A 72,089-nucleotide genomic window follows, 5' to 3' on the forward strand; every position below is an offset into this window, starting at 1 on the left:
GGCCCTTTGAGTTAGTGACTTTCTGATGAGCTAAGCGCACGACTTCACTTCCTTTAAAATCCTCCGGATATTCAGGCTTCAAATCTAGTATCTTCTCTTGCCTCCAGTAATACCTCTTAGGAGAGGTTACGCCAGAAGGCTGCCCAACTCTCGAGCCGTTCTTCTTTCTCTCTTATATCTCTTCCTCTTATTCTCTTCTCTAGTCTTTAAATTTGAAACCCCCCACACACACTCCCCCTTCCCTCCATCCTCCCCCCCCCCCCCCCCCCCCCCCCCCCCTCCCCGAATTCACCCTTATTCTTCATTTTCTTCTCTGTCTCTTTAACCTTCATATTACCCTAATCTACCATATAATTACGAATATGAGGAGATCCAAAAAGGTATACCCTAAAGGCCATTTTTATTGTGTGGATCCCTGTGTTATGCAGTGAAGTGAGGGAGTCGAATTCAAACGACATTGCAAAGGCAGCTGAAGGGATTTTAAAATGACCTAAGAGGGCAAATCGCCTTGATGCGTCCCCTGAACCCAAACAACGAGATAGGTGGTTGAGCCCTCCTTTGCCGATTAAAATCTCCCTCTTTGTTGGTTCCTATTCGCACTACATGAACACGCACACACACATGTGTGGGCCCCCGCGATTGTTCAAGAGAGGATTCCTCCAACCAGGTCACCCCTATCGGGCCAACCCGAGATGACGAGAAATCAGGCCCAACCAGATATATCCCTGTATGATCCAAGAAGAGATAGAAAGAAAAGAGTTGTTCAATGAGAGATAAAATATAGGAAGAATATTTTTCTAATTATTTCTCAAAAAAAAAGGGAATATCTTTCTAATTTGTAAGATAAACATGAAAGAGAAATTAAATGAAAATATTATAGGGGTGTTGCTATTCTTCAATCCCACACACTCTTTACGCTGCTGGTCTTAGCTCTCACGGCATTTGCAGTGCCGTATAAGATCTCTTATGAATAACGGTACTTAAAGTACCATAATGTTCTCAAGTCATTAACTTCCAATAACCTAAAAATCGATACTTAAACCCCCACGAACATAACAAATCCTTATAAGATATATAAGATGTCTTATGAATAATGGTACTTAAACCGCCACAGACATAGCAAGTCCATTCAATAAACCTAAAACCGCCTATAGGTGAATGCTAAAGTGTTTCGCATCTGTCACAGACTTGCTACATCTGTGGCAGTTTATTGAATGGGCTTGCAATGGACGGCGCCATCCATTGCGGTTCTGCATTAATTTTTGGACCGCTACAAACTTAGTATGTCTATAACGATACCCGCCACGGACCTAGCATGTTCGTGATGGTACTCCGCTACGGATATGCTAGGTCCGTGGCGGTCGAAAAATGTATGCCGTACGATTTTTTCGGACGACAATTGGCCTATGAGAGAAATCACTGTAGCATTTGCCCATAGGCATTGTGTAGATGCTTCATATATATATATATATATATATATATATATATATATATATATATATATATATGGTGCGGTTTGTATAGAGCCTAGGCTCTAAACGATCAAATTAGAACCTACCTCAAAAATTTCATCAGAAGAGGTTGCTTTGATTGTTTAGAGCCTTGATTCTATATAAACTTTTTCCTATTATAGGGAAAAGTTTATATAAAGCCGAAGCTCTAAACAATCAAATTTGAGCCTACCTCAAAAATTTCATTAGAAGAGGTTGCTTTCATGGCCAAATATCCTCAAATTGATCATCTCGATATCAAGATGTACGGAAAAGTTTATATAGAGCCGAGGATCTAAACAATCAAATTTGAGCCTACCTCAAATATTTCACTAGAATTAGTTGCTTTGATGCCCAAATATCTTCAAATTAATCATATCGATATCAAGATAGACATGAGAAAAAACTGGATTTCGAGTTTTGGAAATAGTGTATTTTGTAACGCAATTTTTGGACCGTAAATTTTTAAGATTTTCAAGTTTTCATATATCTGTCGATCTACACTATTTTTAAACTTTATAAATAAAGATGAAAATATATTTTAAGGTTATCACAAAGATTTCCAGTATTAAAACCACATTTTTCGACATTTCTCGACACTATTTGAAGGTAGGCTCTAATTTGATTGTTTGGAGCCTAGGCTCTATACAAACCACATGTTTAGAGCCTAGGCTCTCTCTCTCTCTCTCTCTCTCTCTCTCTCTCTCTCTCTCTCTACACACACACACACACACACACACATATATATATATATATATATATATATATATATATATATATATATATATATATATATATATATATATATATATATATATATATATATATATATATATATATATATATATATATATATATATATATATATATATATATATATATATATATAAGATGCTAGGGTCAGCCCACTAGATGCTGGAATAGTATAAGCCCAACGCCCCCAAATTGAATCTCAGCCAATCTGACGGTCGGCTGTATTTCGATACTATAATTTTAATATTTTTTTATCTAAATCCAAACAATATGAAATTTGGAATATCAACTCTTCTCATCGAGGTATACCTAATAAAAATATTAAAACATAATTTGTACAAAATAAATTGAACAAAATACTGGAACTTTTTAGGGGTTTTTTTATCAATTTTTTTTATGCAATATTTTTTGTTATTAGATTCCACTATTTTTTAGGAGTAAACGCTCCAAATTTTAAGTGATTTGGATTTGTAGGAAAAAATTAAAATTCAATTACAAAATACAAGTATGATCATTGAATCGGCCCAAATTCAATTTGGACCATTGGGCTTACACTGTTCCATCAACACATGGGCTGATATGAGATTTTTCCTATATATATATATATATATATATATATATATATATATATATATATATATATATATATATATATATATATATATATATATATATATATATATTAATATTATAATAAAATCACACATTTAGAAAACTATGTTTGTGGTATTTGTATGACCCAAAATTTTCACACACTCTTTGTTCATCCCAATAATCAATCTACAAAATAAAATAATAATTTTCACACTACATATGGTCAAAATGACGCCATTTCAACAATATATCTAGACCATCCATTTGATGAATTTCAAGATCTAGGCCTTTGTGAATTCAAAATCATTTTATTTTTTTTTAACGTTGTTAATCTAATGATAATAAAATTATCTAAAAAATTTGAAAAGAAAAAAGATCCTTCTAAGGCCTAGATCAAAGCATCTCACCAAAATGGATGTTCTATGTTAATTGGGCTAATAAAACACTTTCTAGGTTGTGTATCAAAATTGTTCTTTTTTGTGATTGTTTATTAGAATGAAAAGAGTGTTTCATTCCACACCTATGAGATCCTTCCATACCTATGTGTGTGGGACCCCAAAGGATCACCATTAAATTTTACACATATTTCTAAAAAAGTTATTACATGGGTATAGGACTTGATTTTTCTAGAGATTTGTGCCAAATTTATCGGTTATCCTTTGGGGCGCTACACACATGAGTGTGGGAGGGTCTCACAAGGTCATTTTCCTATATATATATAGGAAAAAGTTGGGATTAGCCCACTGGCTCATGTGAACATATGAGCCCAACAACCCAGATTGAATCTGGGCCGATTTGACGATCACGAATATCCGGTAGTATTTGAATTTTAATTTTTTTTCTACAAATCCAAATCAAATTGAAATTTTAGGAGTGTGTTCATCAAAATAGTTGAATCTTCGAAAAATATCAAAAACATATTTTACATTAAATAAATTGACCAAATACCCTTGAAACGTTTTGGGGGTATTTTGATCATTTTGTTTTCACGAGTAAAGTTTTTTTTATTTTTATTAGGTGTGCCTTGATGAGAAGAACACATGCCTAAAATTTCAAATGATTTGGATTTGTGAAAAAAATTAAAATTCAAACACAAAATGAAGTCGTGATCGTCGGCCCAGATTCAATCTGGGCCGTTGCGCTCATATATTCATAAGCTAGTGAGCTAATCCCAGTTTTTCCCATATATATATATATAAGATACTACAAAACACCTATACGTGAAAATGAACAGTGATTTCGCCTACCCTCATCATCATCCAAACTTCATCGCACAGTCACAGTTGTCTAGCAGTATTTCAATTTTTAGTTCTTTTTTACTAATCGGAATGATCTGAAACTTGGAGTGTGTACACATCTTAGTGAGTCGCACCTAATAAAAATATGAAAAACATAATGCGCAAAATACGTCATATATATATATATATATATGGAAAAAGATATAGTCAGCAGTCTCATGTAGATAAGCTAAATGCGCCAACGGCCTAAATTCGTTGACCCATATTGAATCTAGGCCAATCTGACGATCACGGATGTCTGATAGTGTTTCAATTTTAATATTTTTTCTACAAATCTAAATCACTTGAAATTTTAGACGTGTGTTCTTCAAAAATAGATGAACCTATTAAAATATTTAAAAAATATTTGACATGAAAACATTTGATCAAAATACCCCTAAAACTTTATGGGGGTATTTTGATCAATTGTTTTCATGTAAAATATATTTTTAATAATTTTCGTAGATTCATCTATTTTTGAAGAATACACGCCTAATATTTTAAGTAATTTAGATTAGTAGAAAAAAAATTAAAATTCAAACACTATTGGATACTACCGGACAGCCGTGATCCTCAGATCGACCCAGATTCAATCTAGGCCTTTGACGCATTTAGCTTATTTACATGTGGCTGCTGACCATATCTTTTTCCTATATATATATATATATATTTATATATATATATATATATATATATATAGGAAAATGATTCTGTGAGCCAGTGGGCACACAAGTAAAAATGACCCAACGGCCTAGTCTGAATCTGGGCCGATCAATCGGTCACGGATGTCGATAGTGTTTGAATTTTAATTTTTTTTTTTACAAATCCAAATCACTTGAAATTTTAAGCGTGTGTTTATAAAAACTAGATGAATCTGCGAAAAAAATCAAAAAAAATATTTTGCATGAAAAACATTAACCAAAATACCCCAGTAAATTTTTGGGGGTATTTTGGTCAATTTTATTTTTCAATATTATTTTTTTTATATTTTTTATTAGGTACGTCTTGATGATAAGAATACAATCCTAAAATTTTAAGTGATTTGGATTTATAGAAAAAATAATTAAAATTCAAACACTAGTGGGCTTTCGTGATCGTCAGATCGGCCCAGATGCATTGGGCTCATTTTTACTTGTGAGCTCATGGGCTCACAAGATCATTTTCCGTATATATATATATATATATATATATATATATATATATATATAGTAAAACACTACACAACGCCTATAGGCAAAAATGAACAGTAACTTCGCCTACCCTCATCACTGTCTAAAGTTCATCACGCGGTCACGATTATTTGGTAGTGTTTTATTTTTAATATTTTTTCTACAAATTGAAATAACTTAAAATTTGGAGAGTGTATTCATAAAAAATAGGGGAATCTTTGAAAAATATAAAAAATATATTTTACATGAAAAATATTGACCAAAATACTCCTGAAACGTTTCAAGGGTATTTTAGTCAATTTCTTTTCACGGATAATTGTTTTTATATTTTTATTAGATGTGCCTTAGTAAGATGTACATACCTTTCAAATTTCATGCCATTCTGATTTATAGCAAAAACAAATGAAAAATCAAACACTACCGGACAATCGTGAGCGCACGATGAAACTTGGACGGTGATGAGGGTAGGCGAAATTACTATTCATTTTTGCCTTTAGGCGTTAGGAAGGCTTTTCCATATATATATATATATATATATATATATGGAAAACACTATGAACAGTGATTTCACTTATGCTCATCACCGTCTAAAGTTCATCACACGGTCACAGTTGTCTGGTTGTGTTTCAATTTTTATTTTTTTCTACGAATCGGAATGATCTAAAATTTGGAGCGTGTATTCATAAAAATAGGAGAATCTAATAAAAATATAAAAAAAATAATTCGTAAAATATAAATTAATCAAAATACCCCTGAAACTTACATGGTAATTTAGTTAATTTATATTTTGTGAAATATTTTTTTCATATTTTTATTAGGTGCGACTCACTAATATGTACATGGTCCAAATTTCAGATCGTTCTGATTTATAAGAAACAAATGAAAATGGAAACACTACCGGACAATTATGACCGTGTGATGAACTTTGGACAGTGATGAGCATAGGCGAAATCACAGTTCATTTTCGCCTATAGGTGTTGGGAAGACTTTTCCCATATATATATATATATATATATATATATATATATATATATATATATATATATATATATATATATATATATATATATATATATATGAAGATACTACAAAACGCCTAAAGGTGAAAATGAATAGTGATTTCGCCTATCCTCATCACCTTCCAAACTTCATCGCACGATCATAGTTGTTCGGTAGTGTTTCATTTTTCATTTTTTGTTTACTATTCGAAATGATCTAAAATTTGGAGCATGTGTACATCTTAGTGAGACGCACCTAGTAAAAATATGAAATAAATAAATTGAGTGCGCCTCACTAAGATGCATAGATGCTTTAAATTTCAAGTAATTTGAATTTGTAGATAAAAAAGTGAATATTGAAATACTACCAAATAACTATGACCGTGCGATGAAGTTTGGAGGGTGATGAGGGTAGGCGAAATCACTGTTCATTTTTGCCTATAGACGTTGGGAAGAGTTTTTCACATATATATATATTTGCCTATAGGCCTCTGGAAGAGCTTTCCATATATATATATATATATATATATATATATATATATATATATATATATATATATATATATATATATATATATATATATATATATATATACACGGTCACAGTTGTCTGGTAGTGTTTCATTTTTCATTTTTTTTCCTACAAATCTAAATTACTTGAAATTTAGAGCATGTTTATATCTTAGTGAGGCGCACCTAATAAAAAATATGAAAAACATAATTCATAAAATATAAATTGATCAAAATACCTTTGAAAATTTTTGGGCGTATTTTGGTGAATTTATTTTTTACGAATTATTTTTTCTATATTTTTATTAGGTGCACCTCACTAAAATGTACATACGCTCTAAATTTCAGATCATTCCGATTAGTAAAAAAATAAAATTGAAATAGTATCAGACAACTATGATCGTGCGATGAAGTTTGGATGGTGATGAGGGTAGGTACAATCACTGTTCATTTTCGTCTAAGGGTGTTTTGTAGTATATATATATACATGTTAGAGATGCAATGCCCCAAAAAGCCCCTTAACCACGAGCATAACCTCCGTGAAGATGTAAATTAATTTGATCTTAGAACTCGGTATATATAATTAAAAAATGTGCTAGGATTTTTCCGTTGGAACGAATTTCCTAGGCCACATTTAATTATCGCTCACACATAATCCAAACACTCCCAAAAGTCACGGAATTGAAGCATAAGCTCATAATAAAACTCTTCCTCACTTCTTCTTTAGAAGTGACATACTCAGAATCCATGGAAAATTACGCCTCACAATCTACCCTTTTTTTAGAAGTTCTTGACTCTCAACCAATGATAGTATTTGGGTCTCTTAATTTAATCGACACAAAATTTCCTATGTCAAGACTGGAGGGATATGAATATTTAGTTATTGAGGATAGAGCAGGATGAAATATTGATCACTAGCTTTACGTATTTAGAGAGGAAAAGATAATGGAGGGAGAAGATGATGGCTCAGGTATTTGATGAAGAGGATGACGTTAGATGATGATGGTTGTTAGAAGATGTTTCCAAGGGAATATAGTTTCACGTGAGAAGAAAGATGCTCGGTATTAAGGATGATGGGTATTAAGGTGATGGTGGCACGGGCTTGATAAAATAATATAGAACATGAGGGGGTTGACATGGAGACTATGAGCTAGGCGTGAGAAGTTTTGGTTGTGAATGATATGGAAAGTTTGTACAGGGAAAGGTCGAAGCTTTTGCGGCCTGCAGATATGCTACAGAGAGATAGCAATGCAGGCCTTGTGCCAATTGAAGGTGGTGAAATAGATTGCGAGGGGAGGGGATGTAATGTTAAGGAGGGTGGTGGATCTGCAACCCTTTCGTTATTGTAACGATTATGGGGAACACTCATGGTGGCTGTTTGTTGTAGTTGATTAGAGTTGCATACTTTTTCTGTAAAGAAATGTTTGTGGGGGTTGATAGTTCAAAAAAAAAATGATATGCAAAGTTTGTATTATGGGGAAAGTAGGTATGATGGGCTAAGCGTGAGAGGTTTGTGTGAGATGATTATCTTACTACCCTGATTAAAGATGGAAGACGCAAAGAGGCCATGGTGGAAAAAAAAAACGGCTGTTTTATGTGGTGAGTGGCGTGAAGATGAAAGCCAGATGAAAATACGGACTATCTTTTGACGACCAAGTAGATTAGGAGTTAGTGTTTTAAAAGTATTAATAGGTGCTATGAGCGGTGAAAATGGAAACCATTGAATTTTATTTCTATTAGGCTTCATATAAACTTTTTCGAATAGGTTTGGGCTATCATAAAATTAAAATGAAAATAAGGAGTCCGTACAAAAATGTTTCTTATTTATACATGGCAAAATTTATATAAGGTTTTAACATTATATTATAGAAATTAGGAAACCTCGAAAACTTAGAGGCCGTTTGGGTACCTGGAAATCGATTACATAAACAATAGATTATAAAAAAATATGACATTTCCACTGTCCACTGTTTAGGTACACTTTAAGGGGACATTTGGATACGTGTAAATCTATTACGTGACAATAGATTATAAAGAAATATGACATTTACACAACACAATCATAATAAAAAATTTCACACAGCATAATCATCATAAAAGATTAGTAAAAGCTCAATTGAAATAAGATACATTTTTAGTCTCTTCTAATGCTTCAAAATTTTCTACTGCATTTATCAAACTTTCTAGTTTACTAATAAAACTTCTTCCCATTTTTTAACTTGTACCATAAAGATTTTGATTTTGGTATCATAAATTTATTGCTTATTTGAAATTATATATAAAGATTTTGATTTTGGTATCATAAATTTATTGCTCATTTGAAATTATATATAGAGAGACATTTAAAAGACTTCTATAAAAAATAAATAAAAATAAGGCTTATCACAATAAAATCATGTTATTCCAATCGCATTATTCCACTGACTTATCATGTTGAAACCAAAGTCTAATCATGTTAGAAGACATGTGATTCTATGTAAGTGCCAAAGGCATGCAAAATAACTAGGAAATTGTATCATCATGACTTTAGAAGGGTACAAGTTATTATTAAAAAAAAATTTTGGAATGGTGATGATGTTATTGCTAGAAAATATTTTTAGAATGCTGTGATGATGACTTTAATTCTGTATTTTAGTAGAATTTTGTAACAAAAAAAGAAAAAAATGATAGTTTATAGGCAACTGCTAGTAAAATATTGGTAATACATTTCCCATATTTCTTTTGGATATAGCCAAACAATAGCAATGTATTTAAATACTACCCAAATAATAACGATCTATTTGCATATAATGTATTACGTAGTAATATATTTTACAGATAATATCTTTCTAGGTATCCAAAAGGTTGTTCTGATGCCAAAAAACTGTTCAATTGATTATCTCGACCCCTAGACATATGCATGTGAAGAAAAAGGTTTTCAAAATATTTCGAGATGATCCATTAGAGGGTTTTTCAACATTAAAACATCATTTTCCGTAGTTTTTTTACGTTCACGTGTGATTCTACATTTTAAGGTTGCAACCTTATATAAACTTTTCCCTTTCAATTTTAATAGTCAATAATAATTGCGACGTTGTGTTTTGTTGTTTTTTTTTTTTTATTATCTTTATTAAAGGCAGGGGTTCTTGTCAACCAGATATTAGGTTTTAGCTGGGAGGCTTATCAGCACACACGTAGCAAAAATAAATTTGATTCTTTATAAGGACAATAGATTCACGCAGTTAAACTAGAGTACTCGAGAAACGGATATGGCGAAGTCGGTGAAGAAGGACCTAAATCGCGCTCTCAGCAGTCACACTCTCGCCATTAATGAAATCCTCAAGGTGACTTTTTCTACTCTTCTCACTGACTTTCTCGGAAGAAGAAATGCGTATTAACGTTGTTATATGTTCTGTTTGAACCAGATTTTGGATGAGCCCGCTTTTTCTCTGCAGCGTGTCAAGTGGGAAGAAGTCATCAAATTAGGGGACCAAATTTCAAAGCAGGCAACTGTCGGTGAGAACGAGAAAATTGGCTTTCTTTTCTTCTGCTTGTTTTTGTTTGTTTCTCCTTCTCGGATTTGTTGGTTTTTGCTTTCTTATTTGTTCTCTTGATTCTGGTTGATCCTTGGTGTCTGTCATTGTGGAAGATTGTTTCTTATCAGTTAACTATTTTCATGGAGTTTTGTGCGATGCGAGTGCAGTACAAGAGCCTATTGTCATGGGATTATTTTTCATGGAGTTGGATAGTACCTTGAATAAACTCATTAAGAAAAAGCTAGAACTCTGGCTGTTCCCTTGTGTTTGGGAGATTGTTTGAGAGAGATAACTCATTAAGGAAAACCTGGAACTCTGGTCTCTCCACTGCGTTTGGGAGGTTCCTTGTGTGTCTGTCTGTCTGAGAGAGAGAGAGAGAGAGAGAGAACTTTGCTTGTAACCTAGAAATTGTACAATTCTTTTCTCTTTTTTTTTTTTTTTTGTAGGGACGGGGGGAGGGGGCCAGGGGGGGCGCAATGCGTATCTATTGTCTTCTAAGAACACCTTCAGTGTCGTATCCATCAAGATTTTCTGTTGTTGTTGAATGCCATTCGCCTGATGTTTTCTTTATTGAATGTCCCAATCGGTTCTTCTTAAAGCTTTGATTATATTTTTCTCTACTTCCACATTAAAAAAATAGCCTACTTCTTTAGAAAGTCCAGACCTGATTCGAAAGCTTCAAATTGTTCTTCTTAGGTATCTTAATCTTCAAAAACATTATTTATTTTACTTTCAAATATCCTTCTATGCCTTCAAATATAATATACGTTAAGATCCTTCATATTCTTGGGTGGAAGTACCAACCTGGATACCGTGTTCTTGCAAAAATAATGCTCTAACTTGTAAATTTCGTTGGATCAAAATTATCTCCATTGAAGTTATTTTGATTCTGTCAATGTCTTATATAGAACATTATAATGGAAATCTTAATGGCCCTTCTTATTATCTATTCCACGGCAGCTCTAGCCAAGGACCATCCACCAAAGTAAATAAACATATACTTTCGAGGATTGGATGTTTGTTTTCGACCTTGTTCATTTCTTGTTATGTAGCAATTTCAAGACCACATTGGAAGCCTTTGGCATATTGCAGGGCCCCTTTGGCAGCATTTATTGTAGGGAAAGCTTGATATTTTTAAGTCAGAGTTATACATTGGATATCACTTGTCTTGCTCACAGAGAAAGAGGCAATTGGCTGCAAGTTTATTTTTAAGATTATGACCAACTCAAACGAGTCTGTGGATTTCTATAAATGAGGGTCAATTGCAAATTGCTTTGTTTCATAGACTTATATTTATTATCGGGAGAAATCTTTCACCCATCAACAAGATGACTACTGTTGAGACGCACTTTTTTTGTTTTGTTTTTTTTTGTGGGTAACTGCAGTTCATAAGTGGCCTTTCTTTAAGTTGGATGCGAAGAGTGTTTTTCTTCATTCTTGTCTGCAAGAGAATTTTCATGTATCTCCACTAGCCCTTATATGGCATCAATAGTGATTAAAAAAGCAGACCGCCCAGCGCCTAGGCAGTCCAGAAGGCCTGAGCGCATCGCCCAGGCCCAAGCGGCCAATCTGGGCGGCAGTCCTTGGGGCGCCGCCTAGGCGGGCACCCAGCTCAGGGCCCGCGCTCATGCCCCGCCTAGGAGGTACGGAACCTGCCTATGCATGCGCCCCTCCCAGAGGCAAATTTTTTTTTTTGTATTGAAGTTTTTTTAAAAAATATAAAGTGTTGGATGTTTTTAAGTTCATTTGAAACCTAGAACTTATTGGAGCCCATTTTAGAGAGAGAAAGCTTTCAAAAAACTAGTTTTTGGTGATTTCTTTAAGATCGAAGGGTTTCTCAAAGTTTAGAAAAATTGATCAAAACATCACCCATTGATATTAGATTTAATTTTTGATGTTTTATAAATCTATTGGGGGGTTTTTAGAAGATTTTGAGTCCTTAGAAGCATCTTTGAGGTGGAAGTTTGAAGATTGAGCAATGAAACTCAAAGTAAGTGCCCTAAATACCTAATTTTTATTTTTTATACTATATATCCTTTTTTTATTCAAATGGACATCCTTTTTGGATTCGACTGGGCTGTCTAGTTTTTGGGCGCCAGCCTTGGCGTTGGGCGGCTTGGACCCCCCAGACGCCGAGGACCCGCCTAGCGCTTTTTGAAACACTGGGCATCAATGAAGCTCCACGAGCATGATTTTAAAGATTTAGACTTTGGAGTGTGGTACCTAGCTAAATTTTCCCAAGAGTTCTCTTAACTTTATCCCATAGTTGTTGGAAACGTCTGAGATTCTAAATTGTTTTAGGAACTGGAATCGTGGCTGGTTAGAAGATTTCTGTTTTCAGAATCAACGTATCTATTGTCTTCTATGAACACCTTCAGTGTCTTATCCATCAACATTTTATGTGATTGTTGAATGCCATTCGCCATATGTTTTCTTTATTGAATGTCCCAATCGGTTCTTCTTAAAGCTTTGATTATGTTATTCTCTACTTCCACATTAAAAAATATTATATCCTACTTCCTTAGAAAGTCCAAACCTAATTCGAAAGCTTCAAATTCTTCTTCTTACGGTATCGTAATCTTCAAAAGCACTATTTATTTTACTTTCAAATATCCTTCTACACCTTCAAAGATAATATATGTGAAGATCCTTCATATTGTAAAGAATTGTATACATGTGTCTGCTTAGCTTTTTTTTTTTTTTTTTGGGGTAAAAGAAAAGGAAAAAGGTCATTTTGTTCCTTTTGGCTTTATAGTTTAGGATTCAAATCTTGGATGTCAAATTAAAATAGTCCAATCAAGGCAATGCTCCAATCCTGCTGCTTCACATTTTACTCTCAATTAAGTTACCCTTTCCTTTTGATGCATAGAAAGGTATGGAAAGTAGGATAATGGATGTGAGATAACATTGATATGAGAATTTGGGTAAATAGTGCATAGGGAGCTGTTCTCTGAATTTGGGGGGGGGGGGGGTGTAGGTTCTTGGGTGGAAGTACCAACCTAGTCTTGCAAAAATAATGCCCTAACTTGTAAATTTCGATGGATCAAAATTATATCCATTGAAGTTCTTTCGATTCTATCAATGTCTTATTTAGAACATTATATGGAAATCTTGATGGCCCTTCTTATTATCTATTCCCCAGCAGCTCTAGCCAATAACCATCCACCAAAGTAAATAAACATATACATTAAAGGATTGGATGTTTGTTTTCGACCTTGTTCATTTCTTGTTATGTAGCAATTTCAAGACCACATTGGAAGCCTTTGGCATATTGGAAGGCCCCTTTGGCAGCATTTATTGTAGGGAAAGCTTGATATTTTTAAGCCAGAGTTATACATTGGATATCACTTGTCTTGCTCACAAAGAAAGAGGCAATTGGCTACAAGTTGATTTTTAAGATTATGACCAACTCAAATGAGTCTATGGATTTGTACGAATGAATGTCAGTTGCAAATTGCTTTGTTTGATAGACTCATATTTATTATCGAGAGAAATCTTTCACCTGTCAACAATATGACTACTATCGAGACACGTTTTTTGTTTTTTTTTGTGGGTAACTGCAGTTCATAAGTGGCCTTTCTTTAAGTTGGATGCGAAGAGTGTTTTTCTTCATTCTTGTCTGCAAGAGAGTTTTCATGTACGTCCACTAGCTCTTATATGGCATCAATGAAGCTCCACGAGCACGATTTTAAAGATTTGGACTTTAGTGTGGTACCTATCTATACTTTCCCAAGAGTTTTTTTAACTTTATCCCATAGTTGTTGGAAACATCTAAAACTTTGAGTTGTTTTAGGAACTGGAATTGTGGCTGGTTAGAAGATTTCTGTTTTTAGAATCAACGTCTGTACTAGGGGAATTATGGGAAACAAGATTCCTACTTTATAGGAATTGAGATTTGGCCCAAATGAAATCGAGATCCCTACATATATGGAGTCGAGATTCCGACATCTTTGGAATCAAGTTTCTGATCTATTTGGGGTCGAACCCATATGGAATCGAGATTCCTTCATATATGGGATCGATATTGTAACTTCTTTGAAAACAAGTTTTTGACATATTTGGAATCGAGATTCATATCAGTTTGGAATCGGGCTTCTACTCACCTGGTAATCAAGATTTGTAACTCTTTAGGGTCGAGTTTCAACCCCCTTAGAATCAAGATTCCTACATCAATGGCATCTCACGTCTCAGCAACTTAGAACTTTATCAAGTAATCGAGATCAGAGGTCTCTAAGGCCTGGAGAAGGATTCCATAGATTCGAAGTCGATGTATTGACTATTGAGCCTCATACAGAGTATCAGAGATAAGGTCAATTAGTAGACACTTGTAGTCTACTTAGGGAAATTGTCTACAGCAGATACAACTATTATCTTGTGTATTTTAAAATGTGCTTTTGATTGCCTTATTATAATTCAAAATGGGATTTTGTCTTTGCCATAGTGTTGTCTATATCGGAGGTGAAGATGTGGGGTATTCAAATTTTTTATATCGTATGGCCCAAGTTCTCTTAATTTTATTTATTTTCAAAGACTATTTAAAAGGATACTCCCTCCTTGTAAAGGCGGCGAATGAGAATTGAATAAAATTTGGTCTTGTGAAGGGATCATTTTTGGGTGGATTCCCTTGCAGACCTCGAGAGAGGGTATATTCTCTCAGCCTTTTCTTTTTTATTGTTATTATTCCAATTTTGTTTTCTCCATGCATCAACTGGTTTCCTAATAACTCATATCGAAATCCATAAATATTTGAAGAAAATGAACTCATAAACCATAAACATCAATTTTGTGGGATCATGGCATAATCTAAAATTTAATTATAAAAAAGTTAAAGCAATATGGAGTTTATTTAGAGGGGTTTTACCCCTTTGTTTTATTGTCATGTCCTTCCAGAATGATTCATTAAAAACTTGTAACATCAACTTGCTAGTTATCTTATCTTGCTCAGTGGTGATGGATGGGGTTCCTCAATGCATTCATTGAATCCATCCATGATCACACTTATGGATCAAAATCATGATAACTACAAATATTTCATTGAAAACTTGTATAAGATCAACTTGTTGGTTATCTTATCTTACAAATTAGCCCATATTTGCTCTCATCATTTCCAAATGTCCTTGCAACAACATTCTCTAATGAGATTCCTAGTTTTTGAGAATCATGTTTCGACCGAAATAGATCCAAGTTTCATCCACATATGGAATCGAGATTCTGTCTTCCTTGGAATCGAGATTCCCATCCCCTTGGAATCGACACTCCAGGAGTCAAGATCCATTAATATGCAGAATCGAGTTTCCGACATCTATGGAATCGAGTTCTGATATATGTGGAACATAGATATGTTGCTGTTTCAAATCATGATTCTAACATATTTGAAATCAAGTTTCTGAAGTATATGGATTAGAGTTCCATGCCAGTTTGAGATCAAGATTTGCAACAATATGGACTATGGAATGTGTTGGGCAACCCCTATCAGGAATCGAGATTTCATTTTTGTGGAGAAGGAAGCCACAAGCGCATCTTGAGCCTCATCAACTTTAGAACCTGTATTGGATGTCTTTTATTCGAAGGTTCCGAAATTTTAAAGTGATTGTGTTGACGATTGAACTTATGGTCATTATATACAAAAGACAAGTATTTCTACATTGTTATTTTGACTTTATTATTATGAAGACAACATAGAATTATGTCTACGCCATGGTTTTAATTTTAATTGTATGTGTTGTATTTACCAATTATATTTCAAATTTGAAGTTAAGGCCATCCAGGGTGGCACAAGTAAAATAATGAAACCCTGCAACCACTAGAAGCATTCGAAGGAGATTTCTACTCCAATTGACGTGGAATCAAGATTTAACTTTCGCTGGAATCTAGATTCGATATATTTGAGAACGTCTACCCACAATTAATGGGTTCAAGTTTCTAAAGATGTGTTGGATCGAGTTTCTAAATTTAAGGAATCGAATTCCTCTGATTTCGATAAATGGTTTCTAAAGATGTGTTGAATCGAGATTCCAAAATTAAGGAATTGAGTTTCCTTGGTTTCAAAAAATGGTTTATAAAGATATGCCGAATCGATATTCCGAAATTAAGGAATCGAGTTTCCTTGGTTCCGAAACTGTTTCCGTGGAGATTCCTTAACGGAAATGCAGAATCGGGTTTTGGAATTGGAAACGCGAGGTCGGTGGAGAGATTCTGATAACTATGGTCCCTCTCACAGCTGGTAAGCTGCCAATCGCTTTAAGAGTGAGGTCAAAGCAATCCACACATGGGCTCAAAAAAAGTTTATTCTCTTTTGTTGCAACTTAGTTTCACTCGTCATATTGGTTGCAGCCTTGTTAGCGACCACTTGAACCAATTTTTTCCATTTCATTCATGTGTTGCTACCTTATCTCATCAATGTACTGGTCTACCATATATCCTCCATCATGGGTTTAATCAAATTCATGTATGGACTCTGAGAATATTGTCCCCAAAGAGCCGTTTACATAAAATGCATGATTTTTCTCTTATCTGTCCTCATATCGGTCATTATGTTTACCCCATACGTCACCCAACCCTATCTGTGTGTCTCGAGATACTCCCTAGTGAGTGGCACCTCCTTTCTTTGTAAGGGCTTCTTAAGCTCATAAACTGTAGGGGCCTTTAACTGTGGTCCTAACTTCCCAATGGCTTCCATTATTGTGTGAAAGCTCTTTAGGCCAGCCACATTAAAAGAAATGTTGGCTTCGTACCTCCATTAGGCTTTAGATTGACATTTATAGTCCCTATTTACCTTCTTGAATTGATTTTCAATTGTTGTTTGCTTTATTGGTTCTTCATCTTTAACCACAACATCGAGGTCTCAGTTTATGTAAAATCCCATTGGCCCCTTACTACAATCCCCTTAGTCCCAAATAGTCTCACCTACTACCCTTAGATGACCCAACTTCAGTCTGCCCATCATCATCATCTCTGCTAACTAGGCCGCCTTATCATCTTTTCCTTAGATGAACCTACTTCAGTCGCCCCTTCATCATCATCTCTACTAACTAGGCCGCCTTAACATCTTTTTTCTTCCTTTCGAACTCCCAAAGAAGCCTTCGCCTATGGCAAAAACCAAAAAAAAAAAAAAAGATAAAAAGAAAAAAAACCATCTAGTTGCTTCTCAATTCTAAAAGAGCCTCCTATTGTATGTTTTTGGCCCTGGATAGAGCGGAATGGTGGAACAGGATTCGTGAAGCCAACTCCAAATAGTTGGGATAAGGCTCGGATAATAATGATAATGATTTGGCTAAAGCCTATTTTCCATCCCAAATCCCCATGTGGATTTAATCTGCTAGAAGACATAATCAAAAACTCAGAAAACCCAGGTGCAGATGTCCCCAAAATATTGAAGGGGAAAATGACCTTAAAGGCTCTTACCCATGGACATTTTCTGCCCTTGTGTCAGGGCGGTCATTATGGCAAGCGCCGTCCCAAGGCTGTGCCACCTTGCCCTAGGCATGTACAATATTTGTGTATGTGCGTGCATGCATGTGTGTGTGTGTGTGTGTGTGTGTGTGTGAGAGAGAGAGAGAGAGAGAGAGAGAGAGAGAGAGAGAGAGAGAGGACCCTTGATCATTAAAGTATAAGCTTAGGAGAGTGCATAGATTTATTTGGTTGCTGGTGGAGAAAGACGTGGGAAATCAGGTGGGGGGCAGCGTAACTAAGGGAGCCATTCCATTCAGGGTGATACATAATGAGCGGGCATGGCAGTAGGTCAGACAATGCCTATCCCTGGGGGATGGACTAGAAAGAACAAGGTCAGTTTTAGAGGCATTTACTTTATAAAAAAATTAGTCATGGGAAACTTTTCTCTATGTTGGGGCGTATATGTAAGCCTAGGCCCTAAGCAGTTGTCTGATCTAAACGGACAACTGATAGAACTGGTTCAATGATGTAACAAAAAGTGTAGAAACAGGCTGCCGGCTCTCTGCCAGTTGCCTATCTGAAAAAAAATTTGAGCTTCTTTCTCTTTCTGAAAATGTAGGAGAAAAATGCTGGAGGTCTCTCTCTCTCTCATATATACATGCACACACACACAAATTCAAATGAACCCCATTCTTCTCTTGAGTCAGGGAATAGGAAGGTTCTCTCTCTCTCTCTCTCTCTCTCACATACATTGAGGGAACCAAAGTTCTTATCCGAGCTGCCCCCCCCCCCCTCTCTTTATGTCTTTATCTCTAAAAGTTAGAAAGCACAAGTTCTTCTCTGGAGAAGAGGTATAGAAAGGCCTCTCTCTCTCTCTCTCTCTCTCTCTCTCTCTCTCTCAACATGGAGGACGTCACTTTTGTAGTTAGTATTGGAGAAAGATAACTGAGAACCGTTTGCAAGACTTTGGTGCTCTTCCTTTATTGGTGCTCACGTTTCAAGCAGTTTTATCCCTAAAATAAATAGAGGTTTTTCGGTGACGTCGGTGTAATTTTAAAGAGAGAAGGATGAGTGGGTTTCATGTCAGAGGGATTTAGGGGTTTTTGGATCTGAGATAAGGGGAGTGGGTTTCAAATTCCCACAAATAGGCTACTGGATGAGAGGCAGTAACCCGTTTTCAGCTTCTTTTTTGTTACATGTCAAAGCAATTCTGGTAGACATCTGTTTAGATTTGGATGTTTGCACGAACCCAGGCATAGAACTTATATATATGCCCCAATGTATAAAACGTTTACCCATTGGCTATACGATTGGTCTATTTTATGTCGCTTTACAGTTTGGAATAAGAAAGTAAAGAATGCGCAAGGCACATACTTGTTCAAGTCTTTATATGACCCTGCCAAGTCTCTTTTGAAACTTGAAACGAGGTCACATTGTTTTGTAGCTTGATTTGTTCTTGCTTTGAATTAACTCAATCGAGTCCCAACTCAACTCTGAGTCATTGAGCTAATGATTAGGTGCAACAAATGGTTCAGAGCATCAATGCATTTTTATTTGTTTAATATTGGTGATAATAGCCTTTTCAAGTCTATAGTATAATATACACATACTTTATATGGGGAGATCCCCTGGTGTGTCCCATATCTGTGTATGTGTGTGTTTATTTTCTGATTGCAAGTTGCAGCCATTAATTACTGAGGGTATTTTCCATCTCAGTATCATCCTTGGGCATATGTAACCCAGGGTTATTATGAGTTTGTTTCAATGGTTCCTGGTGCACAGGCACACACACAAAAACACATAATATGCTGGTTACCCATGTTCTTAATGCAAACTTTTTCGGAACTTTTAGTTTCACACTCCTCCTTCATCCTTGGTTTCTGAGAATACCTAGAGAATGTCTATATGAGTAGGAACAGGAATGCCAAACAGACCATTATGCAAGAGGAATGCCTATGGCAAGGTTAGCTTCAGGAGTGGGAGCCAGAACCATTGGTTCCTGCATTGAGTTCCTGCTGCTGATTTATGGGACCAATCCCCTTGTTAAATAACTGGTGTTGTGGCAAAGTTTGTGCATGGGCCATTCTGTATGCAATGCAGATTCCGGACAGTAACATCTGTATTTACTTCTTTTTGTTTTTATCTTTTGGATTTATCAACAAGAATTTGCCTACAGAAGATAAATTTTGTTAGATGGCAGTCAACATAAGAGCCCAAGTTCTCTACTTTATGAGGCTGTGACTTCCCTAGATGCACAAAGATGGGCCGCATAACGAGACAGTGATTTGAGTTGCTAAAAATGAAGGAAAACAACTAGATGGAGGGAGAGCATAAAGAGTGAAAATGTTGGAAATAGGCATCGTTCTCACTTTCCAAGAAATCTCATCTCTTCCTATAGACCATTCATCCTTCTCTATTTCATTGACAGCTCTTGGATTCTAATTTTAACAAATCAGTAGAAATACTCCATTCGCCCTTACTTCAGCCAATTATCTAGCTCATAGGTATTCAATGCTTACTGCGACGCTGAAATATGCCTTTATATACCCATATGTTTTTTTTTTTTTTTGTGACAAGGTTACATACATATGGAACTTGAGACGTAGCGCTATAAAACCCAGCTGCTGCCGCCTTGACCCAAGCCCGATTCCTTATATATACCTATATGTTTTAGCATAATATCTTGAAGTGCAACTTGTCTGAAAGCATTATCTTGAAAATCCCTTTAAAATATAGACTTCATTGTGAATAAAATTTGACTTAATTAAGGCTTCTTTGGTGCAAGTAATTTCCAACCTCTATCTTATAGTGAGATTAGGAAACTGGATATTTTAGGAAACCATGGCCAATAGCGAATTTTTTTGTGAAGTGGAACTATTTTTCATTGTAATCCATCTTCTAAATTAAAACGTTTAGTTTAGATTGAATCAAGAATTCTTTGGAAATGTCAACCATTTTTTTTTTTCGTTTTTTTTGTAGTGTTCAAAAAGACAAATTCCATAGACACGTGTCATTGTTTTATCAGTAGTGAGGAGTTCACCGCATTATTGGTACTACCCATGTACAAATTAATTAAAAAAAAACTATACAGCTTATTGGTATTGAAATTATCTTGTGCAGGCTAGCCACCTCTAATACAGTGTTGCAGGCCTTGATGTTGTTTTTGGAGTTCAGCGATATTTGAATTTACCAAAGAAGCAGATCAATTTGAGGGCAGCGATGCAGTTGAGCCCTAGTGCCAGGGTGTGGCACACCCACTCAATGGATGCAGTGGCAGAGTAATTTAGACAAATTGATGCTTTAGAGAAGAATGCATAAAGAACGGCCTTATTTAAGGGTTGCTTAACTAAAAAATGAGATTAAATTGTCAAAATACTTTTGAAGAACTGCATTAAGACAGAAATTTAGGAGACACATAAAGTATATTTCCCGTTTGAGATCATTTGGGATCATATTGTCGATTCGTTCACACTCTTCTCTGACGTACACGTCTCCATGATTTATTCTTGATGTTGCACATGGAGACTTATATACAATGGGGCTAAGTGAATAATATTGTTCTTGAAGTGCTTCTTGTTTAAGGCACATGATTCTGCATTCTCTTATTTCAGGGATTCATGCACCCTTTTATTGTCGAGATATGCATGTTAGGAATGCTAAAGTTGTAATTTTCAATTTTTGTTTTTTGGCAGCTGGGATGCTTTGGAGTGGAGAGGAGCCCAAAGTTGGGGAGTTGTTGGATAATATGAGACTTTACTGTGACATGCTCCAAGGTTTCCTTTTACTTTGCCATGGGAGCATGGTTGGTGCTGGACCTACTCTTTGTGCTTGTATTCGGACATCAGCAAAGCAAGTTGCAGATTCCAGCTTATCCTTACTCAGACAAGCTGTTTCATGTTATAGTACTCTCTCTCTCGATTTCTCGATCTCTCGATCTCTCGATCTATCTATCTATCTATCTATCTATCTATATAGGAAAAAGTTTATATAAGGTTGCAACCTTAAATGTAGAATAACAGTTGCACGTCAAAAATCCATCAGAAAAGGTTGTTTTAATGTTTGAAAAAACCTCCTAATTGATCATCTCGACATTGAGATGTATTAATATGAAAAAAAAAAAATTTGAGTTCCAAAAATAGTACATCTTGCAATACATTATCTAGACCGTCGATATTCAAGATTTTCATGTTTATAGATCTACTTGATTTTAACTATTTTTGGAGTTTAAAGTTTTATAATTAGATATAAAAATAGATTTTGAGATAATCCTAAGAATTTTTTTACCAACATTACATGTTATGATAAAATTTGGAGCTGCGCCTTAATTCGATTGTTTGAGGTTGCAACCTTATAGAAACCGCACCCATATATATATATAATCACGTTCATGCATACCTTTGTTGCTTATCTAGTTATTTCCTTTGTGTATATGTTGGAATCCATATGCTTATATATTTTTATGATCAAAATGGCACTCAATGGTACTTTATGTTATGAAAATAGCCAGGATATGTGTGATGATGACCCTTAATTTCCCAAATGGATGAGATTGCCAGCTTTGTTGGGTGTTTCATGTGGTCAGCTTCTAGGATTCTTGTTTGCAGTTCTTTATTAGTTGAAGTGTGGGACTTAAACCTGCTGCCTATGGTTTGTGACAGAGCTCTTCAATATCACAACTAGGCTGCTGAGCCAAAGCTCAAAATCTTATTTGCTATTACACAAGATGATCTTCGAATCAACCTCACATGTAATTGAGGGCCCATTTATATGTAACTTCCTATTTATCGTTTCCATTGCACCCAAAATTTAATATGTATATTTGTTTCCATTGCAACCTCTGCAACCCAAAAACCGCTTGAACAACATAGTGCTATCTAATTTCCCAACAGTGCACAAATTAAATCATCCAGGACTATCCATCTAGCTTCTTATGACAATTCATGCATCAGTACAGAAAAAAATTGACAATTCATCCGAGACATGCATCAGTACAGAAAAAAATTGACATGGAACTCTCTATTCTATATTGTTTCTCTATGCAGCGTCACAAAATGAGGACCTGAAAACCCTGATGCCTAAGCTCACTGGTGTGGTATGGGAGGCATGTGCTGCCCTAAAGAGGACCCCCACCAACAACACCACTGCAGTTGGGAGGGGGATAACACGAGTTGCTGCCTCCATCAAAGATGTACTTCGCGAGATGGGAGAACTGAAGCCTGCAGCTGGTTGCAGCCTTGATGGGTCCCATGAAAAAGGAGAAGGTGAGGACCACAATGGTGATAGCTGTGCACAGGATGGGTCCCCCAATGATGGGAATAGTGGGGTAAGTGGGGCCCATTTAGACATCGAAGACTCGAGCGTGATTGGTGATGATCTAGGGGATGACCTATCAAATGAGGAGATGATGGTCGCAAAGTTGGTTACTGTTGTGCTATCAGATACCCTACTTGTTTTCAAGGAGCTCCTTCGCTTTATCTCTGGGCTCTCAAGGCAATCTTGCAATGGGTGCGAGGGTCAAGTGGATCATTTGGAGAGAATACTTGAAATATGTCAAGGCGTTGGAGTTCAGGTCGATGAGCTTGGGGCGAGTGTCTACCCTCCCCAAGAGGCTTCGTCCAGTATGGCAGCCTCGATAAAAATAGTGGGGGGCATGGCGGGCATTGAGGCTGAGTTGCAGAGACTTGGGGGTGCACATGAGGGTTTGCACGTGGCCTGTGAGAAATTGAAGATTTCATTGAGGAAATTGGAGTCTGAATTGGGTCCTTTAACAATGGATTTGAGTAATGGATTCTGAGATCTTTCAATGTGAAGTTTAATAAAGACCTATATGTTGTGTATATTTTGGTTGGATAAGTTATGCAAATTTTCAACTCGTAACCAAAATTGCGAACTTACCATAAGGTCATGGTTGCCCAACACTGCAAATCTGTTGTCCAAAGATCATAGTTGGCTCTAAATTGTGTTTTTCTAATCCGAGGCCACTTACTCAGATGCTTATTATGATGGATATTTCTATAAAGGTACAAATTACCGAACAAGATTTGAGCTATGTATTGACTGGGTTCTTAGTTATTTTTGGTTAAACCACATATGGCAGGATATTGCAGATAGGCTCTTAGAGACACTTGGAAGCTTCCCTCAAGTCTGTTGAACAATGTTGGTGCGGATTATGAATTTGTCCTTGCTTGTGTTTGGGACCGCACTTTGGATGCTATTTCAAGGTACATGTTGTATTGAATGTGTGTGGCCCTTTGATTGAGCAGAATGGTAGAATTAGGATTTGTGTAGCCAACTTTAAGCAGTTGGTAGTTGTATTGATTGTGTAAAGTGGCAAGACTTTTTTTAGTCTTATTGAAAAAGGATTTTTTTTTTTTTTTCTTTTTGTTGGTTTTATATTTCTTTTCTTTACCACTAGGCCGATAACCAAATGATATGTTTGCAATAACCAATAAGCAAGTTGGTTTCCAAACTGGCCCTTTAGTTTTGAAATCTCCGATAACTTATAGCGATGTATATATTCTAGGGAAAAAATATCATTTGAAGGGTTTAAATCCATGCAAAATCACTGGAGTCGAAAGATGGTAGTGTGTATATATATTCTACATTTACTCCATTGGATAGAGGACTAACTAGGGAAGATTTTGTTGATCTGAAATTCTGAGAACCACCTAAAAATCACTAGATAATTATATACAAAAGAAAGAAAATTGAACTTTTAGTTTTTTAACACTTTGATCTCACCTTTTGACAATTGGATGGTTTCTATTCAATCTTGAGGCATTATTTTTTTCCATGCCCTTAAAGAATTCAATTAGGAAATTTTTTCATTGAGCATAGTATATGGATTGAAAAGATTACATTCCAAAATTTGTGGTCTTTAAAATATTTCGACATTGAGTTTTGCCCAAGGGAGTAAATGGATATTATGTTCTTTTGGGAGATCGAAGTTTTTTGCAATTAACATTAGAGGATTTATTTTTTTAATATTCATTTTATTTAAGTACCTCTTTATAAAAAGTGAAAAAAACTAGCAAAGTTTTAAGGTATCTGATGAGAAATAATTAACAATACTTATGTCATTGATGCACCCAAGGCATTGGGTGCCAAATGATGTTTAATGATTAGAAAAGTTGGACACAAATCTTCCTACGAAGAATGTACATACCGGTTTATTTTGTTGGAATTATGATTTGATTGAAAAATTCAGAAAATTTATATTGATGTTCGTCCTTTTCCATAGTTTTTTATTCTAGTTTTGCTCCTATTCTGACTATGAGACCACTCAAATTTTCATTTAATCAAGGGTAGTTGTCTAGTACCTAATAAAAAGAACCCACGGGATGTTGGTTCTCTTTATGCTTTAAAATTACCTCTTGGTAGCACTCAATAAAGAGAAGGGCTTTATAAGAAAAAACCCGACATGATTTTATACTTGAGACTTTGGCTTCTTAAGTACCACTTTTTGAAACTGGCTCTCACTCGTTCACATAAGCATAATAGGAGGGGCAATAGACCGTTTTGTCCCTCTTTCCAAGGAGTCAAACATGTTTTCTTTGGTGCAGGGAGGTCTCAATTACTTAACAATCATCCGATGTAAAATTTGATAACTAGGGTGTGTTACAAAGTTCGAAAAAAGTTTTTTGAACTTTGACAATGGTCAATAAAATAAATGCAATCACCCAATTTCACATCCAATAGTCAAAATTAATTGTGACCGCTTTATATTAAAGGCAAAAAAGTTCAACAGAGCTCTTTTGCTTCTCGAACTTTATACCAAAAGTAAATGGTCTCATTATATAGTCGCAATTCAAGAGCTTGAGTGAAATTACGCAACAAAACAAAGGAGTTGAGCATAAGCTTGAAAGAGCGAGATTCAGGAATTACTTTCTCTCTTCATGGTATGTGGCAGAATCCTTAAGAGAATCAATGTCCTTATTCCTGGAAACTATTTGAAAAAGAGAGAATAAGCATACTCAGAGGGTTTGTAACTTGTAACCTATTTGTGAAGAAACCCATATGAAAAACTCCAATTTCCTATCTGGCTTGAGGTTTTTCTTGAGGATTTACAATACAAGGGAGTGAGAAAGGACAATGGAGACTTCGGCAACTCGGTGGTGCCCCCATTGATGAGAGCTTTACCGATAGAAACGGCAAGGAGGTCAGTTCGGATGTAAGAGAAATAGAGGTTCTAGATTGAAGAAAAACAGGGCTGTGGAATGAGAGAGAGAGAGGGGCTTGTAAAGAGCGTGGCATGATAAGAAGGGGAGGAAGAGGTACTAGAGTGAAATGATCTTTTGAAAACTAACTATTATGTGGATAAAATGGTGAAAGAAGTGTATATAGAGTCGAGGCTCTAAACCATCAAATTAGAGCCTACTATGAAAGTTCACTATAAGAGGTTGTTTTGATTCCCAAATATCCTAAAATTGATCATCTCGACATCAATATGCATGAAAATGAGAAAAAATGGATTACAAGTTTTAACAATAATGCATGTTGTAACACATTTTTGGACCGTCAATATTTAAGATTTTGCTCGATCTATACTATTTTTTAAGCTTTAGATTTTATAATTAAAGATGAAAACATATTTTAAGCCTATCACAAATATTTCGAGTATTAAAACCATATGTCTAGACACTAGTTGAAGGTGGGCTCTAGTTAGATTGTTTAGAGCCTCGGCTCTATACAAACCGCACACTAAAATGTTTGATTTGATTTGAAATAATAATAGTTAAGATGACTTTTAGGAAAAGAGCTTTGGCTCTATACAAACCGCACACTAAAATGGTTTATTTGATTTGAAATAATAATAGTTAGATGACTTTTAGTAAAAGAGCCTCGGCTTAATTGGTTAGTACTTGATGATTTGTACGGTTACATTCTAGGCTCAATTCGGTTAGGGCCTTTTCCCCACTGACTCAACCCCTACCCAAAAAAAAAAAAAAACAAAAAAAAAAGAAAAAGAAAAAGAAAAAGAAAGAAAGAAGAAGAAGGTTGATTTCAACACCATGGACATCTTTTTCTCTTTTTTTTTTTTATATAGTGTAAAAGGTACTCTAAAAACGATTCCTGCCCCAGGGGTGGCAATTGGACTTCCCATTTTTGCAGAATGAGATCTAATTCTTGAAAATCCAAAATCAAATTTATTCTTTATTAAAGCACAACGGGTATGAAATCTGATTCAAGAATTTTAAGGTCATAAAAGACACCCTAAGTGGTTGGCTGGTTTACTATTAAGATTCGAAGCATGCACGTTGTTCATACTTCATACCTCTCGCAGCATTTGAGTGGACATTCATTTGAAAATTTGCTGAAATTTGAAAAGCAAAGAAGACCAATATTGGTGGTTTGTGCTTCAAATTATTATTGTTTTCCTATTTGTTAACATGGAGAAATGAGGGTTATCTTTTAGACATGATAACAAGGAAATTATCTTTTAGATACGATAACAAGAACATTGGAAAGGTATTTCAGCAGAACATAAAAGAAATCTCATGTGTCTTTACTAGAATCACAGACACATGTTCAACCAACCTCCATTTTCAAGACCTCCACCCTCTTTTCCAAGACAAGAGAAAGGTTTTCTCAAGATCTCTCAGCTTTAGTAACCTAAGTGATCTCCAACCCCTCTCTTTAAGGGTTATCACCATGAAACAGTGGTGATTCACATCCTTTACTACCGAATTTTGAAACCCCAAATGCAAACCCAGGTTAGAAAGCATGACAAGAAATCGAATTGTTCATATATATCACAGCACAATAAAATAAGTGCTCCCAGAATCTTTGTTTTGCCTCGTGAATATGTAGTGTTTGTTTACTTAAAAGAAAAACAATACTTGTAATTGTGGTTTCTATAAGGCTGAGGCCCTAAACTATCAAAGGCACATGTTCAAATGGTATTGAAAGATATCATTTCAGTACCAAAAATCTTTATGATCACCTAAAAGTTTGTTTTCATCTCTAATTATAAAATTTAAAGCTTCAAAAATAATGTAGATCTATGAATACTTGACCTTCTTGAATATTGAATGTCAAGATAATAAGTTACAAGATGCACTATTTCCAAGATTTAATGTCCAATTTATTTTTTACGTCCATGTATCTCAAGGTTTTTTCAACATCCAAACAATTTCTTCTAGTGAATTTTTGATGTGTGCCTTAATTTGATTGTTTACAGCCTCAACCTTATATAAACTTTTTCCATTCTTGTATTACTTTAGGGCTAAGAATTTTTCAAATCGGGTCTAGATCCATCAAGATCTAGATCCGGATCCAAAAATATGCATAGGATCCAAATCCCGATCTAGTTCTTTTCGGTTCCAGAATGTTCGGATCTAGATCAGGATCCAGATCTGAAAACTATACATCAAATCCAAATTAGGTCTTCGATTAGGTCTTCTAAAAGTTAAAAGAATTATATATTAAATATATGAAGGGTGTGGTTTCTATAATGTTCCAACTTTAAACAATCCAATTAAGACGCACCTCCAAATTTTACCATAACATGTAATTTTGGTGTAAAACATTCATAGGATTATCTCAAAATCTATTTTCATATCTAATTATAAAATTTTACTCCAAAAATGGTTAAAATCAAGTATATCTATAAACATATTAAATTCTTGAAAATAGGCGGTCTAGATAATGTGTTGCAAGATGCACTATTTCTAGGACTCTAAACTTTTTTTTTTCTATTCATACATCTCGTTGTCGAGATCATGAATTTTGAGGGTTTTTCGACATTAAACAACATTTTCCGATAGATTTTTGCGGTGCATTTGTAATTCTACATTTTAAGGTTGTAACCTTATATAAACCATTTCTATAGATAAATTAATAAATTGAAGGAAAAAATTTATATAAGGTTGAGACCCTGAATAACTAAATTAAGGTGCACCTAAAAATTCACTAGAATTTTATTTTTCGATGTCTAGAAGCCCTAAAATATGATCATCTCGACCTTGAGATACATAGATGTAAAAAGAAAATGGATTTCAAGTCTTGGGATAGTGTATCGTGTAATACATTATCTTGACTATCAATTTTCAAGATTTTCATAGATTTACTTGATCTACACTATGTTTTAAACTTTAAATTTTATAATTAAAGATAAAATTTTTTTTCTAGCCGTCATAAATATTTTTGGTACTAAAATGAGATCTTTCGATACTATTTGAAGGTGCGCCTTACTTTGATTGCTTACAGCCTCAACCTGATTCAAACCACAGGAGGCTGGTACGCCAACGATGGGGATGGATTGTAGTTTGAATGGACGGTTGCCAACGCGTTCTGAAGCTCAAATTTGGGGAATTTTAATACATGCAAAACCGGAAACCTATGCCTGTCTCCTCGAAATACTCTCTTTCTCCCTTCCCACGAAATACCCTCTCTACCCTTCCCATGGAGCAGCAGTGCCTCGCTCTCGCTCTCGCACCGCTGCTGCACCAGATCCATCTCTCTCAATCTCTGTCAGCTGCATCATATCCAGAGAAGCAGTAGGAAGGCTTGTGCTTCAACATTAGGTATGGTCTCTCTCTGCTCTATTTCTCTCTCGGCTCTCTCTGTCTCTCTCTCTCTCTCTCTTTTCGCTCTTGGTTAAGGCACTAGCCCTCTCTCTGTGGTTCTATCTCTCTGCTCTGGTGCTCTCTCTCTCTCTCTCGATTAGGGCATTGGCCCTCTCTCTCTCACCGCTCTGGATCTCCCTCTTTCGGCTCTGGGTTCCCTCTCTCGGGTCTGGTTCTCTCTCTCTCTCTCTCGGTTAGAGCACTGGCCCTCTCTCTCTCTCTGTGTTAGGGCATTGGCCCTCTCTCTATCTCAATTTGGGGTCTATCTCTCTGGTTCTCTCCCTGCTTTGGTTCTCTCTCTCTCGCTCTATCTCTCGGTTAGGGCACTGGCCCAAAGGGTATTTCTCTCTCAATTTGGGGCAGCCCCAAGGGGTCTCGTTCTTTCTCTCAATTTGGGGCAGCCCAAAGGTCTCTCTCTCTTGCCCTGACACGGGTCTCTCTCTCTCTCTCTCTCTCCACAGTAAGCTTGATAACGTGCAATTATTTTGCCATTTTGTGTGCAAATTAGTGTCTTAAAGGAAGATGTAGTTCTGGTGCCAAAACTTTCTGCCATAATTATGAAATTTAAAGCTCTACCATTAGAATCGATGTCTTGTTCAAATGGGTTTAGTTTTTTCGTGATTATATTGGTTATTTAGGGTTATCCATATATGCACAAATGCAACCTTGGTGTCTTGGCGGAATCAAATAATGCTTCTAGGGACTATTATGGTTTGAATTTGCATTTCTTAAGTATTCTGAAAAATGCTTTTACATTTCATAGGTGTTTGTTTATTTCAGTGATTTAAAGGTATGCACGCTATTTTTCTGGAGGCATTGTGTTTTGAATTTGTATAAACTTTAGAGCTGAGTTATTGGTATTTTTAGTTATTTCTAGCATTCTCTCTTAAATGAAGCTCCTTTGATTTTCTATAATTGTTCTCACTTAAAAAAAAATTTTTTTTAAATAACTTACAAGGGTTAAAAACTGTATTAATATGCTGCTGAATTTTAATGCAGATAAGTGGCTCACGAAGACAGAGGGGCGTTCAGTCAGTGAAGACATTGTTTTGAAGAGAGGAAGATTCCGTCCCAGATTATCAACACTTGACCATCAAAGGAAGTGCCAGAATTGCTGCATTCAAATCAATAAATATAGATGTGTTTTTTAAATTTCAGTTTATAGAATGAACAATGCAGTCAGCTGTTTCAAGATAAAGTTCAATTACAAAATATTGTGCAATAATGTCCACTTCTTATGAGCTTGTCTTTTGTTGTAGAATTTTTAATTCCTTTTAAACTCTCTCGGCCCAACAATTGAATTTTAATTCGGATGAGATTTGAGGCTAAATTAGCAAGGGGTAAGGCCATACACAAATCATGCCAATAATTATTTAATTCAAATGAGATTTTTAGTGTCACATAGAGTTTCCAATAAACTGTAAAACTATATAGGCCCATCAATTGGATTTTAATTCGTATGAGATTTGAGGCTAAATTTGCAAGGGGTGAGGCCATGCAGAGATACTTACTGCAAATTCTTATTTAATTCGAATGAGGCCATGCAGAGATACTTACTGCAAATTCTTATTTAATTCGAATGAGACTAAGTATTTGATTTGAATGAGATATGTAGTGCCACATATAAAGTTTCCAATAAACTGTAACATTATATAAGGCCTGGCTTTGACATGGTTTAATGTCTTTTCAAATAAATTTGCTTTTCTCATTCCTTGCCTCCTGGGAATCCACTAGCATTTTAACCAATGCTTCTGAAAAATTTCTTAACCAACCAGCGACTTGGGTCAACCCAGCATTATCAAGCAGCTAATTCCGAAAGAGAAATGGAAAGAACAATATATAACAAAATTGCCTTCGGTCCTAATAGAAGTATATTATGATTGAGGACTACACCTTACTATGATTACACGGTTACTCCTTTTTTACGAGGATAAAGAAATATATAACATGTAAAATTGAGAAGTACACCTTACTCCTTTTTTATAAGGAGAAAGGAATATACAACATGAATCACTAAACTCAGAGCTAATATGACTATGATTACACACTTCTCAGAATTCCCATGGGCAGTCATATATTGTTGATTCTCTAATAACTTGAACAGTGACTTGAAGTTAGATGTTGTTGAATCTAATATTGTGCAGTCTTGTAGACGAAAGTGCCATCTTCCCACCTACGAACACAATTTTGTGAAAGACTATCACACAATCATCAAAAGCAAGAGCCCAACAACTATTCACACAATCATCAAAAGCATGAGTCCAATAACTATTCACACCAGTTAACATCCCATAGATAACGCAAGTAATTTTAACAACAATTATGTTCTTAAATAATAGACATTGTGCACTAGAATCTGCTTTCATTTACAAGTAGGCCTCTCACACTATTTTAATAAACTAAAGGATGGTTTGAGTTCAATTGCAAGTAGGCCAGTAAATATGAGTAAAGCTTACACAACATTCCCAGATCTAATAACAATCACACCCATCATATAGTGTGATACTTTCTTGCTTGGTAAATTGGGATATGAATTTTGATACTGATTTTGATATCTTTAACTACTTCATCGTAGATAACCTGATTGAGAGAGAGAGAGAGGAACTCAAAATGTAAAGAAGAACCATAAGTGTAAAAAGTTGAGGAGGAAGAAGTGACAAGAAAAGAATAAGGATGAATATGGAGATGATAGTCTTGGCGTATTCACAAGGAATTGAACCAGCAAACTTCTTTGATTGGCCCTCAAACATGAGCGAATACACTAGAGAAAATAGAGACCCCCACAGAAGCATTAACTGGCCCTACATAAGTGCCTCCCAAGTTTCTACATGTAGATGCTACAAACTATTCACAATACCATCTTTTCCCTGGTTCTATAAATCATCCAAAAATTAATGAAAGCCCTAAGAAAATAATCATAAACTAGCCTAGTTCCATAAAAAATTCCATGTTCTGCTGATTAATGAAAATTTCTGCAACCATTGCCAATCCATCATACTAGAGTTAAAGAGCTTCATGGGCAGACCAATCCAATGCTACCAACTAACAATACCCAAAATTCTTACTCGCTAAGGACCATCTAATCCAAGGAGGGTAATTGAGAAATGGCAATGGAAAATAAAGCAAACCACTTATCCCTTTTTCTTCACTAAAACAACATCCATTTAGCATCTGGAAATATCATAAACCAATAACATTGCAGTATAAACCCACACCCTCGAACCCACTAAACAGTCCATATGAACCCCATATCCTTTGTTTCAAAGAAGTACAAAATCATAAAAGTCCCTAGAAGCATTAGAACAAGATAGAGATTCTAATGGTAAAAATTTCTAGAGCTTTAAATTTTATAACTGGAAACAGATATTGATTTTCATGGGAGAAATTTTTTGCACTAGAACTAATACATCTTCCATTAACACAATAATTTGCACACAAAATGGAAAAATAATTGCATTCTATCAAGCTCACTGTGGAGGGAGAGAGAGAGCGAGAAGAGAGAGAGAGAGAGAGAGAGAGAGAGAGAGAGAGAGAGAACCACGTGGGGGCGAGTGTGTGTGTGAGAGAGATTCACCAGGGAGGAGAGACCTTTGGGCTGCCCCAAATTGAGAGAAAGAGAGAGACCCCTTGGGGCTGCCCCCAAATTGAGAGAAAAAGAGAGACCCCTTGGGGCTGCCCCCAGATTGAGAGAGATAGACCCATTGGGCTAGTACCCTAACCGAGAGAGAGAGAGAGAGAGAGAGAGAGAGAGAGAGAGAGAGAGAGAGAAAACCAAAGCAGGGAGAGAAACAGAGAGATGGAGAGCCCCCTTGTGGCTGCCCCAAATTGAGAGAGAGAGAGGACCAATGCCTTAATACAGAGAGAGAGAGAACCAGAGAGAGAGAGAGGGCCAGTGCCCTAACCGATAGAGAAAGAGAACCAGAGCCGAGAGAGGAAGATCCAGAGCCGTGAGAGAGAGAGAGAGGGAGGGCCAATGCCCTAATCGAGAGAGAGAGAGGGCCAGTGCCCTAACCGAGAATAGAGAAAGAGAGAGAGGGCCAGTGCCCTAACCGAGAATAGAGAGAGAGAGAGGGCCAGTGCCCTAACCGAGAATAGAGAGAGAGAGAGGGCCAGTGCCCTAACCGAGAATAGAGAGAGAGAGGGCCAGTGCCCTAACCGAGAATAGAGAGAGAGAGAGAACCAGAGCCGAGAGAGGGAGATCCAGAGCGGTAAGAGAGAGAGAGGGCCAATGCCCTAATCGAGAGAGAGAGAGCCAGAGCAGAGAGAGAGCCAGAGCAGAGAGAGAGGGCTCGTGCCTTAACCCAGAGCGAAGAGAGAAAGGGTCAGAGAGAGAGAAAGAGAGAGAGAGGGAGATCCAAAGCCAAGAGAGAAATAGAGCAGAGAGAGACCATACCTGATGTTGAAGCACAAGCCTTCCTACTGGTTCTCTGGATATGTTTCAGCTGACTGAGATTGAGAGATATGGATCTGGTGCAGTAGCGGTGCGGGAGAGAGAGCGAGGCATTGCTGCTCCATGGGAAGGGGAGAGAGAGGGTATGTTGTGGGAAGGGGGAAAGAAAGTATTTGGAGGAGAGAGGAATAGGTTGCAGGCATAAAAAGTATGGGGATACGGAGTACGGGTCGTCAGGTTTTGCACGCACTAAATGCCCCCAAATTTGAAACTTCAGAACTCGCAGGCAACCGTCCAGTCAAACTACAATCCATCCCCACCCTGTGCGAGCCCCCTCATCAGCCAAGGTGCATATCTAATCCTTTCCCCTATATATATATATTACAGCTTCCTCATTAGCAAGCTGCATACCTTATCCGTTCCCTTATATATATATATATATATATATATATATATATATAAAAGTCTTTCCAACGCCTATATGTAAAAATAAATAGTGATTTTTTCTACCCTCATCACCGTTCATATTTCATCGCGCGGTCACGATTATCCGGTAGTGTTTTATATTTCATTTTTTTTCTACAAATCGGAATGGCCTAAAATTTGGAGAATATGTACATCGTACTGAGGCGCATCTAATAAAATGTAAACAAAATTATCCGTAAAATATAAATTGATCAAAATACCTTGAAACTTTTATTAATTTTCGAAGATTCTCCTATTTTTGATGAATACACACTCCAAATTCAGGTCATTTTGATTTGTAGAAAAAATAAAAAATAAAACACTACTGGACAATCGTGATCGCGTGATGAACTTTGGACAGTGATGGGGGTAGGCAAAATTACTGTTCATTTTTGCCTATAGGTGTTGTGTAGTGTTTATATATATATATATATATATATATATATATATATATATATATATATATATATATATATATATATATATATAGATAAATGATCTTATAGGACCCTCCCCCACCCATGTGTATAGGACCCCAAAGGATCACCATTAAATTTGGTACGGATCTATAAAAAAGTCAAGTTGCACACCCATATGATAACTTTTCTAGAGATCCGTACCAACTTTAATGGTGATCCTATAGGGGAGGGTCCAATAGGATTATTACTACTCATTCATATATATATATATATATTTTCAATGGTTAAAAGATATGTGTTTAGAAAAGAATATTATTATTCCCTCATTCGATAAAATTCAAACAATAGAAGAAAAAACATATATATAAGTACTGATGGTACTACAACAGCTAGTATACATCCACCTGAAAAAAGTATTATACTTAAAGCAAGTATACCAAAAAAGAATGAGCCTATACACTCCTCATCTTTTTATGATATCGTGGCTACACCATATAAAGCCATACCTAAAGAAATAAATAAAAAACAGGAATACATACCTCACATTGTAGAACAAAACAATTATACAAATCTTTATCTACAATCTATAGGAAAGCAAACAGAAAGAATAGTATCCAAAGAAAAAGCTATTATACCAGCTATCCCAAAATCAGTATTATTCAAACCACCTCCTGAGTTAAATAAGAATAAATTTCACATTGGAGAGAATAATAAATCTCTTATGGATCAATTAATTGCCAAACTCTCTCAATTAGACATAAAAGGAATACCTTCATCCCAAATCAATATTCCTCCATCAACTCTTACTTCTCAAATACCTGAGTCTTCCGATAAAGGAAAAACTGTCATACCAGAGCATGAAACAATGATTGCTAACAGAAGAAGAACCCATTATAGAGGATACAATCCAAAATCAAGAAAAAACATTTATGGATACTACACCTCTAATAGACACCATCAATAAAATAGCCTATGGAAAATATTGGAAACCCATAACGGCTTTATCATACCATAAAAGACCTACCCCTGTTGATATTCAAATGGAAGAAGATTCAATACAACAGGCAGTATCTTATTCAGGGAGATCAATAGTCAATTGGCAAATTGATGGATTATCAGAATTAAAAATACTATATGTCATGAGACATATGGCCATGTATGCCTCTGCTAATAAAATGGCAGGAAATCCTGACCAAGAAGTAGCTAAAGCAATCGTTAATGGATTTACAGGATGGTTAAGGGGATGGTGGGATTTTTATGTGGACGATGATACCAAACAAAGAATTTTGACTAATACAAGACAATGGACATGAAGAAAAAAGAACTTGGAGATTTCTGTGAGCAATTTGGCTATTACTTAGATAGAAAAAATATGCCTGATTATATAAAAAAGAAAAAGAAAAAATACAAAGAGGACAAATATAAAGCCAAAGGAAAAAATAAGGATAAGGAATATTCTAAAAAATCCAAGAGAAAATTAATTAATAAATTTTCTCCAAATACAAAGAAAAGGAGAAAACTATCAGTATGTTATAAGTGTGGTAAAATAAGACATTATAAACACCAATGTAAATTAAAAAAGAAAATAGAATCATTAAATTTGGACGATACATCAATCTGGGTGGTTGAAATCTTTTTAAATACCATTCTCGTATATTTTTATTTTCTTCTGATAAATAATCTTTTGTGAGAAAAGCTTTATTTATTTTTCTTTGTTTTCTTTCTAGCTTGGCTGCTAAATAGGCTGCTATATATTCTTCTGAATATTGAGTATTACTAGTAGTATCATCCTCTATTTGTAGTGTACAGACTTGGAAATCTTGTAATTCTTCTATATTGGGTTCAGTATTAGAAGTTGTGGTATGAGTTTTAGATGTATATGTTGGAATTATAATATTATCTTTGGTCCTATGTGTTCCTTGAAATTGTATATTTGGAGTAGATGAAGAAGGATGAAAAGGAGGAGGAGGTAGTATAATAACATTTGGATTGTGTGAATATGATTTTCTACTTGGTATGTTATGTTTACTATTTTTCTTCCTATTGATGTTAATATCATCTTGAACTTGTGAATTTTGAAATTGAATTTCTACATTTCCATCTGTATGTTCTATTATATGATTGGGAATATGATGTTGCGGAATTTCTTGTGGTTGGTTGGCATTTTGTAATGCCCATGATTGAGGTAGCACAATATCTGACCATTTGATAGTTTTTGGTACTATCATATTAGATTTTTCTATATTGGTTTGGAACAAAATTGTTTGATCTTTTTGATCAAGTTTTAAGGTATTGGGACTTAAAGTATTCATAACTTTATAGTATATTCTATATATTATAGCTAAATTTTGTGAGCCATGGATCATATTGAATCCATGTGTTTTGAGATTTATTGTTAATATATCTAGGATATTCGGGTCCGTTAAAGAAACAGAAAAATTAGGAAAACAATTAAAATATATTGGACCACTACAGAGACTGGATTCAACCATGCCGAGTAGAGAATCTGTGAATATATTGTGTCTTGTATCTCTTAGGCATACAAGCACAGAAGTGTTTAACCCTAAACGGGTCAAAGGTTTCACTGCTATTTGGATGAGGCCAATGTGTAAATATTTATAATTCTTTTCTTTATGTTTTTCTATTATTTTCTTTGAGAGTAGGTGAAAGTCTTCTTGATGTTGTGTTACTGATAGACTTTCTTCTACAGTTTTAATGGCATATACCATTTTTAATTTAAATGTTCCTTTATTATAAACATCATGAATTGGTACCTTAGGAATATTCCAGTCTTGAATATTTTCCTCAATATCATTTATAATAATTTGTTCTTTGTTCTTGACTCTAAGTTTTGAAGATGAAGATACAGTTTTACCAGTAAGATTCTTTATGAGATTAGTCATCCGTAGGTTGCGGATAATGACAATCTGGACATTCAGTGGCCTTAGCTTTTTTCCCTAAGCGGCTCTCCTGGCCTTGGCGGTACTTTTCGCATCGGCTTTCACTTGTCTCTTGTCTTAACTCTCGGACCAACTTTCTTGGTGGTCAATCTCACTTAGGATCTTATAGTAAAATGTAACTTTATCTCTAACCTATGAAGTGAAAAGAACAGTTTTACAAATTCTCCAGTTGTAATTGTTTGCACAGTTTCACTGTGGAATAGTTCTACTGTTGTAATTTGTTGACAGTGTTTCACTGTTATGGCTCTGATACCACTTTGCGCCAGGATCTACAGCACTGTCATTTATATCATTTTAATTCTATTTATTGGTTTCTATGTTTCAGGTTTCATCGTCCACATAAAAATCCCACCATCCCCTTAACCATCCTGTAAATCCATTAACGATTGCTTTAGCTACTTCTTGGTCAGGATTTCCTGCCATTTTATTAGCAGAGGCATACATGGTCATATGTCTCATGACATCTAGTATTTTTAATTCTGATAATCCATCAATTTGCCAATTGATTATTGATCTCCCTGAATAAGATACTGCCAGTTGTATTGAATCTTCTTCCATTTGAATATCAACAGGGGTAGGTCTTTTATGGTATGGTAAAGCCGTTATGGGTTTCCAATATTTTCCATAGGCTATTTTATTGATGGTGTCTATTAGAGGTGTAGTATCCATAAATGCTTTTTCTTGATTTTGGATTGTATCCTCTATAATGGGTTCTTCTTCTGTTAGCATCATTGTTTCATGCTCAGGTATGACAGTTTTTCCTTTATCGGAAGACTCAGGTATTTGAGAAGTAAGAGTTGATGGAGGAATATTGATTTGGGATGAAGGTATTCCTTTTATGTCTAATTGGGAGAGTTTGGCAATTAATTGATCCATAAGAGATTTATTATTCTCTCCGATGTGAAATTTATTCTTATTTAACTCAGGAGGTGGTTTGAATAATACTGATTTAGGGATAGCTGGTATAATAACTTTTTCTTTGGATACTATTCTTTCTATTCTTTCTGTTTGCTTTCCTATAGATTGTAGATAAAGATTTGTATAATTGTTTTGTTCTACAATGTGAGGTATGTATTCCTGTTTTTTATTTATTTCTTTAGGTATGTAAACTTATACTATGTTTTTTCCTGTTCCAAAAAGCATTAGGATGTTCACTGCATATTGATGTTTCTATTTGTTTTTGTAGTGCTTGGATTTTTTGTTGAATTGAAGGCGTTTGTATTTGTTTTTCAATTACTTTATATTTTATTTCCTGCTTGAGTGTGCAGAGAAATTTTTCTTTATCTTTAAATTTTGGTTTATGTATGAAGTTGAAATGTATTGGAATATTTTGAATTGTTGATGAAATTCCTGTTTCATCTATGGTTATAGGATAGAGTAATGTTAGGAATGGAACTCCTAAGATTACTGATTGGCTTAATCCTTTGACCATGATAAATGGTGTATCAATACATTGATGATTGTTACATATAGAGGCGTTAGCTAGTTTATATTTAATGAATAATCTACTGCCATTTGCAGTATTTAATATTTGAGTTCTTTATCAAAATATTTTGAAGGTACAAGTCCTTCGTTTATACAATTTAAGTCAGCTCCTGAGTCTATCAGAGCTGATGTGTCAAAACTGCAATTTTTTGCAACTATAATTTTGGCTTGAACAAATCATTTTTGTATCACTATTTTATTTATTACATTAACAGAAGGAACTAGTATTGTTGGTACTTCTGAGGATTCAGGAGTATCTATAATGTTTTCATTTATTAAGTCATTGAATTCTATTTCATCTGTCTCAGATTCTTGTTGAGACATTTGTTGCAATTCGAGCATTTGAATTCTTCCTCTCAATTGTATTATTTCAGTTTTTATTTCTTTAATCTCTTTTTTGAGATCAGAGATTGTAGGTTCTTTTTGAGAAGTGTGTTGATCACTTACTCTTTTGATAATAGCAGAGAAGTTATATTCATCTGGATTTTTTATAATAGGTAATGATTTTGATTTATTTTTTGTAATATTGATAAATTGAGTAATGATGGCTCTTTTTTCATCAGGATCCTGTATTTTATCGATAATGTCTAAAATAAAATTATCTTCTTGTGTAAGTGTATGAACATTATTTTGAGGTAATGGACAACTACAATCATCTGAGGATTCTGTAGTAGTTTCAGTGTAAGAACTATCTGTTCCTATAATATCAAGGTCATTACTATCTATTTCTTCTGTATAGGATTCAGTAGAAGTGGAGGAGGTAGAATCATAAGAAAGTATATGTTTTAATTTTAATTTTGTTGTATCGTCCAAATTTAATGATTCTATTTTCTTTTTTAATTTACATTGGTGTTTATAATGTCTTATTTTACCACACTTATAACATACTGGTAGTTTTCTCCTTTTCTTTGTATTTGGAGAAAATTTATTAATTAATTTTCTCTTGGATTTTTTAGAATATTCCTTATCCTTATTTTTTCCTTTGGCTTTATATTTGTCCTTTTTGTATTTTTTCTTTTTCTTTTTTATATAATCAGGCATATTTTTTCTATCTAAGTAATAGCCAAATTGCTCACAGAAATCTCCAAGTTCTTTTTTCTTGGTGAGCTTTTGTTTATCTATCTGTCGTTTTAATTTCATATCAGTGCATAAGGCTAAGCCTTCAGCACATATTTCTGCAGAGAGTTCTCCAAGTGTATATGATGAATATACTATTACTCCATTATGTTTCTTTCGCAGTCTTTCCTTGACTTTTTCTGCGAATAGATATGGAAGGCCAGCTATAAATGTGATTTTCTATCCTAATCTTGCATTGGATTCTAAACCATTATATGATAGACTCAAGAAGAATCCTCCTCTTTGGTCTGACATTCATACTCGAGCAATACAGGTAATAAAGAGTAAGGTGAAAACCCTTGAATGCCTCTCTCTTCCACATCCTACTGCTTTTAAAATTATTGAATGTGATGCCTCTGATAAAGGGTTTGGCGGTATATTAAAACAACAAATTGATTCCAAAGAACAATTATTACGTTATACATCTAAGGCTTGGAATTCCACGCAATTAAATTACTCAATGGTTAAAAAGGAATTATTAGCCATAGTCCATTGTGTTACCAAATTTCAAAGTGATGTTTTAAACCAACATTTTCTTATACGAACTGATTGTAACGCCGCCAAAGATATTCTACAAAAAGATGTCCGCAATTTGGTTTCTAAACAAATATTTGCCCGCTGGCAGGCTATTCTCTTTGCCTTTGATTTCTCCATTGAACATCTTCCCGGGTCTTCTAACTCTTTACCCGATTTTCTGACCCATGAATTTTTGCAGGGGGGCAACACTGACGCCAACGACGAATCACCACTTTCACTTGCACTTCAATTATTCCAAGAAAATCAATCTGATAAGGATTTTTCATCCTTAAATATGGGCTCCCGAGGCAATACTCGCCGGGGAAAACAACCCATGAATTCTTTAGTTCCATATGAAGGGGAACCTTCACCCTTGAATATTCGCTCACCATCTCAATCCCCAATCCATCAAATCACTTACCCAGAAGCACGAACTTCAACTCCTACATTCTCACCACTCAGTCCAAATCCATTCCTCCTACCAATATTCCACGATCCGAATACATTGAAAAAGCCTTTTTAATGGACATTACCATTGATGAACATCAAGTTCACATGGATCCAAGCAAGCTTGCACCATTATACCTACTTAATCATCTTAATCCTATCAATGGGGTTAAGACTAGAGAGTATTATGAAGCCATCCTAATGGAAACAGGGTCCATCTCTGTTGTCCACTACTTTCAACAGAATACCCGAATAATAGCCTATTCAAAAGTCCAGATAAAGAAACTTCTTTCATATACTGAGTGGGGTTCCAATCCCTCACAAGGAAAGAAATTGTAAAATCCATAGTTTTCTTATAAGTATTTTAAATATGCTGAGTATATAGAAGCTTGGCACAAATTTTTCTATTATCAAAACCCTAATAATACTCATAGCTGGTATTTACAGTTCCGGCTACCTATTTTTGAAAGGTTCCCCACTTGGTTTCAAAACTGGTATTTTGTGTGGGGATCAACTGCTATGATTTTACCTCCTACTTTTAAGGAGTTGCAAGAACAATTTATACAATACAATAATATTGATAATTCAGTTGACACTCACCTTTACTTTATGGCCTTGTATCAAATCCCTTGGATTATGAAATGGGATTATACCATATCACCCAATACCACAAATGATTATACATATATCCCTCGTCTGGGAAAAACCATATCTGTTAAATGGTGGGATATCTTCTAAATGGATCTCACCAAAGCCACTCCAAAAAGAATACCACCCAAAGCACTTAAATACCAGGAAAACCCAAATACTCCAAACACCTCTTTTGATTTTCCAACCTACCTTCGAAATATGCTTCAAACCAACCCAAATGCCTCCAAAGAAGAATTGGAGAAACAAATGAAAGAAATTTTTGCTGAAGCCGGAAGAAAACCCACATCTTCCGAAGAAACAGTCCAATCGTCTCCACTCCACACAAATAGGTACCTCCAACTCAGTCAAAAGGATCCAGAAGAGACAGATCCAGAAGAGACAGATCCGGAAGAGGATGATCTAGAAGAATTCAGTCAGCGACCATAACTTCATCATCCATGACATCACCCATCCAGAGAAGCAATAAATGACAAAATATCAAGAGACCATATGGGACAAACAAGGGTCCCATTGCCGACAGCAAACACTGTACTCCAATTGTAATAAGGCCAAAAGCGCCACTGTGCATAGATGCTTTTTACTTTTAATTTTTGTTTTTTTGTTCAAAGAGCATCTCCTTATGTTCTCGCTCTTATCTTCTAGAACCTCCATTATTTCTTTTTTGTCTTCTTACCTGTCCACCACTCTCTCTCTTTTGTCACCTTCTGCCGACAACGAATCTCTCTCTTTTGTCGCCTTTTGCCGACCTCTTTTGTCGCCTTCTACCGACGATATCCTGCCAACCTGTCCATCTTATCGCCCCAAGAGATTCCTTTCGAGTCTCCACTATAAAAGGGAAGTTCCTCCTCTTCTTCGAGACAGGGCCTCACTCCTCCCATATCTTCTTCTGAGCCTCTTCAGACCTCTGCAACCTTTCAGACCTCTGCAACCTTTCAGACCTCTGCAACCTTTCAAACCTCTGCAACCTTTCAGACCTCTGCTATATATATATATCTATATATATATATATATATATATATATATATATATATATATATATATACTCTTTTAAAAATCAGGTCGGATCTGGATCAGATCCACCTGTATGCCTATCCTATCCAAATTACTATTCGGATCTAAACAAATACCATTATCATAGAGATATTGGTGCAGACGTAATAGCTTGAAGCTAGGATTTAGCAAATAAGAAAATAGGAAAGATCCAAAATAAGAGAAATATTAAAAAACCAGAGATAAAAGAAAGAACACTTGCTACTACAGGGTTTTGAATAAAAGTCCATAACATTATCCGTTATTATGCTTGAGTACATCCCTTATATAAGAAAACTCTGACAAGATTTAATCCTTGTCATTCATTTAATCTAATCATAACTCTTTATTATAAAAGGCTTTAAACAAATAAAAAGACATAAAAGACTCCAGAAATTGCTACTTGTATCCCTAAGTAAATAAAAAGACTCAAGAAATAAATAAAACAAAAAATGATACTCATGACTAATTTGCCCTTCTACAGCTCCTTTTGTAAACTTTAAACTTATCTCTCTTGTCTAGATACTTGAGAGCAATATTCTGGCACCCTCGAATTTGGCAGTTCGTTGTCAAAGGTATCACCATGATATGGAATGAAATGCTTGACATTAAAAATATAAAAAGTGCAAATATGGCTAGGAAGCTTCAATTTGTATGCATTGTCATTAATATTTTGAAAAATTTTGAACAGTCCTACCTTGACGACACTAAAAAATCCTACCTTGACGACACTAAAAAATCACGGCATGCCATTTTATTGCATTCCCCATAGACATTGGATTAACCGTGCTTGGGGCCATTGGGAATTGCCATACGTGTAATACATAAGCACAACACACTCAGTCCTGAACACACCAGAGAATACTATACCATGAATTTTGAAGCGGTTGAAGATTAATGATGCATTACCCCCGTGATTTCCTTTAATTCACACATAGTGATTAGATATAGAGGTTCTCCACACAAAACAATATAATAGTTGAAGTTGAACCCAAACATCAGGAACCATATAGGTAACCATTCAATGGCCACCTTTTATATTAGCCACACCACTAAAAAGCTCGTAGGAAAATATCACCCGACCTTTAGGGTGCACCTCACATGGTACTCCATACTTGGGTAAAACTCTAAGAAGAATATCAATATTACCTCCATCAACATCATTATTTTATCTGGGGACCAAGAAACCTGTTACCTCCAATATTTTGGGAACGAACCAGATCTCACCCGATCTCCCTTGGATCACCGATTCTACAGTAGAATTACCGAGTCAAAACACTAAGCCAATTTCCAGGGTTTTTTATGTTTTTTTCTACCATATTTTAGCTTTTTCCAATAAATTATTGATCAAAATCATTGCAATATGTTAGTTGAAGATCCAATAAACTAGGTTTTGGGAATCAAACATTCAAAAAAAATTGAATAGATTTTGTGTGCCATTTTCCACAGTTTCTGAAAATTCCGCCATTTTATCGATTTAATCTTCAATATTGAATCATTTTTGTTGCAATTTGGTACGTTTTAAATAGAATCAAAGCCTTTACATAATATGTTAGTTGATTTGTTTGATCTATAGAAGATTGTGGATCTATTTTTGCTTAAGATAGTACTGCTAAGAAATGCGAACCCGTTCCAAAATTAAAGCTCTCGATTGATTTATAGCTTGTCTGGGATTAGAGTGAGTTGTGGTTTTTTATCACCAAGGCTTCATCTCTCAAATAAATTAAGAAAATTTAACATTTTTTCTATGAATATTTTCTTGCTCACATGTGATGGAAAGTTTACAATTCTAAAAATTCGCAATTTTATCGATTTAATCTTCGATATCAAACCAGTTTTGCTGCAATTTGGTGCGTTTGAAAGAGAATCAAAGCCTTTACATGAATCAAAGCCTTTACATGATATGTGTGTTGATTAGTTGGATCTACAAAATATTGTGAGTCGATTTTTGCTTGAAACGTTTCTCGACTTTAAGGGTTTTTTAAAGTACATAATGCATCACTCCAAATTGGTTTTAGAAACTCAAAAAACACTATCTTTTAGTGATTATTTGAAATTTTTTGAGCCAAAACCTACTCTTCTATCGGATTTTTCGATATGGATCACCCATCCACTAATCCGACTTGGTTTTTTTTAGATGGCCAATCTGGGTCATCGATCCATTTTTTTAAACCTTGGTTTAAACTAAATAAATTCAAAACTCAGGAACTCTTCAAGCATCAATTTTGGGAGTTCTTTCAAGTTATAACTATGAATAAAATTGTCTTCGACATGTAAAATAAATCAAACCATTGTCTACAAGTTCACTAAGAACTTTTAGACTCCTAGATGCCAAGTCTAAGAATGCATATTGGATTCTGGAGATTGGGACAATAATCTATATCCTGTTATTTTTTAGTACAAAATTTTCAATAAACAACAGTAAGAAAAATAGCAATTGATCAAATGGGAAAGCAATGTAGAGACCCAATCATTCTTAGAATAGAGAACATGCATATCTATGCTACATAATTAAGCCAGAGTTGACGTGGACATGTGTGATGATCATTCTTAGAATAGAGAACATGCATATCTATACTACATAATTAAGCCAGAGTTGGCGTGGACATGTGTGATGAGGGACCCAGTGCCATAGAGATTGTAGGACACATTTTCCATCTTTAGATAGGGAGAAAGATGTGTACCCATATTTAATGGAAGAGAGAGAGGCATGCCTATATTTAAGGGAAGAGAGAGGACTCCCTTACATCTTTTCGTGTTTATCAAATATATCTCGTTTTTTTTTTTTTTTTTAAGAACTTATAGTAAAATCAATATCATATATATTAGCAAATCTATCTTGATATAAGTGGGATATAGAAAGAGGTTAAGAGTTCGAAATACAAAATCTCTCTTTCCTTGAATCTTGGAGAGACATCGGTCATATATATTATCAAATCTAATATTGATTTAAGTGGGATTTAGAAAGAGGTTAAGAGTTTGAAATAAAAATCTTTCTTTCCTTAAATCTAGGAGAGAACGGTCCTATAGAATGTATCTTTCTTTAAGATATACTCTCTTTCTTTTTAAGATCTTGGAGAAATATCCATCCCAAACATTCCTTATTTTATTGGGAATTTGGACTTTCTCACACAAACAAACTACCATTGGGAATCTTTGGGAATTTGGACTTTCTCACACAAACAAACTATATATATCACATTGGGAAAGGTTTTAAACTTCTTTCTCTAACAAACTTTATATATCTAACCCTGGCATCTACGATTAAGAGCTCCTCACCTTGGGAAAGCTTTCAGCCTTAGGTAACTCTCTCTCTCTCTCTCAACATGTAGGTGTATGCCCAGACCAGTTATTATTACTTTTTGGTAAACCTCCTTACTAAATTGCAACAATTTATTTAAATTTCGGGAGTAGCCATTAAGAGGGGTTATAGAAATTGGTGCGTGTGTTAGTGAACAAATTAAATTTCAATTAAGAGAAGCAACAACTCAGTTTAAATTTACAAGGTCATTGATGTCAGAGTTACCAAACCAATATCAATTTCTCGTGTCTAAATAGAAGACACAACTGGGCAGATCAAATGCAAAAGCCAAGGAATTGCAATGGGGGCAATTTGTTTTCTTTTTTTTTTTTTTTTGTGGGGATTGGGAGAGAGAGAGAGAGAGAGAGAGAGAGAGAGAGAGAGAGAACCACTATTGGTACGATCATTTATTTGTCCCTCACCCTTGTTGTGTTCCAAAAGTTCACTTGCAATTGACTGAATGAAGGGCTGAACATTGAAAGAAAAAGGAAACCAATTTAATGAATCAGGAAAAGGATGCTGGGACTTGAGCTATTTGTGTCCCCACCGTAGGAAATGTGATCAAGCCACCACTCAGCAATTTTAGAAAGATGTTATTCCTGAATTCAGAAATAAAAGATGATCTCCAAAGTAAGAAGGAAACCCAACCAAGAAAGTGGAAAGGAAAGGAAATGGACACCAGAAACTGAGACATGGGATACATATTTCTCAGCATTATGATACATTAAACAGACAATATGGCTGTGTTAATAATACAACACATTACAAATGCACAACTAGAATCAACGCCCAGTTAGCTTAACCATCCAAGCACCCCCTAAATACAGACCAAGAAGAGGCCCTGCTAAAAGGACTTGGGTTAGAGGATCTGTCGATGGTGTAAGCACCGCAGCAGCAACCACAGAACCAACCACTACATATCTCCAAATCGATAGCATTTGATCCCCACTCACAAGACCAACTTGTCCCAATAGAAATTGTATAACTGGAACCTGTAAAAAGGCCAGTGACTGTTAAATCTGTAAAATTAAAAATGACACCCATTATTCAATTTTGACCTCAAGTAACTGTCTCTTTTTTCTGTAGTCTTTTCTTTTCGACATGTAAGTACCAACCTTTTTTTTATAATAGTAATTACCCTTTTGTTTCAGCTCCAAACACGCAAAATACAAAATATCACATACATTGCTTTAGATGAGTCAGATTACTTGTCTTCACTTGCAATGGCTTCTCAAAGGAAAAAGCTCAAATGCAAGTAATCAGCTCACCTGAAAAGAGAGACCAGTGCTGAACATAAGCACTAATACGAACTCGAAGTATTGATCAATCGACCATAAGGATTCCACCAATCCTTGTGCATAATTGACGAAGAAAGTCAAAGCAGCTGGAGTGAGAACTATGTAAGAGAAGACTATTCCAGCATAGAAAAGCACTGAAGAGCCAAAGACAATGGGTCCCAAGAACCTCCGCTCATCCCTCGTCAAGCCAGGGAGAACAAAGGCAATGACCTCATAGAGGATGACTGGACTACCAAGAAGGAGCCCACAGTAACCAGATACCTGTACAGAGACAATCACATGCCAATCTCAGAAGAAAAGAGGGTGAAAAGAGAAGCCATTGATAAAATAGGCCAATATGGCTATTAACTGACTCAGAAATGGGGAACTACATACATTGATAAAAAAATGATGTACATAAAACTTTGGGTTCGATTTTACAGTCTTTCTGATTCAGTTTAATTCTTTAAGTTATGAATAAAGGACGTGTGTCGCAGTCAGCTACTCAGCATAAATAGATTATGCATCTGAAATTCCGAAGTCCACCTTCCCCTGCATAATCTTTTTCTCGAAGTCATCGTGTCTATCCTTGCATCAATGTCCCTTACCTTCAACCTTTCATCTTTCCATTTCGTCCCAAACCACTCAACATGCTCCTCTTTTCATGGCCTTCAGAATAAAACCAACTAAAATGTCTCTCTCCCAAAACACCACATCCTTGTAAGCAAACATTAACGTACCAGTGCCATTGTGGCCTTCCTGCCATAACTTGGAGGTTAGTACATATTCTCCCTCATCGTGGTATTCTTGTGCCAATCTTCATTGACTTGACAATCTGCATTCTTCACTCAGTTGGGGTAAGCCATCCTCATCACCTCTTCAGCTTCTTGCCTACTTCACAATATACTGGATTTTAGAAGATTGAAAATCAACAAGGGAATTGAGATCTTCTTCAATATTATGAAGAAAATGAAACAGCCCATGTCCAACTATAGAGTGGGTGTAAAATATTGACTTACATTATGCACTTGCAATGGGATCATTGCAAACTTAATACTCTGCCAATCTTGATGTATCTCCTATGAAACTATAATGTCATTCAATTCATCCATATATATCCAAGTTATGATTCATGAGAAAACCGCACATCTAGAAGTTGAGTATCATTATCTGAGCCAGATAGAGGCTTCCTCTATATCTCAACAGACTAGTAAAACATTTATAGCTGATTAATAGAAAAATTCTACCTCCTAAAACTATGCTTGCTTGAGCTTGGGATGAGGAGGATGTTGGTGGCTTAGCACCTTATAAGGGGCATTCTGACATTTAACCTTAATGCGGATAACCCCATAAGGAATAATTCTGTTACTGTTTTCTATGTGCAGAAATATAAGTACTCCATTTATTCTCAAGGATATCTTGATTCTTGCACTTTGGTAATGGGGCGAGGGTCGTGGTGGTAGCACCCCCAGCTAAGGTCTAGGTTTTTATTCTCACCAAACACCATTGAAACAACTAATGATTTTTAAAAAGGTAGGGGCCTGTATCCCCAGTGAAGTACACAAGATAATAATAATAATAAATAATAAAAAAAACAAATAAATAAATAAATAAAAACTAATTTCAAAGTCAAGGAGCATCACCACAATATGTAAGTAATCTCATACAGATATCTAATTTGTCCATACATTATAACAAATTAAAAATAAAAAACACAAAGAGAATGTGAAATTTCAACTTATTCAGAATACAGAAGAAAGTGGAGATTGTTGGGGATGAAACTGATTTTTCTTTTTCTTTGGAAGTTTGATTTTATATTATTTGAAGAGAGATTTACAAATTTACAATTTGCGTAGAGCTGCAACTGCGCAAAACCAGCAAAGCTCAAAAATCAAAAGAGAAATATTTTGACAATAAAGGAATAAAAATTGTCCTCTTAGCACAAAGAGCTGTTCACTAGATAACTATTGCCAGCAGCCCCTTCCTTTGCAAGTGCATTAGCTGTTTCATTTGCATGATTGCTCGTAAAAGACACGTAGGTCACTGCAAATCGCAGAAATTTGGTGCAAAATTGCTCAAGGTACCTTGGACAAGGGGCCTGCCTTGAAGCCCATAGAAGAAATTCATAGAATTCCATACCAATTCGAAATGCGGAACCCAATTGGTATCAAACAGTTTGAGGCCCATTTCACAGTGCCCATGCTTCAGCCTTTGTGGACTTTAAGAGAGCAGGCTTGAGCTAGATCTTTCTAAATATACACCCCATTTCCGGGGGCCTAGATTGGGAGCAAACATCGAGACTAATTCTGGTGACCCGAATAGGAGATATCCACAGGTCAGACCTGGCCACTACCATTAGTCTAGCACCTTGGATACACCTCCAATTCGGGAAAAAGTCTGATTAAGACCAGCCAACAAAATCCTTATGGTTCTGTGCATGAGAGATGAATGTGGCCTTAAACTTCTTTTCAAAGTATCCATCCCTTTGCCTTGCTTCCAAAAACTCCTGCGTTGTACTTATGCCATAAGGTCCATAATGAGGCTAGTATGGATGCTCCCCATGGGAAGAGAAACCAGGGAATGGTGGCGAGAAGTAACTGGAAAAGAGGTGCTGGAAACTGTTGGGCCACACCAATTACCACTCAAAGAGATCCAGAAAAGATGCGTACATCCGGACAGCCACCAGCAATACACAAATATATGGACCATATTTTCGTCCACCTCCTTACACATAACAAATCTTTTAGGCATAAGAATGTCTCTCCTTTGGAATTGAGATATTGTGAGGGCTTTCATAGGGATTACAAGCCAGTTGAAAGCCCGCATCTTAGGGGGCACGGGGGTAATCTAGGCATTGCCCATGATGATATGCCCACTTTGCATGGCAGTGAAATCGATAAAATGCCAGATGACTCAAGGGTCCAAATTATCTTATCACTTTCCACTAGTGTTAAGAACTGGTTGTTGAGTAGGTCCAAGAGACCTGCCTATTCTGTAATTTTGGTGTGTCCCAATGATTCTAAAATTTGTTAACCATATTAGTTGTCCCTCAAGCACCTCTCAAGACTGATCAAATTAGAAACATTCTAGGCTATGGCAAGAGAGAAAAAGCGAGGGAAGAGGCTTTCGAGGGTGTGGTCCCTAGCCCATAAATCCCACCACAGTATGGTTCGGTCACCAGTGTTTGGCAGTTGTGTTCTACTAACAAAATCTCCATATAGAGTGGATATACCCCTCCAAGCGCCAGAGGCACGAGCATTGGTGTGGTTCTTTGGTAGGCACCTGACTATCCAAACGTAGTACACATTATCATAGACTACCATTTTGTGCAAAATGCGACCACCACTGAATTAGTAGGGTCAAGTTGGACTCTCTTAGTCATCTAATACCTCAGCCACCCTATCTATTTGGTCTGCAAACCAAATCCCAGCTTGCTAAGTTTTTTTTCTTCTTCTTCTTACATGACCTAGTTCACATAACGCCGAGTAGTAAACTATGATTTCTCACATAACAAGAAGAGATGTCCATCAGAAATTCATTTCTGATTTGTTTTCTTCCTCGTACCATCAGACAATGATCGAGGCAACAGTGAAAAGATTCAATTTGGAATGTTGAAATTAAATTATTGAAGAAATGTAATTACTTAGGAATGGGCCCTTGGCCTGGGTGATCGAGATGGTAGAGCCAAGACGTGACATCAAGAAGAAGAAGAAGAAGAAGAAGAAGGAGCCTAGTTACATATAAACCATGCAATACATAGATTTCTCCAAAACATACATACACAAAAAAGAAAAAGAAGATGAAAATTTTTCAGGTTTGTTATTAATTAGGATAGATAATATATCGATATTTCTCATTTCTAAAGGCAGCTATCTTTCCCAACTCACTACGAGCATTCGCTGGATATATGCGACAAAGTTGCAACGCACCCATGCCTAACCTGCACCAACACAAACATATAAAATAAGTGAAAAATGAATCATCATCATCATCATCGGAACCTTTTCCCAATTAATTGGGTTGGCTACAGGCCATTCTGATCTCTCATATGGGCCATACCCTCATTGAGGCCATAAGTCCACATATCTTTTCTCACTGCTTCCAACCATGTCCTTTTGGGCCTACACTTTGCCCTTTTAAAGCCTTTCACTTGAACTAACTCGCACCTCCTAACAAGTGTCGTACTGGGTCTGTACTGCACTTGGCCAATCCACCTAAGTCTACTTTCTCGCATCACATCTCTACTAGTGCTACTCCTAAATTCTCTCGAATGTATTCATTTCGAATTCAATTCCTTCTTGTCTTGCCACTCATCCATCTCAATATCTTCATCTCAGCTACATGAGTGAAACATGAATACTTTTCTAAAATATTTGATGCATTAGGGAGTCTGACTGAGCATGTAAAGAAAAATATTTCTAGGAGACATTTCTCCAGTAATTACCATTGATTTTAAATATGAATGTTTAAAACAAAAGAAAGAGAAGGACTGCTTTCTTATCAGAAAAAATTTGCTAAAGAGCATAGTAATGTGTCATCAATATCAAGGCCAGCAACAAATTTCAACATATAGTGTTTTGGATGTCCTTTAAACCACATAATAAAAATAGCTTTCTGAACATATGAAATGGAAAACGACCAATACATAAAGGAGCACCAAATTCAAAGTTAATTATTCCAAAATCAAATTACATACAGAATAAAAAAAACAATACAGAATAAAAGGAAATTGCAAACAAGTAAAATAGGTGCGCAGATTTTAATGGCATTCCACAAGTGTACCTTCAGTGTTGTGAAGAAGAACTCCCCTGGAGATAATTGGAGAAATCGAACACCTTGAGAGCTAACAGGAGCCTCAAGTATCATTATCAACTCTTTAGAAAATGCAAAGCAGCCCAAGATAGCTGCTCCGACTGCTAAAACGGAAACAAATATTCTCTGCCGCAGCTCCTCCAAGTGATCAAATATACTCATCTCTTGGTCATCTGGAAGGAGTTCTTTGCTGGGATAAAGCCAATTATACAAAGAACTTTCTCCATTTTCTTGTTCTGCACTTTCTGGAATTTCTGCTTGCGATCTATCAGGCACACCTATGATTACCAAAATAGAAAAGAGCTAATTCTTGTTCCAGGAAATCTGGGTTGCTGATTTAAACTCAGATGATCAAATGTTGCTTAAACGGTGTACAACTAAGAAAGAAAAAAGAGTGTAAGCAAGTCAACATTACAAGTTGAAGGATCCCATAGATAACCAAGGCCCAGTTTGGTAGTGAATAGAATGTGTTGAGCACATACCACCGCACCAAAACAACAAAAGTACGTCTACAAGTGGCATGAAAATAATTATTTCCCTTTTTAACCCATCTGTATAACAGGCCACCTTTTACCAGGGTGCTAGTTGCAAGCATATTTTCTATGTGGTATCCATAGGTCATCTTATTGGAACATTGACGTTTTGTTCAGCCCAATCTAAAACAGTACGAAATGCTGTTTCGCAACGGCTTCCAAACTGGCTTTAAAATTAACAAGGTCAATAGTCTAATAGATGTAAACAGCAACTAAGAAAACAATTGATTGCAAAATAAAGTAATGCAAAAGCTCATGGCATTGCACACGAGAAATAACATATGGCTTTATTTGAAAAAATCAAGTGGTTCAAAACTGCACACATAATTTTTCTAAACACGCAGAAGATTGTGAGCGACAAATAGACACAAGACACATCCAGGGAACAGCAATGAAGTCATACCACCAAATTTGTCTTAAATTTATGAGCAAAGACAAACAAAATGTGAAGTTTTAAAGTTGGCAGAAATGAAGAACATAATTTTTGTTAAATCACAAAAATAGAATACGCAAACTATTTCTTTGAATGTCATGTCACAAAAATGATTATCCCTCCAGAAGAATATCCCATCTTCGGTGATTTGGTTGCATTTGCATGGTACATTTGTCATTCATTAGAAATACAAAGGTTTCTGATGCCATTAGCTCCTAAGTTCCCTCATTATGTTACAATTCTTGAGCATATGCCCGACACTATTCTGTCTTCTGACTTACCTACTACATCTAATAGAGAACTAATGAGAAATATGGTTAAACGAGAACAAGGGCACAAGATCGAATATGAACTCTGAACTCTGGGGATCAGCATACTTGTATAAGGTTTCAACCCAAGCTACTGCCTGCTCCTACGGGCTATCAAATCGCTCCGAGCAAGGGATACGTTCATTACTACCACTAGCTCTCTTGGTACATCAAAGCACATGCTTCAATTATCAAAAGAATAAAAAATGAAAAATAAACAAAGAAATTTACTTGGCCTCCACAACTTCCATAGCTTATCATGCAGGGAGGATTAGCAGAGAGAGTTTGGCTAACTTTGCATGAGCTTCACAAGCAACATAACAAAGCAATTTAATCCAGAGCCCATGCTACCACTCAAAGTACCCACAACAAAGGGCTGTACTTATGTCCAATGTACAACCTCTCTTGTTACATGCTTTACAGATATATTCCTTGAGAATTACTACGGTAGAAAACTTTTGCTATCTGCAATTCCCTCTATGATCTCAAACAAACGTTGACATCAGTTTAGGAACCCAGCCTCATGGCCAACAAGCTGGTCTTACTAAAGATGCACCAGATACACGTCACATTTCATAATACTATTTAGAAGCCATGCAATCCCATTGTTACATCTACAATGGAGCTATTATGACTTGCAATTCACTTTGTCAAGAGTCAGCTGCATAAGATATTTAAGCTGGTGAATTTGGATCATCTGAAGTATCTTAGGAGATAAGGTCACCCAGTATCCTTACAACATTTATCGTTCTAAGCTCAAGCCTATCAGGTTTTGTAGCACTGATCAGAAGATATTCTTTAAGATTAATATTAAGTATACCCCTCTTTAAACCTCAATTTATACAGCCTGTATGTGGAAAATCATACATCGCCTGAATTGCCAAGTTAAAATTGCAGTAGAAGTTGTAGAGGGAAATTAACATACCTGTCAATACATTTCAATGCATACAGAAGTTCTGAAGTGCCAGAGTAGCACTACTGATTCCCACTAGATATCTCTAAGTTAAATTCCCAAATTTTGTAAATCTTGTAGGGAAAGTAAAGAAAATTTCTTGCAGTTCCTTAGTTCATCTGATAAGTGCACATCCATTGGCTTGTACATGGATGCTATGAGTAAAACCTCCCAACAAATTACCTACACACCAATTCTATGGTAAAGCTCCACTACAATTACATAAGACATAATGGATGACACCATCAATGTATTGGTGAATGCTTTTCCATAGGTGAAGCTTTCACCTGAAACTGTCACAAAGGAAACTTTTGCTTCTCCAACAAGGAGAGCAGTGTTAAACTAAACATGGAAAAAAAAAAGAAGAAAGAAAATTCCTAGGGAGGTTCCGAATAAGTAAATATGAGGGGGAAAAAATTAAAATTGCATATTGTGTATATATAGACCAAGAGAACATATACACTGTCCAAGAAGCTCTCAAACTGGATTCTTGAGCGCTCAAGCATGATACAAAAGGTTAAGTGATCCACCCGTATAAAATTGATAAATAACTACACCCACACATAGACAAACACAAGATGTTTAAAATTGGAAATCAATGGATGCCCCCCACTGCCGTCCCCCGGCGCCAGAAAAAAAAAAAACACAAAAAGGAAAAGCTTAAAATATGCATAAACAAGCAGAATTTCAAATGAATAGACGTATACATGAGATGCTTAAATTTGGAAATTCAAAGAATAAAGTAAAAATCCCTTTTCAAGGAAGTAATTTAATAGAGAAAACCAGGAAAATTAAGCATAATTGCAAATAAATAGATGTGAAAGGCCAACAGAAACAAGTGGGAGAGGATTAATATACCAGGCCTTTCCTCAAGAGCCGAACCAATGCCACCGATACTCCCATCTTTTCGGTCGTCTTCTAAAGCACGACAAAGCAGACCCCTTCGAACACATCTGGGTGCAGCTAAACCAGTCTCTGGCCATTGGGGGAAGAGCTTGGGCACCACCCCAAGAGTTGCAGTAATGGAGGTCGCTCTACTGCAGGATGAGGTGGTTCTGGTCTCTCTCTGTTGAATCCATTTTAAATGCAAGTGGGTTAAGCACCCTGTGCACCCCATCTTGTCCCCTTTCTTCTTCTTTGAGATTGAAATAAAGGTTTTACAGTTTTCGTTCTCCGAGGAGATTGCGTACGCATGGCTCTCGATTGAAAGTAATGCGAGAAAATATCCATTAGGAAAAATGGTTTCATGAGTCGGCAGACGCATTTCTACATGGCGTTCCCCAAGGCATAAAACGTCCATTTTAAAGATGGATGTGCGGTTTGTATATAGCCTATGCACTAAACCATCAAATGAGAGCCTACCTTCCAATAATGTCTAGAAATGTGCTTTTAATACTGGAAATCTTTGTCACTGCCCTTAAATATATTTTCATATATTTTTCAGTTTTTTGTTACGTGCCTAACATGTAGCGCATCTTCTCTAAGGATCATACAAAGTCATGTAGGAGTAGTTGGTATGTATATCTCATGTAGAGTTATGTAGTAGTTAATAAAGTGGTGTATGTCTTTTTAGATAGATTTATATGAGTAGTTATAGAACGTTATCCTTCGATTATTTGTAATCAACGTGGCTTGAGTATTTAATGATATTTGGGACGGAAAGTTTTGAACCCCAACCAACACGTATGTGTTAATGAGGTCAGGTTTCCTCTATTCAACCTATTTTTACGTTTTTATTTTATGTTGCATTAGCAAGATAGCAAGATAGGTACGTCGTCTGCTGCATTAGCAAGATAGCAAGATAGCAAGATAGGTACGTCATATGCTGCTTTAGCAAGATCGGTACATCATCTGTTACATTAGCTAGAGAGATACGTCCAAGAACAGGAAGATAAGTACGTTGTCTGCTGCATTAGCAAGATAGATAAAGATTGGTACATCAAAGAGTCGAAGAACATGAAAAACTTTCCTCAGTACGTGTCATTGTGGTATCAGAGCAAAGGCATGGATCAGTGAGTGGAGAAGTTGGAAGATGATGTGAGCTCTCTCACTACTGGACAACAACAGCTAATGGATAAGCTTAACGAGCTGTTCGAAAAGCTTAGTTCGCATCTAGCTAATATTGAACTTGAAGTAAGGGATAACTCACGGGCTCCAATCCAAAACCATGGAGTACGACCTGGGAACACCAATGGAAACCGTCAAAATGGATCGCAGCAGTCCTTCGCTCCAAGGCTTCTCAAACTCAATTTTCCCGCTTTAATGGTGAAGAAGACACGACAAATTGGACTTATACGGTAGAGCAATTTTTTCAGTTCCATCAAACACGAAAGGAAGAACGTGTGGCTCTTGCATCCTTCCATTTGGAGGGTGACGCTCAGCTGTGGTACCAACTAGTCAAACAAGAAGGAGGCGAAATGACTTGGCAGACGTTTTGTGACGGGTTGCACGCTAGGTACGGTCCCACCCAATTCCAAGATTTATTTGGAGAGTTAGCTAAGTTGCAACAAACTGAAACTCTTTGAGACTACCAAACTCAATTTGAAAGGCTACTCACTAAGGTGGGGTATCTTCCTCATAACTGACAAGTCAGCTATTTCATCAGCGGATTAGGCGACAACATCAAGGCAGACGTGTTAGCATGGCACCCTACGACCTTATCAGCAGCTATCAGACTTGCCCATTTGTACGAGGCCCTCAATTTCTCGCAACGGCGATATAGTCCAACGTCTTATGCGAAGGAGTCCATCACAACCAGTAAGGAGGCTACCAACAATGGCCCTACGCTTCCTGTTCGGCGGATGGCACCTACTGAATTGCAAGAGAGACGTGCAAAAGGATTGTTAACAGGAAATTTGTGCCTAGGCATCGACGTAAGAAGTTGTTTTTAATTGAAGCCTCTTATGAAGAAGAAGATAGCATCATTGCACATACCAACCATTTCCCGATTTTGATGTTACTTAACATCATAGTACATACCGATTTTGGTCTTGTTTTTTATGTTACTTAACATCATAGTACATACCGATTTTGGTCTTGAGGATAAGACCAAATTTTAAGGAGGGAGGAGATGTTACGTACATAACATGTAGCTTCTCTTCTTCTCTTCTTTAAGGATAAGCAAGGCAGGCATGGGTATGTATATCTCATGCAGAGTCATGTAAGAGTAGTTAATAAAGTCATGTATAATCAACGTGGGTTGAGTATTTAATGAGAAGTAATCTTTTTGGAGGGGAAGCTTTTGAACCCCAACCAACAACTTTAAGGATAAGCATGGTAAAGAGTCATGGGTTGAGTATTTAATGAGAGAGGAGTAGTTAATAAAGTCGTGTATAATCAACGGGGGTTGAGTATTTAATGAAAAGTAAGCTTTCAAGAGGAGAAGCTTTTGAACCCCAAGGAATACGTATGTGTTAACGAGGTCAGGTTTCCTTCATTAAACTTATTTTTACTTACTACGTTTTTGTTTACTATTGCATTTGCAAGATAACAAGATAGGTACATCGAAGAACAGGAAGAACTCTCATCAGTATGTGATTTTCATCTTTATTTACAAAGTTTGAAACTTCAAAAATGATGAAAATATTTACAAAGTTTAAAGCTTCAAAAATAGTGTAGATCGACAAACCTATGAAACATTGAAAATTGGCGGTCCAAAAATGAGTTACAGAATCCACTATTCCCAAATTTGAAATCCATTTTTTTCTTATGTCCATGCATCTTGATGTCGAGATGATCAATTTGAGGATATTTGGGCATCAAAACAAACTCTTCAATTGAAATTTTAAGGTAGGCTCTTATTTGCTTGTTTAGAGCCTCGGCTATATAGAGACCTTTTCCCCTTGAAAATTGGGTCCAAAATTCCACCTCAAAAATATATTTTTAAGAGGGGATTCATTTTTACATGGACACATAGAAACTGTGTCCCATATCATTAAGCCAAAATGTTATATGCTCCACTTTGTGGATATTAGATTCTCTTAAATTTGAGGATAGAATTTCCTCGTTTAATTTGGGATAGTTAGATTCCAGAATCTAATTTCCTTTTGAAAATATTCTTCTCATTATTATTATTATTTAGGTAATTCAGTAGTAGGAATCAAAATTGAGATGTTGCATGACTAATATCAGAGCAAGAGGTATATAATGTATTCTAGTGCGAGTGGGAGAATGTCATATGCGTTAAAATGTTGAGGTAGTTAAATCAACTAATTTTCAATCATATCAATTACATCATTACTTTACATCCTTTTATTAATTGTTTCATTAAAATATTCTCAAAATGCTATTGTTCAGGATTTAAAACATGAGCAGTGATTTGATGGACAAAAGTGATCATGACCTCCTTGTATTAAAAGTAAATGGTCTCTTTGTATACTTTCTCATTTAATAATGGGTGTGGTTTCTACAAGGTTGCAACCTTAAACAATCTAATTAGACGCACCTACAAGTTTTATCATAACATGTAATTTTGGTGTAATTTTTTTTTAAGATTATCGAAAAATCTATTTTCATAATAATAAAATTTTAAACTCCAAAAATAGTTAAAATCATGTAGATCGATAAATGTATGAAAATATTGAAAATGGCCGGTCTAGATAATGTGTTGCAAGATGCACTATTTCTGGGACTCAAATTGTTATTATTTTTATATATATTCATACTTCTCGATGTCGAGATGATCAATTAGATGGTTTTTAATAATAGAACTGTTGGTACGTATGGGTGGCCATGAGGCCCTCATACATGCTATTTTTTTTTCTTTAATCTTGCTCATAAATATTATTTTTATCACTAAATAAAGGCATTTTTTAGAGAAAGAAGAGTCATCATCTAACGGGTAGATGATAACTACCCACCTCCCAAGATTATGGGCCACGTTTTCTCAAAGATTTCAGAAGGAAACCGAACGTTGGAGAACGGTCTCCTCCATCCCTCTATAACTGGGTCTTTCATGGTTATGAAAAGGCACGCAAGTAACCTTTTGAGTTCTCATTGTTCTGAAAAATCCTGCCCTCTGCGATCCTCAGTCTCATAACACCGCCAGTAATATTGCGAGAGGAGTCTATTTTTTCCCTCAAGATTTCAACATTGGTATCAAAGCCAGGTTGTGGAAGCGTGGTGGGCTCATAACCTATCGTGCAAATATAAACTATACGAGAAAATTTTTGTTTTGAGGTTGCAGCTCACTGGAGAGTCGGAAAACCTATTGATTTAGCTAGTAGACAACCTTTTCTTAAACACAATTAAATTTTTTGAACTTATAGGTATTATCTAAAAATTTAAAATGGCATCTAGGCTAGTCATGTCAGAACTATCCAAACTTGAAAAACTCAATGGGACCAAGTTTTCTATGTGGAAAAGAAAAATTGGATATACTCTTTTCCAAGATATGGTAGATTATGTCGTAGAAACAGAACCACCAATTTTAGTACCTAATGGTAATGATCAAGCCAGACGACTTGAAAAATGGTTAGAAGATGACAAAGTAGCTAGGACTACTATGTTGAGCTTTATGGAAGATGATTTAATTAAAGTATTTGATGATCACACCACAACTCAAAGTATGATGGGTGCCCTATCTAAAAAGTATGGGACCACTTCTAAGACCTATGTACAATTGTTGTAAAAAAAATGCAATTTTTGCAGAATGAAAGAATTGGACTCAATGACCGAGTATGTCAACAAAATGACAATGCTTGAAAAGGACCTTGTTGCAGCTGGGGATCCAGTCCCCTACCACATGCAAGTGTTCTTTGTCCTTAACAGTCTCCCTCTATCTTGAGAGTTTGTTATAATTGCATTGAATCATTTTGCACAAGGGATAACCATGTTAAATCTTCCCATGCATCTCAGTATTAAAGTTGAGAGAAGAATGAAGAAGAAGTCAAATGAGCTCCACTTTGTCCAAAGTTCAGATTCTTAGATCCCCAAGAAACCTTTCAATAATCAGAAAAATAATAGGTATAAGGGAAAGGGGAGAATTTTTAAAAATAAAAAGAACAAAGTTGAGAAGACCTGTTTTTATTGTAAGGATTTTTAAAAATAAAAAGAACAAGGTTGAGAAGACCTGTTTTTATTGTAAGGAAATTGAGCACATCAAGTTTAACTATCCTAAGTTGAAAAATAAAAATAGGAACCAGAATAACAACTCTACTCGAAATAAAAAAAAAAGAAAAGACTTGATCTGCATAGTCCTAGAATCAATAGTTTCCGACCATGACCTGAGAAATTGGTGGGTCGACTCAGCCTCCACTTGTCATGTCTCGAGGACTAAGGATTGATTCACATAATTGAGGAGATTGCAACCGGCAACCAGCGAATTTACATGGGAAATGACACCTACTGCGATGTACTAGGTGTCGGTACTTTTCAGCTGTGTTTACCAAGAGGAACGCATCTCTTATTGACTGATACATTATATGCGTCCAATATGAGGCGCAATTTAATTTATGTCCCTAGGCTAGACGATAAGGGTTATGAAATAAGGTTCAGGTCTGGTTAGGTTAACATTGGTAATCATTCTAGAACATTGATGTATGGTACTAAAGTTGACAATTTGTATCGACTAAATATTAATGAAAATTCATCTTTTTTTTGGTTATTATGATGCCTCTTTTGATTCTTTTTCTTGTATAGATGATTCATATTTAGGGTACTTAAGATTAGGACATATCAATAAAGATAAAATGAATCAAATGGTGAAAAGAGACTTACTCCCCAATTTTGGAGAAATTGTGTTCAAAACATGCGAGTCATGTATTTCTGGTAAATTAACTGAGAAGCTTTTCCCTAAAAGGAAAATGTCTAATGAACTACTTAGTATTGTTCACTCTGATATATGTGGCCTATTAAATGTAAAAACACATAGATGTATAAAATATTTCATAACATTTATAGATGATTATTTACGTTATGGATATGTATACCTAATTAGTAAAAAATCTGATGCTTAAGAAACATTTAAAGAATATAAAGTTGAGGTAGAAAATCAATTAGGTAGACACATTAAAATTCTTTAAGTAGATAGGGGAGGTGAATATTGCTCCGTCTTATTTACCAAATTTTGTAAGGAGCATGATATAATTCACTAAACAACTATGCCATATACACCACAACAAAATCATATAGCTGAAAGAAGAAATAAAACTATAATAGACATGGTTAGGTCTATGATGAGCCATTCAAGTTTATCATCTCATTTTTGGGGTGAGGCTTTCAACACTGCAATATATATTATTAATCGTGTTTCAACTAAATCTATTGACTTGACCTCATATGAATTATGGATAGGTAGGAAACTTGACCTTACTATATTGAAAGTTTGGGTTCTTGGGTACATGTGCTTATACCACCACAAAATAGTGTAAATTACAAAGTAAAACTATAAAATATTCTTTTATAGGCTATTAAGAAAATTCTAAAGGGTATGGATTCTATAACCATGGTACTAGATCATTAGTAGAGAGTCATGATGCTCATTTTTTAAAAAATATAGATGATGAAAATATTTTAAATAAGCCTGTTGACTTATATGAAATTAATAAAGATAAGGGTCTGGAAAACCCTGTTTCTCATATTCCCTCTACATTTAGTGAGAATGATTCAATTGAATCAAGTATACTAGATAGACCTAAAAGAACTAAAGCCCCACCAATGATGTTAAAAGAATTTTATGTATTTATGAATGAGATAATTATTCTTCAATAAGTGAGGATACAATAGATGAACCTTGAAGCTATAATGAAGCTATTAGCTCACATGACTCAGCTGAGTGGACTCAAGCCATGGATGATGAACTTGATTCTATTGAAAGAAATCAAGTTTAGAAGTTGGTTGACCTCCATAAAAATAGAAAAGCCATTGGTTGCTAATGGTCTTAAAAAAAAAGCTTAATACAAATGGATCCATTAATAAATATAAGGCTAGGTTGGTAGCTAAAAGATTTACCTAAAAGGAGGTATAGATTATGTATAAACTTATTATCTAGTAGCAAGATTTTTATTGATTAGAATCATCCTAGCATTAGTTGGATATTATGATCTAGAATTATTTTAAATGGATGTCAAAACAACTTTCTTAAATGGAGAATTAATATATATATATATATATATGAAACAACCAGAAGGGTATATAATTAAAGGCCAAGAAGATAAATTATATAAACTTAATAAATCTTTATATGGCCTAAAACAGTCTTCTAGGAAATGATACTTTACTTTTCGTAACGCAATCACTGAATTTAGTTATAAAGCCAATATGTTAGATCATTGTGTATATGTCTGGAATAGTGGGATCAATTTTGTTATATTATCATTATATGTTGATGATATTTTGATAGCCGGTAATGATATTGGCATGATTAACCATACCAAATCATGACTAAGTTCCCATTTTGTGATGAAAGATATGAAAGAAGCCTCATATGTTCTGGGCATTAAAAAAACAAGAGATAGAAGTTCGAGACTTCTATATTCATCACAAGAAAATTATTTAAAAAGTATTTTAAAGAGATTTAAGATGGAAAATTGTAAACCCATAGATACACCCGTTTGTAAAGGCTTGAAATTATCAAAGAAAATGTGCTCATTAAATGATAGTGACAAAGCCGAAATGGAAAGAATTTCATATACTCAAGCTGTAGGATGCATAAATTATGTCATGTTGTGTACAAGACCTGATTTGAGTCATGCATATGGTCTTGTAAGTAGATTTCAGAGTAATCCTGGGATGGCTCATTGGCAAGCCATAAAAATGATACTCAGATATATTCAGAAAGCTAAAAAGTATGAATTGTGCTTCCAAGCTTATAATGTAGAGGTTACTGGGTATTTTGATGCAAATTTTGCTGGAGACCCAGATGATAGAAAATCAACATTAAGATTTGTATTCCTCTTTGGAGGTGGATGTGTTTCTTGGTCTAGCAAGAAACAAAGTTGTGTAGCTCAGTATACTATAGAAGTTGAGTATATTGCTTGTAGCATTGCTACAACTTATGCCGCCTGAATTAAACGTTTCATAAATGATTTGAAGCTGGATATAGCCGACAGACCTGTTAAATTTTTTTACGATAATTAGGTTGCTGTTTCATCAATTAGAAATGGAGCTTAAAGTTCCAAGGCTAAGCACATTGAAATTGATTATCATTATATTTATGATTGCAGACCCTTTGACAAAGAGATTGAGTGCATAAATATTATCAAAGCATGTAGCTCTGATGAGACTAAAAATATTTAAGTCAGGAACTCCCAAATGGAATATTTTTGATGTCTTGATCATGAGAGGAAAAACTGCATTAGCGTGAAAAACCTATAACATGACTTTGGATATTTTTAGTTATGAGATGTATAACCGCACTAGCGTGAAAAACCTCATGACAAGGATATGCTCAATACGTGGTATTATATCAATAAATCTGTTATGGCCAAGTGGGAGATGTTGGTACGTATAGGTGGCCATGGGGCCCTCATAAATGCTATTTTTTCTCTCTTTATTCTGTATCACAAATATTATATTTATCACTAAATAAAGGCCTTTTTTTAGATAGAGAAGAGTCACCATCTAACGGGTAGATGATAACTACCCACCTCCCAGGATTATGGGTCACGTTTTCTCAGAGATTTGAAGAGGAATTCGAACGTTAGAGAGCTTCCTCCTCTATCCCTCTATGACAAGGCCTTTCATGGCCATGGAGAGGCACACAATTAACCTTTTGAGTTCTCATTGTTCAGGAAAATCCTGCCCTCTACGATCCTCAGTCTCACGACACCGCCAGTAATCTTGAGAGAGGGGTCCATTTTTTCTCTCAAGATTTCAACAAGAACAACATTTTCCGATGGAGTTTTGAGGTACACTTTTAATTCTACATTTTAAAGTTGCAGCCTTATATACATTTTTTCCTTTAATAATTGAGTTCACTCAAATGACTTGAGTTTAGGGAGGTGAATAACCTTACTTCTTCTAGTTTCCAAACTCATAACATACTTTTTTATTGAAATATCTTGCTCTATATTTACGACCCATAACATGTAAAAGAACTACATCATTTGGATTGGCTTAAGTGGCCCCGATCCAAATAATGAAACTACCCTCATATATTTTGGGTTGTAAACCTATAATATATAATTTTTATTAAAAGTCTCTTGTTCCAAGTTCGTAGCCCAAAACAAGCAAGTGCATTCCTAATTACTTAAATATTTAAAAGTTTTTTCTTAGTTGTAAATGTTGAATATGGGCATTTTGAATTATTTCTAATAAGCATTTGAAGATGTACAATGACTATGATCTTTTAAAAGTAGGGCAAGCTTTCTATGTTTCTCCTACAGCATAAAACTTATATACTTCCGTTTATCCAACTGTCCATTATGAATGGAGGACTAAGTTGCCCCAATCACAATGTCACGTCTCTAGACTATTTTATTTTTAATATGTTTACTATAAACTATTTTGACATCCAATCCTCTATTAAATGCACACTAGTGAAAAATATAAATTTTTTTTCAATAAAATAAAATGACCAAAATACTCTTGAAAACTTGAAGGGGTATTTTGGTTAATATATTTTATCGAAAAATTATTTTTAATATTTTTTATAGGTGCGTCCCAATGAAAAGATAGAACATACCAAATTTAATATTCATATAATTTGTATAAAAAATTAAAAATAAAATATTTTGAGACGTCGGATCTAAGATCAAACGTTGAGTGGCTCTCTTGATCAAAATTGGATGGCTGGATAGTAGGGGAAGCATAGATCTTCTATATCATAAGGGAAGCATAGATCTTCTATATTGTACGGGAAGTATAGAAACCTTTCCCTTAAAAGTAACCACCTTGTTTGTAACTTGCTTTAAGTTAATTGCCTTATTGATTTCTTGAGGTGGTTTGACCATTTTAATAATATTTTCCCCTTTGAAACATAGTAGGTTTTTTTTTTTATCTTAGGAAAAAAATGATATAAGTGCGAGGCTCTAAACAATCAAATCGGGGCTCACCTAAAAAATTTCACTAGAAGAGGTCGTTTTGATGTCCAAATATCCTCAAATTGATCATCTCGACGACAAGATACATGGACATAAGAAAAATGTGGATTTCAAGTTTTTGAAATAGCGCATCTTGTAATGCATTTTTGGACCATCAATTTCAAGATTTTCGAGTTTTTGAAATAGTGCTTGATCTGCACTATTTTTTAAGTTTAAATTTTATAATTAGAGACAAAAATATATTTTAAGATCATCACAAAGATTTTCAGTATTGAAACCATATTTCTTGACTCTAAGACTTTATTGTTTAAACCCTCGGCTTCCCCCTTTATGGCTCGGCTTCGCCCTTTATTGCTGCCCCCTTTATTGCTCGGCTTCGCCCTTTATTGCTTCCTAGTGCAAGTTCTCTATCCATTTTACTACTAGTGAATATATTCTACTATTCCGCTACTATTCCGCTTTGGGTATTTATGTTAGGTTTTATTTGATTGTGCACGGACATGTAAACATTCATGGGGTGGTTTTTCATAAGGATCAAATTATATTCTCGAGCGTTAATAGAGAATAATAAAAAAACCATATCCTAGTAGAGCATGGTATACTAAAAAAGTGCATCCACCAGTACTGGCAACAGGGAGGGCCTGGCCGGGCCGGGCCAGCCTCGGCCCTAGCCCACCCTTAGTCCCATAGGCTCCACCCAGCCCTAACAGTGCCAAAGAGGCCTAGGCCCTTGCCCGGCCCAAATACCAACAAAGATGCCTAAGCCTAGGCCCGGCCTTGGCCTTATTAGGGCCATGCGGAGTCAGGGATTAAACAAATAAATAAAAGGAAACAATAAAGAAAAAGAGGGTTAGGCCCATGCAAATTTCGTGGCCGACACCTTTGCAACTAAGGGTGGGAATGGGTCAAGCTGGCCCCAACCCGAAACCGACTCGACTAGTTATAAGTTGAACTTAGACCCGATCCAAGTGAATTGGCATATATGCCCAAGTCAATTGGCTTACATTATATACTTATGTATCCCCTTAGGAAATTATGGCTAAGGGAATTTTTAGAAAACCCTAATTATGAGTCCTAAGGGCCACACTGACCCTAACAAACCATAGTGAACCTCAACCTATAGAATTAACCCAAAAATACTTGAAACATATTTCAAGTCATAGTAGACTTTAAGAACTTTCCAACAGTCCAAGAATCACTTGAAATCCGACATTCTGTTGAAAAGTTAGAGGCCAGGGAAGATTGTTCTATTAAATGACATAATAGTCCTCTAGAGCGTGCTTCTGCGGGTCGTGCTCGGGCAGTAAGACTTGCGGACAGTGCGCGTCGCACAGCTCGATGGGCCCAGACGTGTTGGGGCTTCTTGAAAATCCCATTTTCATTAGGAACTGAGTCGGTTAAAATCCAAATATTTCTGAAAAGTTAAGGAATTAACCTATTGGCACTTGGAGATTAGTTCAATTATTTTCAACCTTAACCCTCACTTAAACCTATAAAAATTCCCTCAAAATCCCTGAAAAATGAATAGAAAATAATCCAAAATTAGTTAGAAAATCCCTAAAAAAAATCAAGAAATTCCAGAGAATTTCAGAAAATTAGGAAAACAACCTAAATATTAAGGAAAATAGCCTAGAAATTCTTAAAAATTAGGGATCAAGGATACATATCGAAAGTTTTTAGAAAATCCCCTAAATTGGTAAAAAATTATAAGAAATCCCAAAAATTATCAAAAACCATAGAAATCTATCTTTGTCTTTAGAAATAATTAGAGAAACCCCACACATAGGATCCCTAAGCATTCTTCAACCACTAGAAACATCAAATCTAGGAAATCTAAGCTAATTACTACAATTCCACCAACAAAGCTATCATCAAAAGAGATGATGGCATGAGAGCAACCTCATTCGAGTCTAAAACTCATGGTTTTAGGTTCTCAAGGTAAGCAGTCCTTTCCTTATTTTTTTTAGTATTAATTCTTTAATTTTCAATTTATTTTATGTGATTATAAGTTTACTTTCATTCTTAGGAAAATTAGTTAGAATTTGAAGCTTTTTAAGGTCTAGTAAATGGATTATGGAGCTAGCGTTGCCAATAGATTTAGAGGAGGACTACATCTGCAAGATTAGCTATGCTTTTAAATTTGTACTTTGAGCGACCCCCACTCTCTCAATCGATCTAAACTTTTAACTTGTTTCACAATAAATTTGAGTCAATCTTGATCAGAGCTCAATCAAAGTTGGGCGTAAATAGTTTGGCGCCCAGTATGGGGCTCTCAAGGATTTGGGTCTTTTAGACCATAAAAAGCTTCTTGTAAAATTTTACTAGTATTTTTCTAAAAAATAATAAAAAGTACAGAGATAGAGATCACCAACAAATTACTAAAAAGAACCTGGAATTTGATTCAGGGTCCACGATACTGCGTACGTCGCATTGACTTGTGCAGTACTCAAGCCAACCGACTTAGGACGCCGAAATAGTTTTGGCAATCTCTTTTTGGGCCTGTTTTGGCCCTCTATAATTTTGGTGTTTTCTGATTCCTAGTTCCAGTAACGTACAAATTCTAGAAAATGAAAAAATAAATAATAAATAATAATAATAAATAATAAAAGGAAGAAAATGATAGGTTACGATAGACTTGATCTTTATTCATCCTTATCGGTTCAAGATTGAGATTTTTAATTGGGATTTTTAATCTTCATCTAATCATCTTTATGTGCTTCATTTGTTCTTATCATATTAGATTAGGATTTTTTATCTTTATCTCTTCCCTGCTTTATCCTTATGCTTTGCATTATTAGATTAGGTTGATTGTACTTTTTCAGCGTGATCACACCCCTTGCATCCACCAATTATGTGTTGATTTTCCACAGACTTGTCACAGCTGATTTACACTTATCCAAAGAAGTTTTTAAATAATTTTCTAAGACCCTCTGTACACACCCCATTTTAAATCTGGCAAATGGTTTTCTGAAATCGTAGGACCACATTATCCTAGTGGACCCAATTTAATTACCCCAAAACTACCCAAATTCTATTCTAATTTGAAGTAGAGGCCAAGAGCTTTCCAACGGTCCAAGAATCGCTTGAATTGGACCTACGGATGAAACGATATAACAAATGACAATTTAGTCCCTATAAGACCCAATTGTCAGGTTGCAGGCCGGGCTATAACGGGCCCGACAGGCCCTTACGCGCAATGCATCTGATGGCGTAGTAAACATATTTTTTTTAATTAGATAAGGCTAAAACTTCAAGATAAATCCAAATAATTCAGAAAAATAAAAACCATAGAAATTTCCAAAATTAGGAAAATTATCAAAAAATACAAAAAATAGGAAAAACCCTTAGAAAATTCTTAAAAATTTAGAAAAAATCTCAAAAAAAAATTCCAAATAATTAGAGAAAATCTTAGAATTCATATTCAACCTCTGGAGATCACAAAACCCTTAGAAAACTAAGGAAATTTTCATCCAGACCGAGAAAGACCGACAGCTTTAGAAAATCTCTAGTTTGAAAACTCTAGAGAAGATAGAAACCCTAGCATACTGACATCCTAACCCCCAAGACTGAGAAAACCTAGACCTAAGGCATAAAAACTCTAAATCGAAACTAGAATTAGGGCACAACAACCATGGATCTAACCCTTTACACCAGAGATCTACTAGTCAACATCCAAATCAGAGAGGCAAAGAGGATCGGTTCTGATACGAGTGAGCCCTCGAAGGCTCACGAATCCCTGGCCATCCGGCCCGATTTGGTATTATTTCTTCCTCTCACTTTCTTCTTCTTTTTACTATTTTTCTTCTTTTATTTATTTTTGATCTATTAACTTGTCTTAAAAAGCGTATTTTAATGCTATGGATCATGCTGGCTCTGCCACAGATCTGCGAGTAGACCTGCTCGTTTCCAGGAAAATTTGGCTTCAGATCTAAATTCGATTTGTCCCAATGTCTTTACCACTTTATTTACATATTTTTAATTATTTTAAGGTGTTAAAATTTAAGAGATCTTCATCAGAAGATCTGTCATATTTTCATCATAAACAGTTTGGCGCCCACCGTGGGGCTATTTCAAGCTTGATCCAAGCTTCAAAATACGATTTTTATTCACTTTTACTCACTATTTTAGTCACAAAAGTTCCCAAAAGTCGGTTGTGACTAGAATCCACCGAAACCCTGCTTTTTCTGGGCGACACTCCTAGTGTTGCCCAAATTCAAAGGTCTCAGAAACCTCTGAAAATTTGTGTATCTATTCTAGGGACTCTTTTGTGACTGCACAAAAAATTTCAAATCAAAATAAATTTTTTAGAAATATATATATATATTTTTTAGTTCAATCTAGGCTTTTCTATTTTACTTTATTTTAATTTATTTCATCATAAATATTTTTATTTCCTTCTTATTCTAAGTTTAAAGTAGTCTTATTTCATCAATATTAACAATATAAAAATATAAAAAAGATTAAAAAAATAATTTTTTGGACGACCTCTGCCGTGTCGCCCACCCTGCAAGGGCGACACCACTAGTGCCGCTTGGGCGACACCACCCGTGTCGCCCAACTGCAAGTGTCCCAGTAAACTTTTGGGACCCCATAAGACCATTCCAGGGACTTTTGGCTCCCTGTTGATCAATTTTTGACCAAAAATAAAATTTTTAAAAATATAGAAAAATATTTTGCTTCAAATAGATCTTTTTTGTTTATGCCATTTTGATTTTATTTTAGTTTGTTAATTTTGTCTAAAATCATATTTTCCCTAATTTCACCATGCTTAGTTGAACTGTGTTTCATCAAAATTAAAACTATATAAAAAAAATTTTCTAAAAAAAAACATTAGGGTTGCTTGCCCCTCCAAACCTAGACCCACTCTTAGTCCGAGCCGACACTCGTGCACCATCTAGTCTAGATCTTAGTCTAGGTTCTACCATATGTCTAAGCTAAGGCTTTTTCCCCTAGTGTCAGGCTAGGTTTGCCCTAAATCGTCGAGTTTAGATAGTACCTAAGTCTAGATTTTAGAACCTAGCCAAAAGCAATCACCATGTCAGTCACTTAAGGCGATCATGATGATTGCTCCACGGCCGACTCTTAGCCTAACCTGCCCAAACCTAGGGACCAGTATGCTGCAGTCCCTTGGATTTATCAATAGACCTCAGGACAATCCATTATCCAATGCCCAAGTCTTCAATTAAAGGCAGAGTCCCAAGCATCCACTCTTAATCTTGAGATCTGTGTGGCCTGAAAAGCCGGCTCTGCCCCAAAAACCTTTAATAGTTAACGAGTCTGACTAGGCGTCGTCCTTCACGGGATTTTAGGCAACCAAAGTAGAAGTCGAGTGAGGGAAAAAATTCATACAACATCTAAAGCTAATTCCCGTAACTCCAACTAAGATAACTCTGAGGTGCAGCTATCTCAAAACCAAGACCCACCTAAGTCTAGGGGATATAACCCAACCTCGAGTCACCATAGTACAAGTCATGATGTCTTGAATACTATACGAAACAGAGGTGTCGACTCAAACCGACCCTTAGGTGAGATAGGCGTCCAAGATGCCCTCAAAAGTCTAGTTGACCTAGGTTACACTGTTCATGCCATAGCTTATGAGTCGATCTCAAACCAAGTCAGTGGTATAGGTCAACCCTTAGCACAACCGAGTCAGCCAATTCTTCAATCGATTCCTCTGGTTCATCCGGTCCAACAAACCGTGCAATTTTCGCAACCGGTGGCGACACCTATGGGTTAGTACGCCCCTCAGGCACCAATGTATCAAATCGCCCCGATGACTGCGACTCATCAATCTCAGGCCCATGCAGGCCAACATATACCCCAAGTTCCAACTTATCAGTCTACGCTTGGGAACCCACCAACCAGTGGGCCTACTGCTATGTCAAATACTCACCAAGAAGGCACCTTAAAAGCAATGCAGGATATGTTTATAAGAATATGCATGCATGAAATTCTATCCCCAAAGACTTATGTTCATGAGACCCTTGGAGGCATGGAAGACCTTCCACTGGATTTGTCGTCCCAGAATTTAGAAACAAGTTCAATGGGAAGAGTGATTCAGATACTCACATCAACGCGTACCTCCTCTTCGTTCGAGCTTTACGAGACAAGCCTACCAACTGAAGGCCATCTTTTCACAAACATTAACCAGTGAGGCCTTGAACTGACATCGTAGAACAATGTCCGCTCGACCACACATCACTCTAGATGAAATGTTCAACTTATTCATCTCTCACGATCGTGGGTCGACACCACGACCTCTATCCCAGGGCAAAATCAGTGCAACTAAACAAAACCCAAGAGAATCCTTCGAGGATTTCATCAATCGATTCCGGGAGGTGGCAATGCGAGTCATAGAATGTCCACTTATAGACCCAGCTAAGATCTCCATAGTCTTAGAGAATGCTGCTCTTGAGTATGGACCTTCTTCAGCCAATGTCTTATCCCCCACTCTTTCAAGTCCATGATCAAGCGGGTGACGTGACATGAAAGGGCCAGGGGGACACCCCTCAGTACCAAGCTCGACAACAAGCCGATAAGAGCTCCCCAAAATAGGAACAAAAACTAGGGGAATGCTTCTGATCAGGTTAATGAGATCGTTGTTAATGGATCCGCCCAAGGTTTAGTTGCTCAATGCAACAATCAGAATCAAAACCGAAGGGGTCAGCCTAAAGCCAACGCTCAAAATAATAACCAAAGGCGAGAGGATAATTTCACCCCTCTCAAAGACCCATTAGAAAAAGTGTTG

At 35.8% G+C, this 72,089-nt stretch overlaps 2 protein-coding genes and 2 long non-coding RNA genes across 10 annotated transcripts; 2 read left to right on the forward strand and 2 right to left on the reverse strand.

Moving 5' to 3' along the window:
- The first annotated feature begins 10,019 nt into the window (after positions 1–10,019).
- LOC18433824 (uncharacterized) lies at positions 10,020–24,076 on the forward strand. 4 transcript variants are annotated; one of them, XM_020667063.2, is made up of 5 exons: positions 10,020–10,114; positions 10,196–10,286; positions 21,391–21,600; positions 22,357–22,467; positions 22,741–24,076. In XM_020667063.2, exons 1-5 carry the CDS (start codon positions 10,040–10,042, stop codon positions 23,490–23,492), a joined length of 1,239 nt encoding a protein of 412 aa, XP_020522722.1. In that variant the 5' UTR covers positions 10,020–10,039; the 3' UTR covers positions 23,493–24,076. The 4 variants fall into 4 exon arrangements, with proteins under 4 accessions (XP_020522722.1, XP_006843969.1, XP_011623198.1 ...); XM_006843906.4 differs by lacking the exon at positions 22,357–22,467; XM_011624896.3 differs by lacking the exon at positions 22,357–22,467 and having other exon boundaries at positions 21,391–21,594.
- A 4,803-nt stretch (positions 24,077–28,879) lies between these two features.
- Positions 28,880–30,490, forward strand: LOC110007244 (uncharacterized). Its single transcript, XR_002280913.2, has 2 exons — positions 28,880–29,223; positions 30,265–30,490. It is a non-coding gene; the product is annotated as an uncharacterized LOC110007244 (long non-coding RNA).
- Positions 30,491–31,121: 631 nt separating this feature from the next.
- On the reverse strand, positions 31,122–34,067 carry LOC148779073 (uncharacterized). The gene is made up of 2 exons (XR_016047252.1): positions 33,659–34,067; positions 31,122–31,438 (listed from the first exon to the last, which is right to left on the reverse strand). It is a non-coding gene; the product is annotated as an uncharacterized LOC148779073 (long non-coding RNA).
- A 12,651-nt stretch (positions 34,068–46,718) lies between these two features.
- Positions 46,719–55,479, reverse strand: APG2 (Sec-independent periplasmic protein translocase). 4 transcript variants are annotated; one of them, XM_006843905.4, is made up of 4 exons: positions 55,218–55,479; positions 52,104–52,411; positions 47,313–47,603; positions 46,719–47,036 (listed from the first exon to the last, which is right to left on the reverse strand). In XM_006843905.4, the coding sequence occupies exons 1-4, from the start codon at positions 55,474–55,476 to the stop codon at positions 46,827–46,829; spliced, it is 1,068 nt and encodes a 355-aa protein (XP_006843968.1). In that variant the 5' UTR covers positions 55,477–55,479; the 3' UTR covers positions 46,719–46,826. The 4 variants fall into 4 exon arrangements, with proteins under 4 accessions (XP_006843968.1, XP_088711504.1, XP_088711505.1 ...); XM_088855378.1 differs by lacking the exon at positions 47,313–47,603; XM_088855379.1 differs by lacking the exons at positions 46,719–47,036; positions 47,313–47,603 and adding an exon at positions 48,062–48,212.
- Between the last annotated feature and the right edge of the window lie 16,610 nt (positions 55,480–72,089).

The sequence above is a fragment of the Amborella trichopoda genome, chromosome 13 (genome assembly GCF_054954075.1).
Source record: "Amborella trichopoda isolate Santa Cruz 75 chromosome 13, AtrichopodaSantaCruz75HAP2 v2.0, whole genome shotgun sequence".
Classification (NCBI taxonomy): domain Eukaryota; kingdom Viridiplantae; phylum Streptophyta; class Magnoliopsida; order Amborellales; family Amborellaceae; genus Amborella; species Amborella trichopoda.

Coding starts and splice junctions, on each gene's coding strand:
- LOC18433824 (XM_020667063.2), top strand. CDS start 10,040: ATGGCGAAGTCGGTGAAGAAGGACCTAAATCGCGCTCTCAGCAGTCAC. Junction 21,601..22,356: donor ACAAGCTGTTTCATGTTATA/GTACTCTCTCTC, acceptor GGTTTGTGACAG/AGCTCTTCAATATCACAACT. Junction 22,468..22,740: donor AATTGAGGGCCCATTTATAT/GTAACTTCCTAT, acceptor TTCTCTATGCAG/CGTCACAAAATGAGGACCTG.
- APG2 (XM_006843905.4), bottom strand. CDS start 55,476: ATGGGGTGCACAGGGTGCTTAACCCACTTGCATTTAAAATGGATTCAA. Junction 52,412..55,217: donor GGCTCTTGAGGAAAGGCCTG/GTATATTAATCC, acceptor TGGTAATCATAG/GTGTGCCTGATAGATCGCAA. Junction 47,604..52,103: donor TCTTCTTCACAACACTGAAG/GTACACTTGTGG, acceptor GTCTCTGTACAG/GTATCTGGTTACTGTGGGCT.